The 60,948-nt window shown below is 40.8% G+C and overlaps 1 protein-coding gene and 1 pseudogene across 2 annotated transcripts in view; both read right to left on the reverse strand.

The window, feature by feature from the left end:
• The window catches only part of si:dkey-162b23.4 (sodium/hydrogen exchanger 9B2), a 19,286-nt gene extending 630 nt beyond the window's left edge, over window positions 1–18,656 (reverse strand). Inside the window, exons 1-14 of one of the 2 annotated variants that reach the window (XM_053479564.1) lie at window positions 18,630–18,656; window positions 17,391–17,456; window positions 16,638–16,827; window positions 15,940–16,126; window positions 14,171–14,341; window positions 13,907–14,049; window positions 13,547–13,674; window positions 13,209–13,384; window positions 2,014–2,120; window positions 1,734–1,883; window positions 1,284–1,392; window positions 1,012–1,148; window positions 263–446; window positions 1–50 (exon numbers count right to left, since the gene is read on the reverse strand). The exon at window positions 1–50 is cut by the window's left edge and continues 630 nt beyond it. In XM_053479564.1, coding sequence (XP_053335539.1) covers window positions 1–50; window positions 263–446; window positions 1,012–1,148; window positions 1,284–1,392; window positions 1,734–1,883; window positions 2,014–2,120; window positions 13,209–13,384; window positions 13,547–13,674; window positions 13,907–14,049; window positions 14,171–14,341; window positions 15,940–16,126; window positions 16,638–16,715 — 1,620 coding nt within the window. In that variant the 5' untranslated portion in view covers window positions 16,716–16,827; window positions 17,391–17,456; window positions 18,630–18,656. Of the gene's footprint in view, window positions 51–262; window positions 447–1,011; window positions 1,149–1,283; window positions 1,393–1,733; window positions 1,884–2,013; window positions 2,121–13,208; window positions 13,385–13,546; window positions 13,675–13,906; window positions 14,050–14,170; window positions 14,342–15,939; window positions 16,127–16,637; window positions 16,828–17,390; window positions 17,457–18,550; window positions 18,606–18,629 lie in introns of those variants that run through there. The other variant, XM_053479563.1, reaches the window with a different exon arrangement.
• A 19,511-nt stretch (window positions 18,657–38,167) lies between these two features.
• Window positions 38,168–57,991, reverse strand: LOC128508562 (sodium/hydrogen exchanger 9B2-like; annotated as a pseudogene).
• Window positions 57,992–60,948: the final 2,957 nt, after the last annotated feature.

Consider the following 60,948-nt stretch of genomic DNA (forward strand, 5'->3'; position numbering starts at 1 on the left):
CTCATAGGTGATTCGAGCATCTGATGGTGACAGAGTACCCTGACTCACAGCTGAAACACACACACACACACACACACACACACAGTGTTAAATTTGTATAGAGTTAAATTTAAGAATCCTATTGGTTTGTCCCTCTATCTATCTATCTATCTATCTATCTATCTATCTATCTATCTATCTATCTATCTATCTATCTATCTATCTATCTATCCATTCATGCATTTTTTCAGTCAACCTTCCATGTGTGTGTGAGATGTCTCACCCCACTCCGGGTTCTTGGGTCTTCTCAGTAGGCCTGGTCCACACAGACCGATAATCAGCGCTCCAAGTGGAGCAGTGATGAGAATGGAGAGAACAGCCACACTCAGCACGTCCATACCAAAATGCTGAAATTCATTATGCTGCTTCACACGTGCCATGTCCAGAGCTGTCGAGCCTATTGCAGCCTGCCAAAAGAGACACTCAGCCAATCAGCTTGCAGTTTCCACTTTATCTTAATTTCCTGTTTTCTTGTTAGTAATGGACAAACCACTGACTTAGCACATATTCTCTTAGCGTACTACACCAATAAAATAGTTACTTGTGTCATATGGGAATATCTGAGTACTCTACCATCCATCCATCCATTTTTGAACCTCTGTAGTCTACCTAGGGACACTGGAGGCCAGTGGTGGCCATAGTATTTATTCCTGTTTTAACAACTCTGGTAGGACCTACAGTCTAAATTCACACATTCATTCACACACTACTGGAAGTTTGGGAATGTCTATTAGTCTAATCTGCATGACTTGCACACAAACTCCGGGAATCAAAGCCGGACAATGGAGGTGCAAGGCAACAGTGCTAACCACTAAGCCACAGTGCTGGCATATACTGTATGTTCCCAATAATATTCAAAATCCAGAAGAAAGAAAACTGTGAGAACAAAGGATAAAATATAAAAATGCAAAAGAAAAAAGACACATGGGATATAAATTTGTCACATTATAAACATGTTTAAGTGATGGTGACCTGAACAGTCGCTTTAGGCATCCAAGCCAGAGCGATGAAGAGCTTCTCTTTAAAAGTAAATCCAGCACAGAGGACCATAACGAAGGTGAAGAAGATCCTTACACTCAGGGCAATGCTGAGGGCAGCAAGACCCAGGGCTGAGAACACACACACAGATGTTGTGCATATGCAAAACAGATCCAACTCCTTAAACAGATAAGTGTGTGTGTGTGTGTGTGTGTGTGTGTGTGTGTGTGTGTGTGTGTGTGTGTATAAAAGAGAGGGAGACTGACCCACAGTGATGGGCTCTAGAGCACGAATGCTGATTTCAGCTCCAATCAGCCCAAACAACAGAGGCTGAAACACGTCCCATACCTTACCTACAACCTTCTCTACAGGAGCCTGAAAAACACACACACATACACACAAGAGGAAAGAAAGTGAAATCAAGACATAAATACGAACAAAAATAAAATAAATAAATAAAATACAAAGAGAACAAAAAAATAGCATAAAAGAAGAAAATGGAAGTAAAAAAAATAGCACAGCAAAAGTGAAACAAACAAACAAGTAATTTATGGAAGAAAAAAAAAGGCTGAAATAAAGGAAAAGAAAAAAGTAAAAGAGAACTTAAAAGAAAGAGTAGAAAAGACAGAAATTGGGGAATTGATAATTAGTAATTCAATAATAGACCAAAGAATAAAAGAAAGCAGAAAGAACAAAATAAGTGAAAAATATTCTGCCTTATTGTTTTCCCAGCCAGTTCCAGCGAGGAACGCAAGGACGAGTGTACAGAGTCCTCCCGAACCTGGAAATCCAGCCACATTGGAGCCGAAAACAGCAAACACACTAAGGCCGAGCAGCAGGAAGGAACGCTTCAGCACAAGAGCTTTCTACAGAACACACACAATAAACACACAATTATTATCACACATTTAAAGTACAAATAAATTTAATTACAGTACATTTATTCTCTAGACTGATGTCATTTTGCCAATGTGAAGAGTAATTAGGAATCTTTACCTGGTCCTTGCTGGGAAAATAACGGAGGAAGAAACCGAGAGCCACACCCACAACTACACCTCCTAAAACCTCTAAAAACCCTCTGAAGATGTTGAACCAGGTGGAACCTGCAGGGGGCAGCACAGAGACTGGGCTTATAACCAAAGTTAGAATCAGCCACATCTTTTTTTTCTTACGTTCCAGAACATTATTGTGTAGTTGTTTTCTTGTCTGTTGCCCTTTTTGCTTTTTTCAGGTTTCTTAGTGGTTCCATCCAGTGCTTGCTGCTTCTAATCTCAGTGCTGCAACCAATCCCGTCATTCCACTCTTCTGATTGGCTGCAGCACATCTCAGTACTTCGACCAATCCCCATCCTCCAGCTGGCTTTTAAGAAGCCATTTCAGAAAGTAGAGTCCGTCTTGAGACTCACGTTGTCTTGGCCACACTTTGGTTTTTCCCCAGCCAATATGTTGGTAATCTTTGCAGTTGAGAGACTGGTTTAGGGAAGTAAGCCACGTGGTATACATGTCAAAATGTAGGTAATCAGCTGTCTAGAGATACACTAGGTAAGAGGGTGCGTGCCAACTTATGTATCCCTTTTTGATTTAGATAGTGTAGCTAGTTAGGGTGTTTTGGGCTCATCAGATTTATTTATTCTTTTTTTTCTTATTTTTTATTTTTAGAGGAGACAAGATGGGGGGGGGGGGGGGGGGATTGTGATTTAGAATGCGTTTTTAGTTTATTTTCAGCAGCACCCATTGCCAGTCTTTCAATTAGTACCTGACTTTAAACAACTGGTTTGACTTGTAAATATTTCAATTGGTATCACTATGTAAATAAACACCCATTGCTAATAAATTATCTAGTTTGTCATCACTTTGGTTCCAACCTGTGCTGGGAATTCAACTAGCCAATGTCTAACAAATTTAAGTAACCCCTAAACAACCAAGTGTCGTAACATTTTTGGGGGCTCATCCAGGATTTTAAAGGTCCCGATGTTTTTTGTTTGTGGACATTGGTATTGTTGTTCTCAGCACGCTTGGCAAAGTGATTTCATTTGTAGTGGATGTTGTCTATTGCTTAAGGCAAATTAGTTTTGTATATTGGTTTTAAATCAGGTATGTGGTCATTCAATTTGGACTTGTTTATTCAGAACCCAACCCTTGGGGAACTTGATGTCGCAAAGATGAGTTAATTCAAATTGCTGAACATTTTCAGGTTATAGTGAGCAAGCAAAATCTTAAAAGGGAAATCCGGCAAGTTATTTATGATCAGTTGGTCGAGTTGGGGATTTTTGCTGTGGAGAGTGCAACTCCTGAAGAACTGAATCCTCTCGGTGTGACTGAAAGACTGTGCGATTATGAATGGATGTTTGATGATGGTGTTACCGCCCTTTGATCCCATATCACCCGCCTCGACTGGTTCAATGGGAGATGGCAGACTTAAGTCACATCTGGCCAAATTACAGTATGAGGCTCAGGAAAAAGCACATGCCCACCAAGCTGAGTTGGAGCTGCGATTTAAGATTCGACAACTGGAGATAGAGGCTGATAAGCAGGTCAAGCTGCGACAGCTAGACATAGAGGCTGCTAAAGCCACACGCCTGGTTTCTCCTGTCCCCGATACAGGTACATCCACAGCTGCTTCAGTGAGTGCGCCAGCTGCCTCGCCTCACTCGCACCATACTGACATAAGTAAGTATATTTCACTTGTTCCAAATTTTCGTGAAGATGAAGTTGACTCATACTTTCAAGTATTCAAACGTATTGCATTGACCCTCCATTGGCCACCTGAAATATGGACCTTGCTATTGCAGTTTAAGCTGTGTGGCAAAGCCCAGGAGATTTGTTTCGTCAGTTGAGGAAAGCTTAAATTATGATACTGTAAAGTCTGCAATATTAAGGGGTTATGAACTAGTGCCAGAAGCATATAGATAACATTTTAGGAACCATAAAAAGGGTATGCAACAGACCTATGTAGAGTTTGGTCAAGAGAAGAGCTTGTTAGATGATAAATTGTGTACTGCCACTAAGACAGTGGATTTTGATGAGTTACGTGAACTTATTTTACTAGGAGAATTCAAGAATTGCTTGCCTGGGCGTATTGTAGTACATCTAAATGAACAAAAAGTAAATTCTGCGTCTCAAGCTGCTATACATGCTGATGAGTTTATGCTTACGCATAAACCTGTGTTCTCTGTAGTTCGCTCTGGAACATTTACTGCGTCTCGTCCTAAAACAGTGGTAAAACAATGCGTCTGCTCATTTCTCTCCTCCCCGTACTCCGGCTAAGACAGAGCGGGAAAGGGAGATGAGAGAATGTTACTACTGTCATAAAGTTGGTCACTTGATTGCAGACTGTCGTGCTCTTAAAAGTAAACATGCATGACCCACAAGTGTTCATCTAATTCAAACAACAGTCTCGAACATATCATTATATCCAGAAAAGCAGGTAGTCGATGCAAGTTATCATCCATTAATTTTTAATGGGTACAACCAGCAACCCCATAGATCAGCAACCAATCCAGATACTCATGATACGGGCGCCACCCACTCGGTACTGATCGCTAATGTGCTTGTTTTGGATAAACAGACTTCGTGTGGTACAAGTATTCTTATGCAGGGCATTGAGATGGGCATTGTTAAAGCCCTTGTACATAAAATCCACTTAAAGTGTGAGCTTGTAAATAGTGTGGTGTCAATAGCTGTGCTTCCAGACTTGCCAGTTAAAGGTGTGTTACTTATTCTCAGGAATGATATTGCTGGGGGTAAAGTAATGCCATTATTAGAGGTTTTTGACTAGAAACCCGGGCCCACTGTAGATGATGAGTTGTCCACCACTTATCCTGACACTTTTCCTGCATGTTTTGAGACTCATTCTCAGGCTAAGCAGCTGGATAATGAGAAGTTTACTCTTGAGAACACATTTATGCATACTGACAAACCCTTGTTACTTAGAACTAAGAGTGTGGAAGAACCTTGTGTTCTTGAAACAGATAAAGATAAATTTCAGAAGCTTAATCCAAACATGACCCGTAAGCAGGTAATTATTGCACAGGGTAAGGATGAAACGTTAAAAAGGTGTTTTGATGCGGTACTTTCAAAGGAACAGTTTAAACAGCAACCCACAGGTTATTTTGTTGATGATTTGTTGTAAGTGGAGTTCTACACGTGAACAGAGCTGACTGGAATACCATGTACCAGGTGGTCATTCCTTCTGTATACCGACCTCATGTATTGCCACTTGCGCATGACCACTGCATACTGTCCGGTCACCTAGGAATTACCAAAACTTATCACAGAATTCTGAGACATTTTTTTTGGCCTGGTTTGAAACGAGATGTTGGTAGATACTGCCAGACAGGTCAGACATGCCAGTACAGTGGTAAACCAAATTAGATAATCCCAAATGCTCCCCTTACTCCAATACCTATTGTACATGAACCATTTTAACGTGTAATTATTGACTGTGTTGGCCCATTGCCAAGATCGAAAGCCAGTAATCAGTTCCTTTTAACTATCATATGTGCTACTACTCGTTTTTCTAAATCTGCTCCGCTTCGTAAGATAACTGCATCTACAATCATTAAAGCCCTTATGAAGTATTTTGCAATATTCGGTCCTAAGGTCACCCAGAGTAATCAGGGGATGAATTTTATTTCGAGAGTGTTTAATCAGGTGTAAAAGTTTCTTGCAATCCAACACAATGTTTCTAGCGCCTACCATCCTGAAAGCCAGGGAGCACTTGAGCGATTCCACCAGAAGTTAAAGTCTATGTTACACAAATATTGCCTAGATACGGGCAGGGATTGGGATAAAGGGGTTCCTCTTATGCTGTTTGCTGTACGAGAGGCAGTACAGGAGTCAATTGGTTTCAGTCCAGCTGAGCTTGTGTACGAACATTCTGTACTTGGCCTGCTAAAGGTGTTAAAGGAGAACATTCTGACTTCGTAGTCAGAGAGCAAAACGAATGTGCTGCAGTATGTCAGCAGGTTTCGGGAGCGGGCGTGTAAGGCTTGCTCCATGGCTCGTCAAACATTGACCTCTGCTCAAAAGACCATTAAACAGAGATATGACAAGAAGGCAATTGTTCGTGAGTTTAAAACCGGAGACCAGGTATTAGTTTTGTTACCTATTGTTGGGTCCGCTTTGTTTGCGAGATTTGCTGGTCCATATACAATTGAGGAAAAATTGAGTAACACCGATTTATGGTATTCGTACATCTAAGAGACGTGAAAAATGAGGATTTGCCATATTAATATGTTAAAAGCCTACCACCCACGGCAGTCTCACCCTGAACATGAGGAAATGACAGTGGAACCTGCTGTTGCCCGCGTTGCGCTTGTCACTGGGGGGTTGGAGACTGCCAAGGAAGGTTTAATCTTGCGGAATGCTCCGCAACAATGTGCTTTATTGCCCAATTCAGAGAAATTACTAGAGTTGCCTACATTATTGAGTCATACAAAGTTGCAGCCCATGGAGCTCGCCTTGCTTACTTGTTCCCAATCAGTTTGCACTGATTACCGTTAGGTCAATGCTGTGACAGTGCCTGATAATGACCCGTTACTGCGGATGGACAATTGTATTGACAATTTAGGTGCCGCTCAGTTTGTAACTAAATTGGCTTGTTAAAAGGTTATTGGCAAGTTTGACACCTCGTGCCTCTGACATATCTGCATTTATTACCCCAGATCACTTTATGCAGTACCAAGTTATGGCTTTTGGGCTCGACAATGCGCCTGCAACGTTTCAGCGCTTGGTCGTTACTGTACTGTCGGGTATGCCAGGGTGTCAAAAGCCAATTTAACGTTAAACCTTGCGAAATGTGATTTTGCTAAGGCAACCATTACGTCAACAAGTCCGTCCAGTTGTTGCTAAAGTTTCAGCCATTTCAAATTTTCCTGTTCCTACTACCCGGCGTCAATTAACGTGGGTTTTGTAAAAACTTCTGCAGCGTTGTAAGTCCTCTTACAAGTTTGTTAAGCCCCTCGCAACAGTTTAAGTGGTCTTTGGAATGCCAACATGCATTCAACAGTGTGAAAGCACTGCTGTGAAGTGCTCCAGTACTTGCACCACCAAATTTTGATTGCCCATTTAAGTTGGAGGTTGATGCTAGTGCTGTGGGGGCTGGGGCAGTCCTATTGCAGGAGGATGCAGATGGAATTGACCACCCGATTTGCAATTTTTTCCCGCAAATTTACTAAACACCAATTTAATTACTCCACTATCGAAAAAGAGGCTCTTGCATTACTTATGGCACTCCAACATTTCGAAGTGTATGTGTGTTCTAGTTTGCTCCCTGTTGGCGTCTATACTGACCATAACCCACTTGTTTTTCTGTTAAGAATGTATACTCAGAACCAGAGGCTGATGCGCTGGTCTCTGATTGTACCAAATTATAATCTAGACATCAAACATAAGAAAGGGACGGACAACATTGTAGCTGACACCTTGTCTCGATCCGACATGTAAGTTTTTTTTTTCCCCTCTTACTTATGTGAATGAAATTGTGTTCATTATTGTTTCATGTTATCTTGATTTTGTTTTGTTTAACAAACATGTTTTAAAATGTTTGTTCTTAAGAAAGGGGGTGTTACGTTCCAGAACATTATTGTGTAGTTGTTTTTCTTGTCTGTTGCCCTTTTTACTTTTTTCAGGTTTCATAGTGGTTCCATCCAGTGCTTCTGATTGGCTGCTCTATATCTTAGTGCTGCACCCAATCCCGTCATTCCACTCTTTTCAATTCAATTAAAATTTTATTTGTCACATACACAAACATACACAGTACGAAATGTAGTGAAATGCATTATACGACTGCCATTGGCCCTAAAAGAGAGTTAAATTTTACAAATAAGAAATAAATATGAATAAAAGAAATACGATAGAAATTAAATTAAAAAATTAAATTAAACTAGGAAAAATAGAACTAAAAATAAAAATAGAAATGTGCTAGGAAAAAATAGTACTAAAAATAAAAATGGAAATATGATGTACAAAATAGAAATATACTGTGCAAATTGAAATATACTGTACGGTGTGTGCAAATATGCATAGAGCAAAGTGTCTTAGTGCAGAGGTTATTAAAGTGTCTTTGTGCACTGGTCCAGGATGTAAACGTAAAACTGTAAAATGTAGTGTAGTTGTGAAGGTAGGTGTGCAAAGTTATTAAAGTGACTTTGTGCAATGGTCCAGGATGTAACGTACGACATGTAGTGTATATATGAAGGAAGGTGAGCGTGTAATTGTCCATAGTGTTCATGGATGTAAGAAGATTGATAGATTTGACCAATTATGAAAATATTGTGTAGTTCTGCATAGTGGTGTGGTTGTGGTTGAGAGACCTTATCGCCTGCGGGAAGAAGCTCCTCCTCAGTCTCTCTGTGTTGGCCTTCAAGGAGCGGAATCGCTTCCCAGACCGCAACAGAGTAAACAGTCCGTTATTGGGGTGGCTGAGGTCCTTCACGATCTTCCTGGCCTTGGTCAAGCACCGCTTGCTGTAAATCGATTGCAGGTCAGGGAGCTCGATGCGGATGATGCGCTCAGCTGATCGCACCACCCTCTGTAGAGCTCGTCTGTCCTGCATGGTGCTGTTCCCGAACCAGGTCGTGATATTTCCCGTCAGGATGCTCTCGATGGTGCAGGAGTAGAAATTCCTGAGCACCTTGGAGGGCAGTCTAAAGTCTCTCAAGCGTCTGAGGTGGTAGAGACGCTGCCGGGCCTTTTTTACCACGGTGTTGATGTGACAGGACCATGCCAGGTCCTGCGTGATGTAAACACCGAGGTATCTGAAGCTGTCCACTCTCTCCACTGGGCTCCTGTTGATGACGGGGGTCTGGTAGTTCCTCACCTGCTTTGTACTAAAGTCCACTATCAGCTCCTTTGTTTTACTGACGTTCAGGAGGAGATTGTTTCTCTGGCACCAGTTCTCCAGATTTCCAACCTCCTCCAGGTAGGCCGTCTCATCGTTGTTCGTGATCAGGCCCACCACAACAGTGTCGTCAGCAAACTTGATGATGGTGGTGGAGCTGGTAGTGGCCACGCAGTCGTGGGTGTACAGAGAGTACAGCAGGGGGCTCAGAACACAACCCTGGGGGGCTCCAGTACTGAGAGTGAGGGAGGCTGAGACATGTCCGCCCATCCTTACTGCCTGTGGTCTGCCAGTTAGGAAGTTGGAGATCCACTGACACATAGATGAGCTGAGTCCCAGGTGCTCCAGCTTGGTGGTAAGTGTGGAGGGAATTATGGTATTAAATGCAGAACTGTAGTCGATGAAGAGCATTTTCACATAATTCCCCCTCCGAGTGTCCAGGTGAGTGAGAGATGTATGGAGGAGATGAGAGATTGCATCGTCCGTGGAACGGTTTGGACGATAAGCAAACTGTAGTGGGTCGAGTGTGTCTGGTAGTGAAGAGATGATGAAGTCTCTGACCAGGCGTTCAAAGCACTTCATCACTACTGAAGTGAGGGCTACAGGGCGATAATCATTGAGGGAAGCAGGATGAGGTTCCTTTGGGACAGGAACAATGATGGACTCTTTGAAGCATGTGGGGATCACCGACTGAGATAAAGAGATGTTAAATATCTCAGTGAACACAGGTGCTAGCTGGTCAGCGCAGGCTCTGAGAATACGGCCTGAGATTCCGTCTGGTCCTGCTGCTTTCCTGGTGTTCACTCTCTTGAAGGCTCCCCTCACGTCATGCTCGGTGATGATGAACGCGCTTCCGGTGCTGGCAGTGACTTCCTGTCTGCAGCCGTTAGCGCCGCTAGCATTAGCATCGCTAGCGTCCTTAGCTGCAGCCTCGAAGCGAGCATAGAAAGTGTTCAGCTCGTCTGCCAGAGACACGTCTGCGTTTATCATACCGGATGTTGGTGCTTTATAATCCGTTATTGTCCTTAGTCCCTGCCACAGGCTCCTAGAGTCACTCTGTTGGAGATGTGACTCTAGTTTCCTCCCGTAGCGCTGCTTTGCCTCTTTCACCGCCTTCCGGACGCTGTATGACGCAGCCTTGTACGGTTCCATGTCCCCCGACGCGAGTCCCGTGTTGTAGGCAGCGGTGCGAGATCTCAGAGCGTCGCGGATGGTTTTATCCACCCACGGCTTCTGGTTGGGAAACGTTTTAATAGTCTTTTTTTCTACGGTATCGTCCGCTAATTTCCCGATGAATCCCACAACCGCTTCCGTAAACACGCTGACGTCACCATCGGAGCTGTTTCTGAACATGTCCCAGTCTGCGTCATCGAGTGCGTCCTGTAACGCGGCCACCGATTGGTCCGTCCAGCGCGCGACCTCCCTCTGAACCGGAACTTCCTGTTTCAGCCTTTGTTTGTATTTTGGCATGAGGAAGATGGCGGCATGGTCGGATTTACCAAACGGTGGACAAGATTGTGCCTTGTAACCGTCCTTGACTGTGGTGTAGCAATGATCCAGTGTCCTTTCGCCCCTGGTGGGGCAGGTGATGTGCTGATAAAAGTTTGGCGCTGCACGTTTGAGGTTGGCACTATTAAAGTCCCCCGCCACAATAAGCGCAGCGTCCCGGTGTTGTGTTTGTTGCTGTGTGAGTGCCTCATGCAGCTCGCATAAGGCAGTGTCCGTGTCCGCTTGTGGTGGAATATAAACAGCGCTGATTATGACCGATGTAAACTCCCGAGGAAGGTAAAAAGGACGACACATGATGGACAGTAGTTCCAGGTTTGGTGTGCAGGAGCGTGTGAGAGGAACAACGCTCGCGCTGTTGCACCAGCTGCTGTTCACCATTAAACACACGCCGCCTCCCCTTGACTTCCCCGAGTCCCGCGTGCTGTCCATGCGATGAACCGAGAAGAACTCGGCCGGCTGGATGGCGTGGTCCGGCACCGCTGGGTTCAGCCATGTCTCGGTGAAGCAGAGGAGATTGCAGTCCCGAATGTCTCTCTGGAACTTTATCCTGGCCCTGAGGTCATCGAGCTTGTTTTCCAGTGACTGGACATTGGCGAGCAGGATGCTAGGCAGCGGTGTGCGGTGTGCACGTGCTCTCAGCCTGTTCCTGACGCCGGCTCGTTTCCCTCGGGGCCGCCGCTTCGCGTCGCGTCCTTTGTTGTCCCTCAGGATCTCACTCGGCCAGCTCGGATCCGGAGTTAAAAACGTCGAATTGTGAGTACATTGTATACCAATAAAAACAAGAGTGTCTCTATCATAACTAATGTACCCCATGGTGGTAATTTTGCCAGTTTTAAAACGCTGTAAACTAACTTAAAGAACAAAAACAAAGAAAAGGTGGTCGGAGCAGTCGTGACGGCAGCCGACCTCACCGGCGCCATCTTGGAATTTATCTGATTGGCTGCAGCACATCTCAGTACTTCGACCAATCCCCATCCTCCAGCTGGCTTTTAAGAAGCCATTTCAGAAGTTAGAGTCATGTTTTGCGCTCATCAGATTTATTTATTCTTTTTTTTTCTTGCCTTTTTTTTATTTTTTGAGGAGACTAGATGGGGGGGATTGTGATTTAGCTAGACTGGATTTTGGTTTATTTTCAGCAGCACCCATTGCCAGTCTTCCAATTAGTACCTGACTTTAAACAACTGGTTTGACTTGTAAATATTTCACTTGGTATCACTTCTTGCACTTTATGTAAATAAATACCCATTGCTAATAAATTGTCTAGTTTGTCATCACTTTGGTTTCAACCTGTGCTGGGAATTCAACTAGCCAATGTCTAACAAATTTAAGTGTGCGACCCCTAGACCACCAAGGGTCATAAAACTGAGGCTCAATGATAGTTCAGGGCTGGTGTGAACACTGTAAACAGAGATGAGAAAACTATGGAGGGGACAGTCTCAGCTAAGGGTAAATCCACACCTTTCAGTGGTTTTGAGTGTTTTTCTTGGCAGTGTTGCAGTCCCCCGGAAACTGGACAAGTTTCAAATTTTGACTCCTATATAGAGACTGACCATGGACTGTAATAATATGGTTTTCTAGGAAACTTGTCTCAACACCTTCATCCCATCAACAGTATGCTGGACCTCAATGGGAGCGCCATTTTCACTGCTGATAAAAACAGCAGGTGTATGCAGTTATGTAAATAAAACATGGTGCACAGCATCTACTATTGTTGCCATTCAGGAAACAATTATAACATTTCCCAACAAAAAGCCTCATTTCCCAAAAGAGAAGTCTGCCTTCTACTCCAAACAAGTACCACTGTTAGTAACATAGCAACTAGTGTAGCACTTCAAAGCACTTCAGTAAGTTGCTCTTTAAATGTATGTAAATGTAAATGTTTCACAGAAACCTTTAACCTGTCTCTTTGATCTGTCACAATCACCATTTTCAAAGCAAAATGTTTTGAAAGGCTGGTTCTTACTCACCTCAAAGCCTGCTTGACAGCCCCCCCCCTCCCCGCCCACCCCCCTGGATCGACACCACTTTTCTTGCCACCCCAACAGGTCACCTGAGAACGCCATCATCACAGCACTCCATTTTTTTCTGACAAACTAAAACAACTCCACCTTATGTAATAATGCCTTTTTTTTTTTAAGTTCAGCATTCAATACAGTCAGCACGTCCAGGCAAATCTTAAAGCTTAAACAACTTGGCAGCGGTACTTTTTAGTAGTGGACCAGTCAGACCTCTAGTCTGTCAGACTGCAGAACCTCACCTCCCCTCCGGTCTCTTCCTGAACACTGAAGCTCCACGGGGATGTGTATTGTCCTTATATTCCCTCTTCACCCATGACTCTTTACCTGTGCATGCCAATAGTATTATCATGCTTTTAGACAGGTGATAGGCCTGATCAGAAGCAACAATAAAACAAGCTTATAGGGATAACATCTATCCTGCACCTAGTGGCATGGTGTGAGGAATAACCTGGAAAACGGCTAAAGTAATTCTTGACTTCAGATGTGCTGGAAAACACACTCATGCTCTTATTCACATCAGTGGAGCCACTCTAAAGCATATATCGTATGTACAGTATATAAGCAAAGTTTAAAGTTCCAATCAGTCCACATCTCACTGTTTCTCCACTGCTTACCCACTATGCATCTTCTGTACATCTTTTGTACCCCTTTCTTTAACTGCTGCCTTTACTACCTATATTTATATCCATATCCATTATATCCATAATTGATTCAATATATACATATATGTTTTGTAACATGTTATATTCTTAACATCTCTCAACCACTGCATATGCAGTTGAACCAGATCTAATACAATCTACTTTAATGACAATCAGTTACCAGTGGCGAAAGCGATGCCGAGGCAGGTGGTGAACCCTGTGATGGCGAGAACATCATCAAAGCTTCCAGCAGCCATTAACAACGTAGGCACGCCCTGTTCTACCCCGTAGCCATCTTTCTGCAGCAGCAGCATGGACGGGACCACGACAGCAGGAGACACGGCACCCAAAACAAACCTAAACACAACACACACACTTAAACAACCCTTAGACAAATTGCTTAGGTATGGCTCGCTGTTTAGATCTGTTATAATTGTATATTAACATTTTTTTTTAAGTTGCACCTGTAATTAAATGTAAACTGTGCATGTAATGAGAGGTTAATATAAGCAGGCGAACCCCAGAATAAAGCCCCAAATCCATGGAAGTCCCATGAGGAAGTGCGACAGCAGAGCCACAGTTGAGGCTTCAATTAGACATGGACCCACAGCTACACGGACACACACCGCCTTCAGCTTTTTCAGGGCCTGAAATCAACAACGCATGAAATCTTACTTTTGGTAACCTAACCACAAACACACTGTACTTAGTTGCTTAAATTCATTTTTCAACTGTATTAACTTACAGAATCTGCTTTTTTTCTCTCTGCTTATGTAGAACATTCAAATGTAACTATAAAAAAACAAACTACACATACAAACACAACATGAACTCTTGTCCTGGCAGTATGTGGGCGGAGCAAGGAAATATTTGACATACCGAGGCATCCAATCCCAGGCCAGCTCGGGTCAAAATAACAGCAAGGGCGATGTTTCTGAGTGAAGTAGACCATTTAAAGTTAATGTAAACAGCCTCTGTTACCACGGGGATGTTCCTGAGAAGGAGACCTGCTACCAACATACCTGACCACGCACACACACATACACAAAGTAAAATGTTTACTACCAACTGGGATATCAGTTACACTTTTCTTAATTTGGTTTGGGAAAAAAATATTGCTGAGAATAAAAGAAGGCATTCTACCCAGGAGAGGGGGGAGGGGTGGGAGCCGGGGTAATCTGACAAATCCCACCAGCTTCCCTCCAATCAGAGAGCAGATTAACACGGTGATGATGCCGAAGAGGTTTCCTCCAGGAAGACATTCGTGCTCAGTGATGGACCAAACCACTCCATATAACACTGCAGCCATGGATGCTTTACACACACAAACAAACACTCTGATTAAGCAACATTATGGAAGAGCTCAGAGTGTGATGTCACTAATCAAAATTCAACCAACCACAATTTGATATGCAAATTAGATGACATACTGTAAGAGCCAGATCCAACTAAAGTCATTTATTTATATATGTTAAGTTATGTTAAGTTATAAATGGTCAGTAAGAAAACTTGGCTGCTGTTTGCAGTGAACAGAGGATGGTTATAATGGTGATGGGTAAATATTTTCTGACAAATTTTGGCTGTTGTAAAATAAATCATTGATAAAGAGACCCTAATATGGAATTGTTGCACTTAAGTGAGCTCGTTTACTAGAAATGTGGTAACCAGCTAGTTAAGTTAGATGATATTAGCACTACTCCATCCATCCATTAAGGAACCTCTGTAGTCCAGCTAGGGACCGTAGAGGCCAATGGTGATTATTGTATTTATTTCCATTTGTACAACTGTGGTAGGACCTCCGGTCAACACTCACATGATCATTCACACACTACAGGTAATTTGGGAACGCCAATTAACCTAACCTGCCTGGTGGAAAACCCACCAAGCACAGGGAGAACATGAAAACTTTATGCACACAGACTTGACGCAGGAATCGTGAAGTACACCCTAAATTATAACAGCTATACGCCTTTAACCATGCAAAGTCACATGACTTATTTATCATGTTCATGTGTTTATCAGTGGCTGAGTATGTCTCTAGACCTGAACCCTATTGAGCACAGGTGGGCCATCCTCAAGCAGAAGGTGGCAAAGAGCCATGTGTGTAACATCCAGCAGCTCTGTGATATCATTATGGAGAAGTGGAAAAGAATCCCAGCAACAACATGTGCAGCTCTGGTTAATTTCAGGCCCAGGAGGATTAAGTCCATGATAGATAACAACGGTGTTTATGCAAAATACTGACACTTCAGACATAGTTTTGACATGTTCACTTAGGGTAGACTCATTTTCATTGGCAGTTATTTATACAATAAAGTCTGCATGTTGAGTTATTGTTGGAGGGCAGGAAATCTGTACTGCTAAACGAGCTGTACATTGACACTATACTTCACTACTCTAACGTATATTTAATTTTTCATTTCTATAATGTTGTCCCTTGAAAACATAAAATAAAGTGGTTGCTGAAATGTGACAGGTGTACTCATGTGTGGGATGTAGAGATGTTCTTGGACTGTATTGGTAGTTTATTAGAATTATTTGAATATTACTTCCAAATGTTTATTTGGAATTTTATACTATACAACTGTTTATAATTTACCAGACCACCAAAAGGCACCTGCACATGTTTTACTTCAGTTGTCTCACTTTCTGCTTTGTAGTCTACATCACTTGTTTTCTTGTCACAACCTGGTCTTGCTATTGGGTTGTTCATCTGATTCCTGGTTTCATCCACTATTTAACATTTACTTGATTTATTCATGAATATTTTCCGTAAGTGCATACTTAAGTGTGACTTCTTTAAATTACTAAAAATAAATAGAATCTAGGGGTGAGAGAGTGGGACCGTCATTCATTTGTTTGTCACTTGAAGTTATTCATAATTCATTGGTATGCCACTTTGTCCTCTTCACCTTTGGTAATACATGATGCGAGTAGGCCGCGGGGAGGACATGGACATCGCTTCCTCAGCCACAAACAGCATCGTTGCTTTTGCTCCGTGTTGGTGAAGGCGTCTATCGAGTGTACGGCTCTCTGCACCTCGGCCTCTCCCGTGTCCTCAATCATCAACGCCTGGAACGTCTGATTATCTGAACAGTGCTGGGAATATGAATTGAAACCTAATCGTAAACCTGTGCTGAACACCTTACTGTGTGTGTGTGTGTGTGTGTCATGACAACAGATAAGAAATATTAGAATAAAGTACATATCAGAGTGCAAGTTCCTGTTTGTTTTGCAGGGTTTGTCTCACACACTCTCTCTTTTATGCACACACACACACACACACACGCACACACACATATACACATTCATAAATGTGTGTGTGTCTATATTAATATATAGGCACACACATTACATGTCATAAGACTTACTCATGTAACAACAAAGTACAAATATATAAAGAGAAGAATGTGGAACATAATACTGTATTTTTTATACTTATAAATAATGATATTACAATACAGTATATTATATACGCCAAGGTCTTTAAGTGTATAAGTGTGTATACTGTAAATACAATATGTAATAAAAAAATATCAGAAAGTGATAATGCTACTAATAATAATGCAAAATGATTATTTTTTTCATGCATTAATAACCCATGATGTACCTCTGCATGGTTTCCCACCACACGAGCTTCGTCCTCCACCGAGTGGGACGAATCAGGTTGAAGCTTAGCATGATCCATAATACAGTGAGATCACTTCATCACTGACCTAGTGCTCTGACCATTGAGGAAGTTCACCCTCCACTTCCTGCTCACTAACGAGGCGGACCTACCGGCAGCCTATGACACACCACTGAGGACAAAATATGGTATGTTGAAATTCAAATTATGATTCATTAGGTGTTGTTTAATAGTCTATAACAGCAGCTCTAACAATTCTGTATATAGTAGCAGTTCTTTTACAGCCACGTGTAAGGTGGATGTATAACATAAATTACTGACATAATGCAGTTTACTAGAAAAGAAGACTTTTATCAAGGAAGTCTCTGCCTGGTAACAGTCAAAGGTAATGCTGTATAACTATATAACTTTAGGTTCAAAGACATATCTCACAACAATTCTGGGTAAATTGAGGTGCATGTGGTAACACTTCCTATATCTTGTATCCAGATAAAGATACTGTGCATGCCAATAGCTTGTGTGTCTGTTGGAACCATTTTGTAAAATTGAAAAATGCAAATGTGTTACCTATCGTCTGTCTGCCTCCGCGTCTCTCTATGACTTACATATATTATACATATTATACATATTGGTAACTGGTTCTTTTATTCTACGCGACACAGATCACGTGGGCGAAAGCTTAATTACACACTCTTAGCTAATAAAAAACAGAGTGTGTATTTGTCTATATCTTACCCGATTCGGGACCTGGCTGGTACACGAAGTGCAGCGAACGGATAATTCTTCTTCTTTTAATTCATCCTAAAAAAATAAATAAATCAGACACTTTTTTTAAACCTAACAATCACAGAAAAATATTATTCAAGCCCCATTCTGCTTTGTTTAATATAAAGCTTCATGTGTGTGTAAGGATTTAGTATATACATAGAAACACAGGTTGTTTCTATGTGCAAAAATATGATTATAGTGTTGGAAATTGGTAATATTGTATTGAACATTTATATTTTTATCAAATAAAAAGGAAACACAAATACAATTTCATGCCCTTTTATGTCTGTAGTGTCTGTAACCTCTTTTAAATATAATCTTTTTAATGATCCTAATTGTCATTCAGATGAAACCTGGATTTAGATTTCACATCAAAAGCCATAAACGTGAAAAAGTGTATTATTCTAAACTGCAAATCCACTGCACATGAATTTGACATCATTATGGACACTACAGATTTCTTGCTTTTTAAGAATAATAAAAAAAAAAGCAACAATGTTTACAGGTCAAATACTTTAAAGGACTTACACAGTTTTAGTATCAATACATAAAGAAATATGAATAAAAAAATGGCCATTTTTGGGGCTCTCATAAAATTCTCTCTCCAAAACGACAACTTAAAATGTTAAGGGAAGTGAGATCAGTCAATTCCATGTCGCATAAACTTAAAAAGTAGCTTTTTTTGGTCTGTATTATTATGTGTATTACATAATAAATAAATTAATAAAATCAGTACCGATACCCTAACTGGCTGTTTGCATAAATCTCACATTTTCAGGGATTAAATCAAATAAATATAAAAAAAATATATTTAAAGCTTTTGGTGTTTTGATGTGAAGTGAGGCTTAAACGGAGGCAGCAGATTAAACTGAAGAGTTAATCCGAATTAATCCAGACAATTAACTCAGCATATGTTACATTAGCACCTCATGGACTAAAACAATGGACTACACATGTAAATAATATTACACACACACACACACACACACACACACACACACAGTGAAGTAGCCAGATTAAATCTGCAATAATAAATAATTATAATAATTAAAAAAAAACGAAAGACCAGCAACAACAATAACAGATAGAGAAACAGATAGAGAAACAGATAGAGATTTGTACTGTACACGTCAGTATGTTCGTCTCCTTTTCGGCTCACTCGCATCATACGCGTTATAATGTAACGCTGTTGTCATGGTTACTCACTTTCAGCAGAATTCGCCTTTTCTTCTTCCTCTGATGCTGCGCCGTAATTTTAGGCTCGATCCCAAACACTTTCTCACTCTCTCTGTGCGCGCACTCTACAGGCTGCAGTGTCCTGGCATTTACACCCTACTCAGTGCACTACATAGAGTATAAGGAGCAGTTTGGGATAGAATCAGTCACAAGTAACGCGAATAAGCTAAAATGGGTGGCTGACTGAAAACTGCACGGAGTTCACTAACGGCTTTACTGACCATGACAAAATAAACAATGAGACTAATAACATTTTAGTGTTTAAAATTGATTAAAAACACCATCTTCATCAAACAAAGGTTTATCACTTTATAACAGAGAGACGTTTTCATTACCTTTGATTATTCTTAATTATTTGCAATGACATGCTTTAAAAAAGTGATATTTAACAGTCATATTTAATACATTTTACTCATACATAATAGAGTAAATTTCACAGTTTCAAACAATCATAGCCTTCATCAGTGATGTGTTCGATTTGCTAGCAATATGTTAATAGATGTAATAATTACAATAACAGTTAGGAAATAAAAAAATAATATGATTACACACAACACAAACAAACAAACAAAACAATGAATGGCCAGAAAACGTCAGTGCCAAATAATGTGTCTCCCAAAAAGGGGCCAATATTTCTTTTGTTGAATCATTTTTAAAAGTCTTGCCCTGATTGGGTGTTGGTAAACAATTAAATAAAACACTAACCAGAATTTACCATAAATCAGTCAAAAATGTTGACTTAACAACCAGAAAATGTAATATATATATAAAGATTTAGCAGACACTCTTATCCAGAGCGACTTACATTTTTATCTCATTACACATCTGAGCAGTTGAGGGTTAAGGGCCTTGCGCAAGGGCCCAACAGTGGCAACTTGGTGGTTGTGGGATTTGAACCTGGGATCTTCCGAACCATAGTCCAATGCCTTAACCACTAAGCTACCCCTGGCCCTATATATATAATTTTAAACATGGGAAGTGATGTCATACAATGATGTCATACATGATAAAGATTATAAATGATATGCTGGTCAATAAAACTATCACTGTGTATAACATTTTACTGCATATCATACAAATTCAAATTCAAATTCAAATTCAAATTTTATTTCTCACATACACAATCATACAGAGTACAATATGCAGTGAAATGTTTTTGTGCGACCACAGAGTCGCGACGGCAGCCGCCTAAACAGCGCCATCATAGAAGATAAGAAATAGATACATTAGGATACGAGGGTAAAAAGTCCCCTCCCAGACTGTCCTTCGAAAAGGGCAGTGTGCGATAATACTGTGTAGGTTCGGCGACAAATAAAATTTTAATTATAAATGTATATACATATACAGTTTATTAAGTCACAGCCAGGTGGCACAGTGGCATCGTGGTTAACGGTATCGAGTTATATCTTCAGGGCCCGGATTCGATTCGATTGCATGTTCTCCCCGTGCTTGGTGAGCTTCCTCCATGTACTCCGGTTTCCTCCAAAAGTCCAAAGACATGCAGATCAGGCTAATTGGTGTTCCCATCTACACCCATAGTGTGTGAAAAAGCATGTGAGTGTGTATGCGTGTGCCCTGCCATGGATTGGCACCCTGTCCAGATTGTATACCCAGTCTTGTGCCCCAAGTCTTCTGGGATAGACTCCAGGCCCACACAACAAAGGTCTTCTCTAGCATATCACAAATCATCATTATAAATATCAAAATAATGCAAAAGGTGGTCTAATAAAATATTGGAGAGTTCAGCTTAATCAATTAATTAGTTCATTCATTCATTTAGGGAAACTTTTGAGTATTTATTTTTGGCCAGACAGTGTTTATATACAAATGAATAAAGCTTTATTATTATTATTATTATTATTATTATTAATATTATTTTCCACATTGTACATTAATACTGAATATGTCCAAACTATGAAATAATACACATGAATTTGTTTAACAAGTCAGTAAATATTTTAAATTTTAGATTCCCCTAAATAGCTACATTTAGCTTTGGCACATACATGGCATTCTTTCATCAGATTTACCTGGAATAGTTTGATGATGGTGGCTCCCTGACATCCCAAAACAGCTTGTTTTCAGATGTGAAATGAATTGCTAAAGGTTTTGGTTTTTATGCCTCAGTTTGACCAACCCAGTTTTGGGATGTTATTCATGCATCCACTCCGGTGGACTGCATGTGCTTGAGAACTCAATTTAAAGGAATGTGTATTAGTCAAATAATCAGTAGGACTATTTACTGTATAATGTGAAAAGTATGACAATATATTAAGTTTAAATGATGTTTAGCAACTGTTTTAACATATTTAGCATTTTTTACACTGTAGCCTGTTGAATAATCAACAATGTGGGTGTGTGTAGACTGTAGTCTTACATAATCTGTTTTCATCAACAAAAATAAAAAGTGCTATCTACTTAAAAAAATATGGTAACACATATTTGCACATATTATTTTTAAGCAGCTTTTAAGGCTTGATTTTTTTTTAGAAGGATTTACTTGGATAAATTAAGTAAAAAATCCTAAATTATTTAGTCAGACGCATATTATTTTTATGTAGTATTTACGGCTTGATTTTTTCCCCTAGCAGAATCTACTTAAATAAATCATGTAAAACATCCTAAACTATTTAGCCAGACAAAAGGTACCCATATTTATTAAGGAAAATTACTTAATATAAATAAAAAAAAAAAACATTTTATAATGAAATGAATACATAATGAATTTTGGTGTTAAACATTCTTTTATTTCATGTTTCACTGGTATCAAAATATTAAAAACTGTGTAAAACAGTGTATATTACATTTACAGCAGTTTTAAGATCTGTAAAACAATCTGTAAAACAGTTTGTAACTGACAATTTCTATGTCATTGAAATCAACTGTTTAGCATTATATGCTAACATCTTTTTTGTGGGAATAGTCACATTCTGTACTAAAACCTGACAGAACTTGTACAGTAAACCATTTCTAGGTTCATATCTTTGTAACATTGTAAAACAATGTTTCAGTGAACTGTGGAGACACTACAACAAACTCAAGTATGGACAGAATGTTTTCAGTAATGTTCACAATGTTTAATTTATTTCATTTATATTACTGACACTAGTGCAAGAAAGAAACTTATTTAAGAAATCGAATTAAAATGTAAAAATTAGTAAGGGGCTTAACTTACTTCTTAACATTTTACACTGTTCGTCTGTTCCTTCAAAATGGCGTCTGATCACTGCTGTGATTGAGATTCAAATTAAGGTGACTCAATAAAACCCGGATAATTGGGCCAATTCTCTTAAATTAAATATGAAGCCTTTTTTCCACAAAATTTTAGCGTAAATGGTCCCTTAAATTGGGCCTAAAAATTGCACCCATTTCCTTAAAAAAATTGGTAAAATTTATTTCTTAATTTTATTTGTGAAATGTTCTCAATATATAAGAAATGCAGAATAAAAAAAAATTAAATATGCATATTATTTTTAATGATTACATAAATTTTTTTAATGAAAATTACAAGCCCCATGATTTATTTTTACAGTCTAAGTGTATTCTTACACCTTTGTCTGATTTCGAAGAGATAATATCAACACTTCCTGGCTCCTGACCTTCCTCCCTGGACAAGTAAATTTGGAACATTGTTGAGGAATGAAGTGACCACATTTATTCCTAGAACGATCTTAATTACCTCTGATGTCATGGCCAAATTAGTATTTTTTGGCAGACATAGACATTTGTGTAATGCACAATTTCATCTGTCAGATTTGCATGCAATAGATGCATGAAGCACCTTTGACTACACTGTTATTATCTCACAATAAAATTAACCTAAACAAAATATTGTTTTGATGGTAAATACCCTGCAAATTACATAGTGGTAAAATAAATAAACTGACTTGTTACTCATTACATTAAATCAAATCTTTAATCAAATAATGTTCACTAATTGAATTCTCTAGAAGTTATTTTATGGCATTTTTTACTGCAAGGGTCATTTAAAATAAAAATAAAAAATGGCTAGAAACTTGTACCATGAAAAACTTTTTTTTTGTCTGTCTGTCGGCCATCTTGGTTGAAATAAATCTTTAGTTACAGGTACAACTGCTGGCCACTAGGTAGAAACCTATGGAGCGATGCAACAGTGTCCACTGTAGAGCCTGGTATGCGCTTAGAGCATTGCAACCTGTGCATTTACAAAAAATGTCTGTTGAATAGTTGTTCACTATAGTGACCACCATGCATGAAAAGCCCAGTGTGTGTATGAAGAAGAACATTTGGCTTTATAATTTGCCTCTATACTGGAATATATTGCAAAAGTCTTAAATAATGTAAATGAACATGTAAATAATCTCTTCTCCATTTTTCTTTATCCACTTTTTGTATTAAACAGCTGTGGATTATTTGATCCTCACAACAAGCATATCAATATACGTTGGTCACAAATAATCTTGAAGCCTGAACACTCGGCATAGTTTTCCACCATTACTAGGATTAAATTTGGTACTTTTGTGTTAAATGAATCTGATTTCTGACACTGTTCAATACTAAAGGCAAACCGATTAAGTTATTTTGTCCTTTTGTCACTGGGTCATCATTTGCTTTTGGCCTGATTCCAGGTGAAGTGTAAAGTATTAGGAAAATGTGTCTGCGTCACACATAAGAATCTCTCTAGGACAAAGAGACCAGGTCAAGTAAACAGGTATGAGTTGTGAAGATTTAAACCTGAGCTACTGAAGAAACGCCAGTCTATAGAGTTTAATACCACAGGTATGTTTTAATGCTTATTCTTATTGATAGAATTGCCAAAAAGAATAATAATAATATTACATGCTGAAATTTAATCAACTTGGTGGATTAAGTTCTGGTAATAATGCAAGTATAAAGTATTGTGAAGCATTAGAATTGAATATATTTATTTAAATTTTACAATTGGAATGTTGAACAATTTGCATGTTTGTATATTGTATTACTTTATAAATATCATATGTAAAAAGAAGTTAAAACAATTAATAAAATTGCAATATAAAAACAAAGCAACCTTCAGTTTATGAAAATTAGCTAGATACCTGCTGTCCTGTTTTTTTTCTGTATTAGCTTATTTCATGTAGTCATTAATTTATTTTAATACATTATAAAAATGTAGAATCAGGTAACACAGCATTTTGGAGCTGTAGTTCTCAACCCTGCTCTGCAAATTTTAGTGTTAAGGCAGCTCTTGTTGGAGTTTCAAAATTGTCCTCCAGTCTGAGTGCATGCATGGTATTTGCATGTTCTCTCATGTATGGTGGGTTTTCTCTAGGTACTTCGGTTTACTTTTACAGTCCAAATACATGCAGTGTAGGCTGACAGGTGTTTTGACATAGTGTATGATTTGGTGTATGAATGTGTGTGCTATTGTTGAATGATGTCATGGGACTGGATTATGTGTGTAGCTTGTCTTGAAATTCGTGGGATTTTTCCTTGGGATTTTTCTGGGAAAATCTTTTTTTTTTTCTTCTAAAATTAATAGTCAGCAGTATTAACTCCGTACCATAGAACATTGCATAATATGTGACAAATATTCTGGCACCACTGTTGTGACGTACTGACCACCATATCTAGAATTCAGAACAATTTGTTTCCAAGATCATGGGACTGAAACTGGATGATGAGGAAACTATGGTTTCCTTTGGACGTTACATCGCTCTTTACAAGCATCCTACCACTGATGCCATAATAGCTGTTAAAAGAGATTGGAAGAGGACAGCATCCTCAACACTAGAAGCAGTCTTAATCTTGACCAGATCTGTTCTGATCCTGTCTGGTTCTGTCTTAAAACTTGCGGTTTGACTTCCACCATCCATTGCAACACAAATACCGTGTCATAAGGACACTGCACCACAGGGTAGACCTCCCTACCTTTACTGAGGCCGAACAGGAAGAAAAAAAGCGTCTGAAGGCAGCAATGTGGATATCATAAGACACAACGAGACACAACGGAAGAAAAATCTTGTCATCCCGTATGTCGCTTGAAGTTGCAAAAATGTTATTAAAGGATTTTTGGAAAGCACAACATACCAATTTATTTTAAACCAACCAACACACTAAGACAGAGACTCGTCCTCCCCAAAGACCACACACCAAAACATAAGAAAAGTGCAGTGACAAGTGTTCAGACTGGTAGTTCTACACTGGGGAGACAAAACAACCTCTTCATGTATCAACACAGAAGGAGCAACACCTCTGGTCCAGAATCAGCAGTATACTGTACTTTTACTTGAAAGACAAAGGACACACATTTCAGGATCAAATTGTGTGAATTTTTGACAGAGAAGATAAATAGTTTGAGAGACGGGTGAAAGAAGAACATCTATGTGCAGAAGGAAAATCCTTCTCTCAACAGAGGTGGAGAACTCTGACACAACCTGCCTCCTATTTTTCATGCTGCCCTTTCAACTATCCCAAGAAAGATCAAGACCTCTTCACGTGTCCACCAAGAAAGCCACACATTACCCCTAAAGGCTTTCTCTAATCTCTCTTTATTGTTACCCCAACAGCCCTTTTATCTCTACCATCATAACGACTCTATAATAATGTAACAATCCATTTCAGATACAGGTGGACCCTTTGACCTTGAAGGATTTAAATACACAGAACTTTTCAACTTACTTTACACTGTGGAAGCTATTTGGATAAATAGTAAAATTGTTCTACCAAATTAAGAAGTTGTCCAGTTGACATGAGTCAACTTTCAGATAACCTCACCTGGATGACCTCGTATGAATGTCATTCTAAAATCAGATAATGTTTATAATTTAAAGCATGATTGAATAACTTTTGTCAAAAAGTCAGGTAAATTATTACTGTTCAATATACTTCATATTCTTATTTTGTAACTAGAGTGTTTTTTAATTTAATTCAATTTTATTTTATTTTATTTTACTTTTCTTAGGTAACTATCCATCATGAAGCTGAACATTTTTCTTTTTCTGTGTCTCAGTGGTAAGACTTTTTTATTTAGTTATTTATTTATTTGTTTATTTATTTATTTAATTGACTGCATGGTTTATTGAACTTTTTTAAATTCACTCTTACTTCCACTAACTTTTTACTCTTATAAAACTGAAAAAAAAAAAAATTGTTATTCATACTGTCTGGGTTAAAATTAAGCAGGTACTGACATAATAACTAATTATATATATATTTATATATTTTGGCCAAACCTTTGTATAACATTGTATACACGTACAGTACATTTATTTCAGTACGGAGTCGGTCCCCTTTTTGCAGCTATAACAGCTTCCAGTCTTCTTGGAAGCGTGTCCACAAGATTTTGTAGTGTTTCTGTGAAGACTCGTGTCCATCCATTCTGTAGAGCATTTATGAGGTCAGGCACTGTTGTTAGACGAGAAGGCCCAGCTCACAATCTCCGTTTCAGTTCGTCCCAAAGGTGCTTGATGGGGTTGAGGTCAGGGCTCTGGTTGGGCCGTTCAAGTTCTTCGCATGAAACTCATCAAACCATGTCTTTAAAGCCCTTGCTTTGTGCACTGGGGCACAGTCATGTTGGAATAGAAAAGGGCCTTCTCCAAACGGTTGCCACAAAGTTGATAGCGTAGCATTGTCCAAGATTTCTTGGTATGCTGAAGCATTACAGTTGCCCTTCACTAGGGATAAGAGGCCTGATTGAAACATTTGGATTCAACAATTAAAAGGTTTGTCCACACAGTTTATCTACTCACAAATTGATATTACTTTTAATTTAAAAAGGAAATACTAAACCTGGTTTGCTGAACAGGCAGGTGCCCCTTTAGCTTGGGACAGTCACCCAGTACACCAGCTCACGTGTCCAACACAGGACATCGCTACCTGAGATTTAGGCTGCTATAGTGATTAATCCACAATTATCCTAAATATACACTCAGTACTCTCCCAACAATTCATTCATTGTTGCTTTATATGAACTCCGATCTGAAATGATCGTTTTTTGAATTACTTATTTGGTAAACAAATTATATTAAAAGAGAGAGAGAGAGAGAGAGAGAGAGAGATTTGATTAAAAAAGTCAAGTACATAAGTTGTTATACAAAATAAATTGTAAATAAAATTATTTTAGTGATAATTTAACACACTAAAACATTTTTTTTTAGATTTAATTAATTGCTTTATAAATTTCCTATGCTGGTTTTGGTTCCTTACATCTTTAGATGCTAATTATATATCAAACATTCTTTGTTTTAGACATTAAGAATTTATATATATATACATTATATGAATATTTTTCACCAGTTAAAGTTTACTGTGATTACCAAAAATAAAATGCCTTTAACAGGTCTGGCCCCAGTTGCTGTATCCATCCTGCTAACCATCCCTCACAGATATGAGTTGATCCCTACAAGATTGACATGGGCTAGTGCACAGACTTACTGCAAAGCAAAGTACACCGACCTAGCAATAACCCTAAGTGATACGGACTGGCTAAGATTGAAGACAGTAGCAGGCAGAAAAGGTCTGGCGACAAGTGCATCAATGTTTGTCGGACTGTGGAATGATGTGAATAGCTGGCGTTGGTCCTTATACGACCTTTCACTGAATATTGCCAATTATACCAACTGGTACGCTGGACAGCCTGATAATCTAAGTGGGAATCAAGCATGTGTTGCTATAATTACACTTAATCAGTGGTTTGATCAACCATGTACAGACCTAAGACCCTTCATTTGCTATGATGGTGAGTCTATAATGATAATAATGATGATTTGCTTGGTTTTGATTTCATGGCTCTGGTTACATTTTGTGTTTTACTGTACCTTTGTATCCTATTTTCTGTGGAGGCCGGTGCTAACAGACACAACCTTATGTTTACTTTTACCCCACAGTTAATTTCAGTGGCAAATTTATCTCTATTACCAGTCCTTTGCTGACCTGGCTTGATGCTCGGACCTATTGCAGACAACATCATACAGACTTGGGCAGCTCTCTTAGCAGCTCAGATCAAGACATAATTGATCAGTTAGCAGCAACCAGTAACAGTCCCTGGATAGGGCTATACAGAGACACATGGAAGTGGTCAGATGGGTCCAATGCTACAAATATCAAGTGGACTCCTGGAGAGCCAAATAATGCTGGAACAAATGATAACTGTGGAGTATTTCGTAATGGACTATTAATTGATGCTCCCTGCAGCATCCCATCCTATTTCTTCTGTCACACATGTGAGTCTTTTGGGTTATCAAGTTTAGTTAGTGTGGTTTATATTGTGGCGTGGGCGGGGTTTCGGGTAACAACCATCATGCTCTGCGGGAGGGACTGTTTATGTGTTCACCGTGTTGGGGAAAGGTGTTTGGTTTAGTGGCTTCAGCCAGGGTATGTGTGATAGGGTGTTCTTCTTTTAAGCCGTCTCATGTGTTCGTGTTGTGAGATTGTGTGCTTGAATAAAATACTCCCAGCCATTTGCATTGGGCAGCAAGATAAGCTCGCTCGTCTCTCCACCATCCTTTCAGGCGATAAAACCGCCACATTGGTGTCAGAAGTGGGATCATGGAGAGTCGCGAGTTGGAGCGCACTCCGGAGGAAATCCGGAGGATCCAAATGGGCCGCCGAGTAGCGGAGCAGCTGCGGAGAAAGAAAACCCTCCCTGATGGGGCTAGTGCGGGCAAAGAGCGGCGACCGGAGCGGAGCGGCGCGTTCCAGGTTCCAGTATTGGACCTCGGGGAGGAGTCCTCCAGTGACGTGGCGCCGACACCGGAGCAAGCTACAGCTCCGTGCCCCGTCCGCCAGCGAAGCGACCTACAGCTGCGCCTGCCGGCCTACAACGGCGCCGGCGATCCCCAGGCGTTCATCGCCCAGGTAGAGCTAGCCGCCAAATTCGCGGGCTGGTCCCCGGCAGAAACAGCCGTCCGGGTGGCCCTCTCGTTGGAGGGTGACGCGCTGCGGGCGTTGCAAGATCTCCGGGCTGATGAGCGGGACGACTGGTTAAAGCTGCAGCAGGCGCTCTGTTTCCGTTTCGGCGCAGGAGACCGTAACGAGGCCGCGGGCGAGGAGCTGGCAACCCACGTGCGGAGCGCCTCTGAGCCACTAGGGGCGTTCGCCATGGACCTGCGATCTCTCGCGCGCCAGGGCTACCCGGATTTCGGACACGGCCAGCAGGAAGAGCTAGCTCGTCGCGCGTTTCTTCGGGGAATCCGGCCGTACCGCCTTCGCGAGCACCTCCGGTTAGCGGCACCGGCGTCGCTGTCCGAGGCGCTGCGCGAGGCTGAGCGCGCCGAGCCCATCTTGGGAGAACACCACGGCGAGAGAGCCGAGCGATCTTCGGTGGCTTGCGGCCGCTGGGGAGGTGAACCTAGCCGGGGACAGGGCTACCCGTCGCGGCTAGGCATCGACCCGGCCGGCAAGTATCCGCGACAACGCCGAGGCCAAGGATACCGCTGCAACGTTCTCCGGCCGGAGGACAGCGTACCCCAGCAGCCGTTAAACTAGCTTCGGGGGGCACCGAGGGGAAACCGCCTCCCACAGCCATCTTTGTTCCCCCAACTGCCGGATTTAACTTCCGGTCGGGACGTGTCGGAAATCGCGCAGGGGTCTACGTGGACTGCGGCCTGGACAACGTTTCGCTGCGGGCGCTCGTGGACACCGGCTCTACAGTTTCGCTGCTGCGCGGGGGATTGTTGAAGCGCGGAGAGCGCGGTCGTGTGCTGCCGGACCCGGCCGTGAACATTCGCACCGTGTCGGGAAGTTATTTGAGGATACGGGCCTGTCGCACAGTGCGAATACAAGTAGGTGCAATCATTCTTTTTCACCCATTCTTTGTGGCGGATATCGAGGATGATTGTATCTTGGGATTAGACATTTTGGAAAGGTGGGGTGCGGTACTGAATCTCGCAGACGGGACTCTGCGTGGTAGTTTCGGTTTAGCTAGGTTGCTAGTGCCCAAAGCGCGGCCGGACGAGTTAGTAGCACGCACCAGCGGGGCGGAACTTCCGGTGGACGCGCCATGTAAACATCCGGTAGCTGTCCGAGCGAGAATAATGGCCGAGCTGATGCGGCGTAGCAGTGTAGGGCTAAATCAGACGCAGACCGACGCCGTGAAGTCCCTTTTGCACGAGTTCGCCGATATTTTCGCAGTGGATGAGCGCGAGTGCACGCATACCGATTTGGTGCAGCACCATATCGATACGGGTAACGCCGCTCCTGTTCGGTTACATCCGAGACGCCTCCCGTTAGCTAAACGAGCTATAGCCGAGCAGCAGCTGCGTGAGATGGCCGACTCGGGCGTTATAGAGCCAGCATCCGGACCGTGGTCTTCACCCGTTGTACTGGTGCGTAAAAAGGACGAATCGTGGTGGTTTTGTGTGGACTACCGGCGGTTAAACGAGGTGACGCGCAAGGATTCTTATCCGTTACCGCGAATAGATGATGCGCTGGAACACGTTGCGGGCTCGTCGTGGTTTAGCTCGTTGGATCTGCGTAGCGGGTATTGGCAAGTAGAGCTCGCCCCGGAAGCACGACCCAAAACCGCGTTTTCGATCGGACAAGGTGTCAGACAAGGACGGGAGGTGTTTCTAGCTATCCGGCGGGCGAATTTGCGGCTCAATCCCAAGAAGTGCCAGTTGTTGCGGCAAGAAACTGTCTTTCTGGGACACGTCATTAGCGCTCAAGGGATTGCCACCGATCCAGCCAAAATTGCCGCGCTACAGAATTGGCCTGAGCCGTCAAATGTGTCGCAGCTGCGCACCTTTCTCGGGTTAGCGTCATACTATCGCCGGTTCGTGAGGGATTTTGCTACGATCGCCAGCCCGCTGCACGCGCTCACGAGAAAGAACCAGCCGTTTCGCTGGGACAGGGAGCACGCGCGTGCGTTCACACGGTTACGGGAAGCTCTGGTTACGTCGCCCGTTCTCGAATATCCTGATATAGCTCGTACGTTTATTCTCGACACGGACGCGAGCGATGTAGGGCTGGGGGCCGTCCTGTCTCAGGTTGCCGGGGGCAAAGAGCGTGTTGTCGCGTACTTCAGCCGCGCGTTGTCTGGGCCGGAAAAGAATTACTGCGTCACGCGGCGCGAGCTGCTTGCGGTCGTCGCGGCCCTTAAGCATTTTAGGCCGTATTTATACGGGCAATCCTTCTTGCTGCGGACCAACCACGCTTCGCTGGTGTGGCTGCTCAGTTTTAAAGAGCCCGAGGGACAGTTAGCGCGTTGGCTCGAACGGTTGCAGGACTATCATTTTACCGTTCAGCACCGAGCGGGAAAATTGCACGCTAACGCCGATGCGTTATCCCGCCGGCCGTGCAGCAAGGAGCGTTGTCGACACTGCGAGCGGGTTGAAGAGCGTGTGGGTGGTCACGACATCGAACACACCCCGACCCCCGTGAATCAGAACATTCTCCCTGCGCAGTCTTCCGAAACCCCCGTCGGTAATCGGCCGTCCGAGCCGGCGTGCAGCCGAGTCACTGCGGCACCTACACCATCGCCGGTGGTCGTTTCGCCTGTGCCACAGATGGACTGCGATCAGCTAATGGTCGAGCAGGAGAAGGACCCGGCATTGCAGCGGGTATTAAGTTGGGTTAACGCGGGCCAGAGACCGGATTATGCCGCAATCGCCCACCTGGGACCCGAAGAAAAAGCTCTCCACTCGCAGTTTCACCGACTAGCGTTGCGGGGGGGCTTACTCTACCGCCAGTGGGAACGGCCGTGTGGCGCTGGCGAATCTTTTCAGCTGCTGGTGCCGCGGACTTTGCGGGCATGTGTGCTGGGGATGGTTCATGGGCACGCGGGTTCGGGACACTTTGGGGTAACTAAGACACTGCGGCGGTTGCGTGCTCGGTTCTACTGGCCGGGTTGTGATACTGACAGCGAACTTTTTGTTCACAGATGCGATGTCTGCACGGCAAAGAAGGGCCCTACCCAGCGCTCGCGAGCACCCTTGCAAGACTTTCGGGTGGGGGCGCCCATGGAACGTATGGGCGTGGACATTCTGGGGCCGTTTCCCATCTCTGATCGCGGGAATCGTTATGTGCTGGTGGCCATGGATTACTTCACCAAGTGGCCGGAGGCGTTCGCTGTTCCGGATCAGAGCGCTTCCACCACGGCTCGAGTGCTGGTGGATGAGGTGTTCAGCCGATTCGGCTCCCCGGAGCAGTTGCACAGTGATCAGGGGCGTAACTTCGAGGCGGAGGTGTTTGCGGCGGTGTGCGAGCGCCTCGGGGTGAAAAAGACCCGCACCACGCCCCTGCATCCACAAAGTGATGGCCTCGTGGAGCGGTTCAACCGAACACTCACCACCCAACTCGCCGTGCTTACCAGCAACCGGCAAAAAGATTGGGACGAGCATTTGCCTCTCGTGCTTTGGGCGTATCGCACAGCGGTGCAGGAGTCCTTGCAACTGACGCCAGCTGCGTTAATGTTCGGTCGCGAGTTGCGCACGCCTGTGGATCTGGTGTTCGGGCCCCCGCCTCAAGTGGATTTACCCACGAAACCAGGTTTGGACTATTTTTATTCATTGAAAGACAAACTGTTTCGTGTCCACGAATTGGCGCGTAGACACTTGGCGGACGCCGGGGTTAAGCAGCGCCGCGTGTACGATACCCACAGCCGGGGGCGCGACTTTGCTACTGGGGAGCAGGTTTGGGTGTATTCCCCCGGAAGGAAAAGGGGGCTCTCACCTAAGCTTATGTCGCACTGGGTGGGCCCCTGCACGGTCGTCGCACAGCTCTCTGATGTGGTCTACCGGGTGCGGTTGACGGGGCGGTCGCGATTGGTCGTGCTCCACCGGGACCGGCTCGCTCCCTACCAGCCCCACGTCAGCAAAACATCGAGCTCTGTGGAGGCCGGTCCGCCTCAGGAAGAGGGCTGTGCCCCGCCTCGCCCCGCAAAAAGACTCCGGCGTTCACAACGCCAGCGCCGCCCACCGTCACGCCTGCTAGACTGAGTTCGCCATGGTGACCGGGGACGGTCACAGCTCGGGTGGGGGCAATGTGGCGTGGGCGGGGTTTCGGGTAACAACCATCATGCTCTGCGGGAGGGACTGTTTATGTGTTCACCGTGTTGGGGAAAGGTGTTTGGTTTAGTGGCTTCAGCCAGGGTATGTGTGATAGGGTGTTCTTCTTTTAAGCCGTCTCATGTGTTCGTGTTGTGAGATTGTGTGCTTGAATAAAATACTCCCAGCCATTTGCATTGGGCAGCAAGATAAGCTCGCTCGTCTCTCCACCATCCTTTCAGGCGATAAAACCGCCACAATATATAAAAACCAATCAATGAGTGTTTGTGCATGTGTGTTTCTATAGTTTACCCAACACGGAGTCAGATAATTAGACTGCAGGTGGAGTATGATGGGAGTGTGTTTGACCCTGCTGTCCAGTCAATCATTTTAAATCAAGTGAGTCATAAGATTGTACAATTGTGTGTCAAATGTTGTTGTTGGTATTTCTTACTGCTTATCTGCTTAAATTTTGTTTGTCTTCAGTAATCCACCTCAGTAATTCTTGGTTTCTCTGTGACATTTATTTGTTTCTTTTCCTAAGTAATTAAACCCCAATTCTGATCTTCAGATTAAGCAGAAACTGAAGGAAAATGGCATGTTGGAGAACACCACAGTTACCTGGAGTGTGCAGCCCGATGGAAACATTTTTCACTTAAAAATAGGTGACATGTAACAGCTTAATCAGGAGTGTCCAAATTTAGCACAATTTGTAATACACAAGCACCTAAACATATACATTAACATATACATTAAGTAAATATCCTTGTAATTGTATTACTTTGTATGTAACTCACCCTGTTTGACTTTTCAAGTAAAATTTTCAAGTCACTTTTAATTTTATGGGAAATGTTTAATATTCAACATGTTTAGTAATATTCAATAAGTAAAAAGTCAAAAAGGGTCTGTTCACATACTGGGTTTAGTGCATAAGTGCGTCATAATGAAAAACAATTCTTATATTGAATGTAAAGAATTAAATAAAAAAAATTAAAAGTACTTAGTGCATACTATGAACAGTCTGTATAATCTATAATATTCTTTTGATTATTACTGTTCATAAACATACTCTTAAGTTATCACATTTTGTTATTTCTAACATTTATCTTGGATTTGGGCTTTTTCTTTTTCTCATCATTTCACACACAGTCCACAGCAATGGGTACTCAATAAACAGGTGTTTGGAGTGGTTTTTAAAAATAAAGACTAAAAATCAATTTTCCATCAATTTTCAAACCCTCTGTTATGACATTTGTGACCTCTGGTGCATCCTACTTTTATTAGTTATCCTTAAGATACTTCGATCTTGATTGAGTCCAGTCCTAGGCACAGAAACAAAAACACCAAAAACTTTCCTGTCTCCTTCATCCATGATTATTCATTTTGGCTGGGTGGACTAATCTGAGAAGACTGTTGTTGAGTTGTTCTAAATCTCTTTCATTTGAGAATGCGGGGTAGTTTCCTACCCTTTTCCTCAGCTATTCTTCCTATTTTCATCTTGCCATTATAATTTACTTTAATTTGTTCATAATTTAAAATCTCTCTGGTTAGTTCGTTATACTGCCCTTCTGGAGGCTGCCCTTATCTGGGATACTTTCATTTCTGCAAATGCATTCTTCCTCAGATCTGTTTTTTGACACAACTCTATTTCACATGTCTACAGATAATGCCTTTCACTTTGAAAGTTAACTAAGTTTAATCAAAAAGACATACCAAACTCCTGCATACATACGGAGATAATGGAGGAAATGCGAAAGTACTGAATAATATAAACATACATTAAAATAATGGCTTGGCCCTGACTTGGCCAGACAGGCAGTGTAAGCATTCTTTCTTCGGGCCGTGTAAATCTCAAATATGTTTTATGTATTATAATTTGTTTTAAAAAATGACTATGAACATGTGATTTTAGATGGATGGATTTATGTCTCTGTTAGCTAAATTTTCAACAATTCAGATAGGGTGTTATCAAGTGGGAGCAGATATGACAAAAAAATAATAATTTTACCGCCCAGATTCACACCTTAAAAAGCCCCTTCTCCACTCCCCATGCAAAATAATAATAAATGTGAAAAGTGCTCTTCCACCTCACTTGTGTCCAGCAAGAGGTAGAACATGTCTTACATTTTAACATTTCACCAGAAAATTGTTTTCTGCATCAGGTATTTTTTACCCCAGTTGCACTGGGATATGCGAAGAAGGAATTTCACTGTGCTGTAATGTATATGTGACAAATAAAGGCTTAATTCAACTTAACTTAACTTGAGTATAATGTTCTGTGAATGTGGTGTGGGAAATGTAATTTTTTACATTTTTTTTTGTTAATTTCCCAAGCTATTTATGATTCTTTTTTTCTCTCTCACAGCTTGAGATACTTTTGTACACACTTCTGCACAGTAATGGGACTTTCAGAATTGGTCCCCAGTGTTGTTACCCAAGAACCCTTGAGCCCAAAGTTTGATTCGTCAGGAACTATTCACTGATTCACTAAAAGAGGAGCTCTCAGGATATCCACAGATTTTACCTTGTGGACTGACTGGTGGGACTAACAGCCATCAGTCTCACAAAAAGTTCCAATGCGTTTTAGAGAGTTTTAGAGACCATTTACTAACCCTCTTTTTAGTTGGCTCTTGGACTTCTTAGAGGACACTTTGTCGTTTTGTCCTAGAAATCAAAGGCTAACGCAGTCATTAAATTATTGTAAAAAATAAAGTTTTACTTCATCCAGATCCTCAGACTCATTGGTTTTGCAGTTGTTAGTTTTCTTTAAAGATTATTTCAAGAATTAACACATCAATTATTATTCATGATTATTAATTATTAACAATTATTAATTTGAAAGTCAGCATCAACTTGTGGGGGAGGGAAAAACTTCACACAACATCTTTAAACAATTTTAAACAAGGGATTTTAACTAGACCCTACGGAACATTTTGTGTTCAAAGTTTATGCACTCAGTTCTAATACTGGGATAATTTACATTGTCCAGGTATACCATAGAAAGACCGGGTATAGAGGACATGATTGGCTGTTCATCAGAGTTTACCTGATTGGCTGTTTTGTGGCATGCAAAAAACACAGATATAACACCACACTTGCAAAATCAGCTAATTATTGCAGCTTACTGTGAAGTCTGCTTGGTGTTAATTTTTTAATGACCTGCTTCATGCCAAAATCTGATGTTGACTCACAACTTTCAGCAAAGGTATTTTACATGTTTTTATTATGTTCAGTTTTGCAAAGCAAATTTATATTAATGTTCTCATTTCTGTAGTGACAGCTAATCCACAGTGACTTGTGCCATGGATAAGCCATATAAATCAATGACAGGGTGAAGTTTTCTGGAAGTGAGGAGATGACTGTAACAAATAGCAATAAAACATTCAGCGATAAAGCTGTGACTAAGCTTTCAGACTTCTTAACAAGCTATTTTTTATTTTTTACTGAAACAAGTTTAGCTCTGTTTTATTAATATATTTTATAGTGATGCACTCGCTACTTCCTCTCTAGTCTGTTCCAAACACTCAGAATTCAGCATCAGTATACTAATCATCGGCCTAACCATCTGTCATCATCCGATAAAGATAAAGAGACTTTATTATCATTGTAGTGATACAACAAAATTTGTTTGGCAGCTCCCAGAGACCAGCAGCAATGATAAATGTAAGAATAACCTAAGGAATAGACAAAAGAATAAATACAAGGTAATTGCACTAGTTTATTCATGCTCCCAATTTGTTTTTTGTTTTTTTTCAAACAAATTGGTTCATGACCAAAAAATTTGCCTGAATTTGTCCCTGTTCACAAACTCTAGTACCCCTTATTCTTACATGTAAAACAGGACTCATATATTTGAGTTCAACAGCATTATTATTATATAGGTTTAAGGCTTCAAAATTCTGCTTCCTAGTTACCAAAGAGCGGCAGTGATGATTTTATAAAGCAGGTATGATAACCTTTTAGAGGCTGAATATTCTATCTGATTATTAATACCTGGCTATTCCAAATTAAAGGCAACCTGATGAACCCAATCATTTGGAATCCTTTCTTTGTGAAATTAGGAGGTTGATGGGTAAGCATTTGGTTTTATTTAAATAAGCAGTTTAGACACTAATAAAAACTGTAAACAAAATGGATCTGTCTACAAACATTACATCAATCGTTCCAGGATTAAGTGGACAAATAAAGTTTAAAGATAAACTGTTAAGAGAGTTGTGTAAAAGCAGTTTATTCTTATTGTTGTTGTTAGAACTAAAGTAAACTTTAACATTTAAATAACAGGTTGATTTTAAATTTTTAAAATAGTTTAAAAAAAAAAAAAAAAAAAGCCAATCGTAAACGAGAAGAATTAGCAGAATTACCAAAATCTAGAGATAAATTTATAAAGGAATATTGTAAAGATTTAGTATATGAATGATTCCAAAAAAAAAAAACATTTTAATCAGCAGATTAATGTGTGTTACAGTTTTCTAACAATACTATATTTTTGATACTTGGCATAACTAATAGCAGTTAGCAGTTTTATACTGAAATCATTATTTTCTAAAAATAAAAATACTTATTTTTTTCTCAGTGTGTGCTGCTTGATAGCTAATACTCCTGAAAAGCGAGGCAAATGTACTTTATACATAAACACTTTACTGGATGCACTATTCATGTATTCATGTATGATCATTTTGGATAGTATTGAGGAAATTGTAAATTGTACATTGTCATGGCAAATTTGTTGTGAACTATGCCAATTTTCTAAACACAAACCCAACAACTACTTAAGTGTTGAAAGAGCAAAAAAGTTTATTGCAACCAAAAGTAAATGGACAGCACTGGACTGGCCAGCCAGAAGACAACAGACGCCCAAGAAAATTCCGCAAGATCTCCCCTCACTTCCCCAATTTTACATGGTTTATATACCCTTACTTAGCAATTACATCATTGTTTGCTCCTCCTTATGTCAAGAAACTACTTAATATTCATGAGAAGTAAGCTAATTTTGCTCAGGTCAGATTGATGTGGCACCTCCCCATTACATAATTTTTCCCTCCCATCTCATATTTATTCATGTCTGGGTCGGCCTAAAAATCTTGTTTTAATTCTTCCCTGTTTTGGAAAAAGTTTGGTTTGTTCCTGTTTTTTAACCAGACTACTGACCACTGCTGGTGATGAATTGGGTTTTCGTCTGAGAAAGTTTTCAGCTTTTAAATACATAATAATCATATTCCTATTTTCCTATTCTTATTCAATAACTTTCCTTAAAGATATTGAAATAATTTATTGGGCAATTTTTTGATTTATTATACTTTATTTATTCATTCTTTTTATGATCTGAAGATTATAATAAATAATTATTGGACTTTATAATTAGGGTCTAAGTACACCCTGACTAAGTACAGTAAGGATCAAAATTTTGTCAAAGCTTGATTGCATTAGATTATATTATTTTAAATATTGTTATTATTGCATAATTATTATAATAATTTTCCTTAATTAAAAGACTGATCATTAATATTTTGATTAATAAAATAATACTATTCCTCTTAAATTATAATTTGATTATTAACCTATATGACTTTAAACATTGACGTTTGATAATATACATATACATTATGGATTAGTAATTATAGTTTAATTAATTATTCAATTAATATTCAAAAAGTTACAATCTTTATTAATAAATTTTGGTTATGTAGTATAATATAAAGTGTAGTAAGGGATAGTCATGGATTTGATTATTAACTATTGATCCCTTTGTTTTTTAGCTTTAAAACACGAAGTCTGGCCATCTGTGCTCTGTGTCCAAAAAAACGGAACTGAAAGTTATTTCTTTTAACTTTTTCCTAAGCATCTCTGTTGATCTTATTTTGGCAGAACTTTTTTGGACTTTTCCATGAGGTTCTGCCTGCCTTTAAGTTCCTTATTTCTTGCTCTCTGTGTGTACGAGTTGTTCTTGGGTCATACTTTGCATACGTTCCTGCTAAATTATCGTTAATTATGAGTAAACAGCTATAAAACAAAATAAAGAGGAGTAAATATAATTAGTATTATTATTTTTCCTAGTATTATTATTTTTACTTATTGCTTTGTTTCCTATGCCTGCCTTCTACCTGTATATTTTTCACTTCACCAATTTGTTGTGCAGGCGCCTGCTCTTTTATTGTAGCGAGCAGATCAAGGCCTCTTGAACAGAGGCCTTCTGGGTATTTAGTACTTCACACTTGAATATAATTGTAGGCCAATAAAAACTGATTAACACTATTCCATTACTTTTTGCTAAATAAACCATACACAAGATGTAATAAATCTACCATAAGGGTATTATATTTTTAAACCAGCAAAAACTTTATAATGAGAACTAAACAATTTCCTAAAATATACAAAAATGCATTCCGTTGTATTTTGACTTATACAACGTAAATAGGTGTCTTTCTACATTTTTCCACATTCTCTCATGCCTTTATTTTACATTCTTTCAGTCACATAATTATAAAAATTATAAAGGCCTTAAGATAATCAAGAGTAACAACAAACCAGTTCATATACTGTACATATACTGTATATACACACTACCCCTTAAAAGTTGGCGGGATGTTAGTAACACTTTCTAATTCCATGGCCGTTCCTGATTTTTAATTCTCTTTTTCTACACTGTAAAGCAATACTGAATGTGTTTATCCAAAATACACAATACGTTCTCACTAATTTGAACAGTTAATATTGAGATGTATCATGCTCTGTAAAGCTTCACAACAGCTCTAATCCGAAGTGCTGTTTGTTAATTAGTGATTTCTGAGGCTGGTAACTCTAAATGAACGTACAGAGGTAAGTTTTTGGTATGACTTTCCTGGGAAGGTCTTCATAAGAGCCATGGTGTTTGATAGAGAATCACAGTGGAGTATCAGTTGGGAGTCACAGAGGAGAACTTTAAAATGAGTCACAGCAGAGAAAGTGAGAAGTCACAGGAGAGTCACAGAAGATTCACAAAGTCAAATAGAGATTTAGTCACTGCTCTTCTGACCGTCTGTTCTGGATAATTCAGTAACCTTAGATTGCACTTTCATAGGTGATCCGAGCATCTGATGGTGACAGAGTACCCTGACTCACAGCTGAAACACACACACACACACACACACACACACACACAGTGTTAAATTTGTATAGAGTTAAATTTAAGAATCCTATTGGTTTGTCCCTCTATCTATCTATCTATCTATCTATCTATTCATGCATTTTTTTAGTCAACCTTCCATGTGTGTGTGAGATGTCTCACCCCACTCCGGGTTCTTGGGTCTCCTCAGTAGGCGTGGTCCACACAGACCGATAATCAGCGCTCCAAGTGGAGCAGTGATGAGAATGGAGAGAACAGCCACACTCAGCACGTCCATACCAAAATGCTGAAATTCATTATGCTGCTTCCATGTGCCATGTCCAGAGCTGTCGAGCCAATTGCAGCCTGCCAAAAGAGACACTCAGCCAATCAGCTTGCAGTTTCCACTTTATCTTATTTTCCTGTTTCCTTGTTAGTAACGGACAAACCACTGACTTAGCACATATTCTCTTAGCGTACTACACCAATAAAATAGTTACTTGTGTCATATGGGAATATCTGAGTACTCTACCATCCATCCATCTATGAACCTCTGTAGTCTAACTAGGGACCCTGGAGGCCAGTGGTGGCCATAGTATTTATTCCTGTTTTAACAACTCTGGTAGAACCTACAGTCTACATTCACACATTCATTCACACACTACTGGAAGTTTGGGAATGCCTATTAGTCTAATCTGCATGACTTGCACACAAACTCCGGGAATCAAAGCCGGACAATGGAGGTGCAAGGCAACAGTGCTAACCACTAAGCCACAGTGCTGGCATATACTGTATGTTCCCAATAATATTTAAAATCCAGAAGAAAGACAACTGTAAGAACAAAGGATAAAATATAAAAATGCAAAAGAAAAAAGACACATGGGATATAAATTTGTCACATTATAAACATGTTTAAGTGATGGTGACCTGAACAGTCGCTTTAGGCATCCAAGCCAGAGCGATGAAGAGCTTCTCTTTAAAAGTAAATCCAGCACAGAGGACCATAACGAAGGTGAAGAAGATCCTTACACTCAGGGCAATGCTGAGGGCAGCAAGACCCAGGGCTGAGAACACACACACAGATGTTGTGCATATGCAAAACAGATCCAACTCCTTAAACAGATAAGTGTTTTCTACTGTTTAATACAGAGTGTGTGTGTGTGTGTGTGTGTGTGTGTGTATGAAAGAGAGGGAGACTGACCCACAGTGATGGGCTCTAGAGCACCAATGCTGATTTCAGCTCCAATCAGCCCAAACAACAGAGGCTGAAACACGTCCCATACCTTACCTACAACCTTCTCTACAGGAGCCTGAAAAACACACACACATACACACAAGAGGAAAGAAAGTGAAATCAAGACATAAATACGAACAAAAATAAAATAAATAAATAAAATAAATAAATAAATACAGAGAGAAGAAAAAAATTGCATAAAAGAAGAAAATGGAAAAGAATAAAAAATAGCACAGCAAAAGTGAAAGAAACAAACAAGTAATTTATGGAAGAAAAAATATCAAAGCAAAGAAAAAAGGCTAAAATGAAGGAAAAGAAAAAAAGACAGTAATTTGAGAATTGATAATTAGTAAATCAATAATAGACAAAAGAATAAGAATAAAGAAAGAAAAAAAGAAAGCAGAAAGAACAAAATAAGTGAAAAATATTCTGCCTTATTGTTTTCCCAGCCAGTTCCAGCGAGGAATGCAAGGACGAGTGTACAGAGTCCTCCCGAACCTGGAAATCCAGCCACATTGGAGCCGAAAACAGCAAACACACTAAGGCCGAGCAGCAGGAAGGAACGCTTCAGCACAAGAGCTTTCTACAGAACACACACAATAAACACACAATTATTATCACACATTTAAAGTACAAATAAACTTAACTACAGTACATTTATTCTCTAGACTGATGTCATTTTGCCAATGTGAAGAGTAATTAGGAATCTTTACCTGGTCCTTGCTGGGAAAATAACGGAGGAAGAAACCGAGAGCCACACCCACAACTACACCTTCTAAAACCTCTAAAAACCCTCTGAAGATGTTGAACCAGGTGGAAAGTGCAGGGGGCAGCACAGAGACTGGGCTTATAACCAAAGTTAGAATCAGCCACATCTTTTTTTTTTTTTTCACTTCCTGAGTCTTACGTTCCAGAACATTATTGTGTAGTTGTTTTTTTTGTCTGTTGCCCTTTTTGCTTTTTAGGTTTCTTAGTGGTTCCATCCAGTGCTTGCTACTTCTGATCTTAGTGCTGCAACCAATTCTGTCATTCCAGTCTTCTGATTGGCTGCAGCACATCTCAGTACTTCGACCAATCCCCATCTTCCAGCTGGCTTTTAAGAAGCCATTTCAGGAAGTAGAGTCCATCTTGAGACTCACATTGTCTTGGCCACACTTTGATGGGGGCGGTGATTTAGCTAGACTGCGTTTTTAGTTTATTTTCAGCAGCACCCATTGCCAGTCTTTCAATTAGTACCTGACTTTAAACAACTGGTTTGACTTGTAAATATTTCAATTGGTATCACTTTATGTAAATAAACACCCATTGCTAATAAATTATCTAGTTTGTCATCACTTTGGTTCCAACCTGTGCTGGGAATTCAACTAGCCAATGTCTAACAAATTTAAGTATACCCCTAGACCACCAAGAGTCGTAACATTTTTGGGGGCTCATCCGGGATTTTAAAGATCCCGATGTTTTTTGTTTGTTGACATTGGTATTGTTGTTCTCAGCACGCTTGGCAAAATGATTTCATTTGTAGTGGATGTTGTCTATTGCTTAAGGCAAATTAGTTTTGTATATTGGTTTTAAATCAGGTATGTGGTCATTAAATTTGGACTTGTTTATTCAGAACCCAACCCTTGGGGAACTTGATAAATGTCGCAAAGATGAGTTAATTCATATTGCTGAACATTTTCAGGTTATAGTGAGCAAGCAAAATCTTAAAAGAGAAATCCGGCAAGTTATTTATGATCAGTTGGTCGAGTTGGGGATTTTTGCTGTGGAGAGTGTAACTCCTGAAGAACTGAATCCTCTCAGTGTGACTGAAAGGCTGTGCGATCATGAATGGATGTTTGATGATGGTGTTACCGCCCTTTGATCCCATATCACCCGCCTCGACTGGTTCAATGGGAGATGGCAGACTTAAGTCACGTCTGGCCAAATTACAGTATGAGGCTTAGGAAAAAGCACGTGCCCACCAAGCTGAGTTGGAGCTGCGATTTAAGATTTGACAACTGGAGATAGAGGCTGATAAGCAGGTCAAGCTGCGACAGCAAGACATAGAGGCTGCTAAAGCCACACGCCTGGTTTCTCCTGTCCCCGATACAGGTATATCCACAGCTGCTTCAGTGAGTGCGCCAGCTGCCTCGCCTCACTCGCACCATACTGACATAAGTAAGTATATTTCACTTGTTCCAAATTTTCGTGAAGATGAAGTTGACTCATACTTTCAAGTATTCGAACGTATTGCATTGACCCTCCATTGGCCACCTGAAATATGGACCTTGCTATTGCAGTGTAAGCTGTGTGGCAAAGCCCAGGAGATTTGTTTCGTCAGTTGAGGAAAGCTTAAATTATGATACTGTGAAGTCTGCAATATTAAGGGGTTATGAACTAGTGCCAGAAGCATATAGATAACGTTTTAGGAACCATAAAAAGGGTATGCAACAGACCTATGTAGAGTTTGCTCAAGAGAAAAGCTTGTTAGTTGATAAATTGTGTACTGCCACTAAGACAGTGGATTTTGATGAGTTACATAAACTTATTTTACTGGAAGAATTCAAGAATTGCTTGCCTGGGCGTATTGTAGTACATCTAAATGAACAAAAAGTAAATTCTGCGTCTCAAGCTGCTATACATGCTGATGAGTTTATGCTTACGCATAAACCTGTGTTCTCTGTACTGCGTCTCGTCCTAAAACAGTGGTAAAACAATGCGTCTGCTCATTCCTCTCCTCCCCGTACACCGGCTAAGACAGAGCGGGGAAGGGAAATGAGAGAATGTTACTATTGTCATAAAGTTGGTCACTTGATTGCAGACTGTCGTGCTCTTAAAAGTAAACATGCACGACCCACAAGTGTTGATCTAATTCAAACAACAGTCTTGAACATATCATTATATCCAGAAAAGCAGTTAGTCGATGCAAGTTATCATCCATTAGTTTTTAACCAGCAACCAATCCAGATACTCATGATACGGGCACCGCCCACTCGGTATTGATCGCTGATGTGCTTGTTTTGGATGAACAGACTTCGTGTGGTACAAGTATTCTTATGCAGGGCATTGAGATGGGCATTGTTAAAGCCCCTGTACATAAAATCCACTTAAAGTGTGAGCTTGTAAATAGTGTGGTGTCAGTAGCTGTGCTTCCAGACTTGCCAGTTCCTTATTCTCGGGAATGATATTGCTGGGGGTAAAGTAATGCCATCATTAGTGGTTTTTGACAAGAAACCCGGGCCCACTGTAAATGATGAGTTGTCCACCACTTATCCTGACACTTTTTCTGCATGTTTTGTGACTCATTCTCAGGCTAAGCAGCTGGATAATGAGAAGTTTACTCTTGAGAACACATTTATGCATACTGAAAACCCTTGTTACTTAGAACTAAGAGTGTGGAAAAACCTTGTGTTCGTGAAACAGATAAAGATAAATTTCAGAAGCTTAATTCAAACATGACCCGTGAGCAGGTAATTATCGCACAGGGTAAGGATGAGACGTTAAAAAGGTGTTTTGATGCGGTACTTTCAAAGGAACAGGTAAAACAGCAACCCACAGGTTATTTTGTTGATGATTTGTTGTTGATGCGTAAGTGGAGTTCTACACGTGAACAGAGCTGACTGGAATACCGTGTACCAGGTGGTCATTCCTTCTGTATACCGACCTCATGTATTGTCCCTTGCGCATGACCATGTACTGTCCGGTCACTTAGGAATTACCAAAACTTATCACAGAATTCTGAGACATTTTTTTTGGCCTGGTTTGAAAAAAGATGTTGGTAGATACTGCCAGACAGGTCAGACATGCCAGTGCAGTAGTAAACCAAATGCTCCCCTTACTCCAATACATATTGTACATGAACCATTTTAACGTGTAATTATTGACTGTGTTGGCCCATTGCCAAGGTCGAAAGCCGGTAATCAGTTCCTTTTAACTATCATGTGTGCTACTACTCGTTTTTCTAAATCTGTTCCGCTTCGTAAGATAACTGCATCTACAATCATTAAAGCCCTTATTAAGTATTTTGCAATATTCGGTCCTAAGGTCACCCAGAGTAATCAGGGGATGAATTTTATTTCGAGAGTGTTTAATCAGGTGTAAAAGGTTCTTGCAATTCAACACAATGTTCCTAGCGCCTACCATCCTGAAAGCCAGGGGGGGGGGGGTACACATCAGCTCCGAAACTGTCTGTTACTTAAAGTAACTACACGCACTCCACCTCACTTCGTCTCGTCTGCTGTCCTTTCCTCGCTGCAAGCTCCAGTGTCGAAGCTTCCGCACCCGATCACAATTAAAGCTCTAGATGGCAAAACCTTAGCGTATTCGCCTGTTGAACATCTTTCCGTGCCCCTCCGGTTAAAATTTCCCGGTCATGCAGAGGAATTAAAATGGGTTTACCATGGCTCAGTTCTCACAATCCCAATATCGATTGGGCAGGCTCACGCATCATTTCCTGGGCCCCAAGATGCGCTAAATTCTGTACACCGTCCACGTTAACGGTCCAAACCACCACTATTGAAAGCCCGACCGCCCAGGTATCTACCACAGTGCCATCTGAGTACAGTTCGTTTAAAGATGTATTTAGTGTTAGGGCAGCCGCACGACTTACCCCTCACCGTCCGTGGGACTGCGCAATTGATCTCTTGCCGGGGAAAACACCGCCTTGCTCGTGCATTTATCCGTTGTCCGTGGCAGAAACGCGGGCTATGGAGGAATACGTGACTGAGGCTCTCAGTCAGGGGCTCATCAGCAGGTCCACGTCACCCGCGTCGGCAGGTTTCTTTTTTATCGAAAAAAAAGGTGGGGGTCTACGTCCATGTATTGATTATCGAGGGCTCAATGCAATTACAGTAAAATATAAGCACCCTCTGCCATTTTCCAAACTCGACCTCCGCAGCGCCTATAACCTCGTTCGTGTTCGCAAGGGTGATGAATGGAAGACTGCGTTTAGCACTACATCAGGTCATTACCAATATAACGTCATGGCTTATGGACTGGTAAATGCACCTGCGGTGTTTCAGGGGTTCATGAATGACGTGTTTCGGCATATGTTGAACTGTTTTGTTATAGTTTATTTAGATGATATTCTAATATACTCACGGTCATATGTCGAACACATCTGTCATGTAACCGCCGTCCTTCATCTACTACGGGAACACGGGCTCTATGTGAAAGCAGAAAAATGCGAATTCCACAAGAGTGAGATCGCATTCCTCGACTATCACATAGGGCCACAGGGGGTCGAAATGGATGCAGCCAAGGTAACGGCGGTGCAACAATGGCCGGAACCCAAGTCAGTAAAGGCGCTACAGAGCTTTTTTTTGGGTTTGCTAATTTCTATAGGCGCTTTATTAGGGGCTTCAGCACGATGGCAGCACCGCTCACTGGTTTGTTAAAGGGGAAACCATAACGGCTACGCGCGTTTTCTCTGGAAGCACGTACGGCTTTCCAGCGCCTAAAACAAGTTTTCACCTCCGCGCCTATTCTAAAACTGCCTGATCCAGAGAAGCCCTTTTTAGTCGAGGTCGATGCGTCGGAGGTGGGGTTGGGAGCAGTGCTGTCACAGCGCCACGGCCACCCAGAAAAGCTCCCCTGTGCTTTTTTTTTCCCGGAAACTGACACCTACCGAGCGCAATTATGATATCGGGAATCGCGAACTGCTAGCAGTCAAAGCGGCGTTAGAGGAGTGAAGGCATTGGTTGGAGGGAGCTAAATACCCATTTGTGGTACTAACAGATCACAGGAATCTGGAGTACCTCCAACAAGCAAAGAGACTTAACTCTCGTCAAGCCCGATGGGCGCTGTTTTTCACACGCTTCCATTTTCCCATCACGTACCGTCCCGGTTCAAAAAATATAAGGGCGAATGCGCTATCCCACTGTTTCCCGACGCCGGATCTGAATTCGGATCCTGAACCCATATTGCCTCCGTCACTTGTCGTGGCTCCGGTACTGTGGGATATCGACTCGGAGATAACCCAGGCGATGCGGTCCCAACCCGTGCTGCGGGGTTGTCCACCGGGCCGAACCTACGTCCCGGAGTCACTTCGAGAACGAGTGACGATAGAGGCACATTCCAGCTTTTCTTCAGGACACCACGGCGTTTTGAGAACATACCATCTCCTAGAACCAAAGTTCTGGTGGCCAAACATGCGGGAAACCGTGAAAACTTGTGGTTTCGTCTTGTGCTGTTTGCGCAACAACTAAAACCCCTCGATGTTTGCCAGTTGGAAATTTAAAGCCCCTGCCCACACCGAACAGGCCGTGGTCCCACATCGCCGTGGATTTTGTAACGGATCTGCCGGTGTCTAAAGGGTACAATACAATATTAGTCGTGGTAGATCGCTTCTCTAAGGGATGCCGATTTCTCCCATTTAGCTCGCTTCCAACCGCCCTCCAGGTAGCAGAAACCCTATTCGATTCGGTGTTTCGCTACTACGGTATTCCGGAGGACATTGTTTCAGATCGTGGTCCCCAATTCATCGCGAGAGTCTGGAAAGCTTTCTTCCAGAAGTTGGGGACCACAGTTAGCCTAACGTCGGGTTATCACCCCGAATCTAATGGAAAGGCAGAGCGGACTGTCCAGGATCTCGGGAGGTACCTCCGGGCATATTGAAGTAGTCGACAACATGAGTGGGCAGACTGCTTATTCTGGGCGGAATATGCACAAAACTCACTGAAACACTCCTCGACCAGCTTAACGCCGTTTCAATGTGTACTGGGGCACCAACCACCGCTCTGTCCATGGGATGCCACTCCCACCGATATCCCCATGGTGGATCAGTGGTTCAAAAGAGCGCAAAAAGTATGGAAGGATGCGCACACAAAAATCTCCGAAGCAGTTCGCCGTTTTAAAAAATTTCGCCGATAGACGGCGAAGGGAAAGTCCTCCGCTCCAGGTAGGCGATCGAGTGTGGCTCTCGACAAAGGACCTTTCCCTCAACCTCCCATGTCGCAAACTCTACCGTAAATACATCGGCCCCTTTCCCATTGTAGCGTGCATTAACCCTGTCTCTTTTAAGTTACAGCTACCTTCTCATATGCGTATTAACCCTGTCTTTCATGTGCCCTTCTCAGGCCAGTAGTACGGGGCCCTTGGACGGAGGCGTCGCAGAGCCTTCGCTCCCCGGGGCTGTGGAAATAGCGGGCGCCCCTGCGTTCAGAGTCAAAAAACTTCTAGACTCCCAGAGGAGAGGAGGTGTCCTGCAATACTTGGTCAATTGGGAGGGGTACGGACCGGAGGAGCGCAGGATGTGCTAAGCAGAGAGCTTATTACAGAATTCCACCTGACATGGCCGGACCGCCCAGCACCACGACCTCCGGGCCGACCCCCCCGCCGGCAAATCCAGCGGGTCGGTGGGTCCCGACTCCCTCCGGTAATGCAGAGAGCGCGCCCACACCTCTCCCGGGCAGCCAGTCCTGGGAGGGGGGGTAATGTCACATCTGAGCCACCTCAGTCCTGGGGAGTAAGATCTGGCTCACCTGTCTACTGAGCCGTCGCTTTGTCTCCCCTTGAGCCCAATCCCAATTCTACCCCTTACCCCTACACTTAGCCCTACCCCTCCGTTTGGCGCATTCACGTGAAGGGGTAGGGGTGTCTCATTTCTCTTTTGGTTGGAGGGGTAGGGGTAAGGGGAAGGGCCAGATAGCCCTCCAAACGAAGATTTTTCGGGACCTCACTTCAAACGAAGGGCTAACGAAATTTTCAAGATGGCCGCTCACTCGAGCAAGCAGACCCGTAAATTTAACGAATTTTTGCCATTAATAAGGATTTTTATGACAAGTTTTCATTATATGTATATTAATTTTAGTCTTGTGTTTGTGTTTATGGTGATGTTTTGTAAAAAAACTTTTGCAAAAAAAACGCTAAAGTTTGCTAGCGGATAGCGCCGATTGCGCAATATTACAAAAATATATTTTTATGTCATATACACTTTACTGTATGCTACAAACAAATATGAAAGTTCAGTAGCACGGCAGTTTGCCGAGCTTTTGATAACGCATTGTTTGTTTTGCTTACGGCCATACTGTATGTGTACATGTAAATGAACGGATACGTATGATGACGTATAACAGTGTTGTAGTGGTGTCCCATTTCTTAGGGGAAATATTTTAACCCTTCCCCTTTCCACTTCGTTTCAAGGGACAAGGGGAAGGGGCGAGGGGTAGGGGAAGGGGTAGAAAATAGAATTGGGATTGGGCGCTAGTGTGTCTGCGTGTGTAACATGTCCTCCTTAATTCCTAGATTACCTGCACCTGTGTCTACCCCGTGTGTGTCCCTATTTATTCCAGTCGAACCCGTAGCCCCTCGTCTGTTCACTGTTGCACCATGTCTTGTTTTTTCCATGTGACTAATCTTTGTGTGTCTTTTGTGTTGACCCAGGACTGAGGGAGTCTGCAGGCGGAAAATCCTTTTCGTTCTCTCACAGAAAGTTCAAGTTCAAGTTCAAGGCTGACCGAGAGGCAGCGCTGAGTTCCTCGCAAGGCTGTAAATCCAGTTTGTTTGGTGTGACCTAAGTACTCTTCTTTTTTCCCGCCTGCAGACCCGGCCTGGGGAAGCTTTTCCCCATCCGGTTTTTGTTGTGTTTGGTTTGGTTGTGTTCTGTGTTTTTTGTTTGGACTCATTAAATACCATTATTATTATATATTTCTAACCCTGCGTTTGCATTCGCTTCCTCCATAATCATGACAGCTACTGTACTGTCGGGTATGCCAGGGTGTCAAAAGCCAATTTAACGTTGAACCTTGCGAAATGTGATTTTGCTAAGGCAACCATTACGTATCTTGGAAAACAGGTTGGGCAGGGGCAAGTCCGTCCAGTTGTTGCTAAAGTTTCAGCCATCTCAAATTTTCCTGTTCCTACTACCCGGCGTCAATTAACGTGGGTTTTGTAAAAACTTCTGCAGCGTTGTAAGTCCTCTTACAAGTTTGTTAAGCCCCTCGCAACAGTTTGAGTGGTCTTTGAAATGCCAACATGCATTCAACAGTGTGAAAGTACTGCTGTGCAGCGCTCCAGTACTTGCACCACCAAATTCTGATTGCCCATTTAAGTTGGAGGTTGATGCTAGTGCTGTGGGGGCTGGGGCAGTCCTATTGCAGGAAGATGCAGATGGAATTGACCATCCGATTTGCTATTTTTTCCCGCAAATTTAATAAACACCAATTTAATTACTCCACTATCGAAAAAGAGGCTCTTGCATTACTTATGGCACGCCAACATTTCGAAGTGTATGTGTGTTCTAGTTTGCTCCCTGTTGGCGTCTATACTGACCATAACCCACTTGTTTTTCTGTTAAAAATGTATACTTAGAACCAGAGGCTGATGCGCTGGTCTCTGATTGTACAAAATTATAATCTAGACATCACACATAAGAAAGGGACGGACAACATTGTAGCTGACACCTTGTCTCGATCCGACATGTAAGTTTTTTTTTTTCCCCTCTTACTTATGTGAATGTAATTGTGTTCGTTATTGTTTCATGTTATCTTGATTTTGTTTTGTTTAACAAACGTTTTAAAATGTTTGTTGCCCTTTTTACTTTTTTCAGGTTTCTTAGTGGTTCCATCCAGTGCTTCTGATTGGCTGCTCTACATCTCAGTGCTGCACCCAATCCCATCATTCCACTCTTCTGATTGGCTGCAGCACATCTCAGTACCTCGACCAATCCCCACCCTCTAGCTGGCTTTTAAGAAGCCATTTCAGAAGTTAGTCATGTTTTTGTCACAACCCGCCAAGCCACAGCTCCACCATGATTTCATAAACACTCCTGTTCCACGTTCCCAACCTCTCCTTACATCTCACCACCTCACGTTCCGCCTTTCACACACCTGTGTGCCATCTGTGATCATTCCCCTTACGTATTTAAACCATACACTAACACCACCTTATCGCCAGATTATTGTGTGCCTTCCATAGCCCAATTCTCCAGCGTTTATTTCATGCCTTGACTCTTTGCTACCGACCACGCTTTGTTTTTTCTCGACCTCGCCATTGTCTCATGTTTTTGATTCCCACGCTCACGGATTTTGTTATTGACCATTGGATTTGTTTCAACGACTACGAACTCGGATCACGAACTTTCCCTCGCCTCTCTGGCACCGAACTCTGCTCAGAAAGCTTAATGAAATCAGCCACCAACCTGTGCGACGTCTCCATTCACTCGCCGGCTCTCTACGCCTCCGCATCCCTGCACGAGTCACGCTGCACGCAAAGCCCTGTCGCCGGCTCTCCGCACTTCCGCATTCCTGCGCAGGACACACATAGCGCTCTCGCCGGCTCACGGCGCTTCCGCATTCTCGCGCCTCTCTCTCCCTTTCTCTGCACACGCAGCTCCCCAACACAGCGCAGCAAGCGCTCCAGCTACAAACCCGTTTTCAAAGAAAACCACTGCCAAGCCAGTTCCAAATCCCACATCCAACATAATCAATTCCTTAAAGTTGCTCCACTGCACTTGGATCCATCTCGACCTGCGCACGTAACAGTTTTGCGCTCATCAGATTTATTTATTCTTTTTTTTTTCTTGCCTTTTTTTATTTTTAGAGAAGACTAGATGGGGAGATTGTGATTTAGCTAGACTGGGTTTTTGGTTTATTTTCAGCAGCACCCATTGCCAGTCTTCCAATTAGTACCTGACTTTAAACAACTGGTTTGACTTGTAAATATTTCACTTGGTATCACTTCTTGCACTTTATGTAAATAAATACCCATTGCTAATAAATTATCTAGTTTGTCATCACTTTGGTTCCAACCTGTGCTGGGAATTCAACTAGCCAATGTCTAACAAACTTAAGTGTGCGACCCGTATACCCCTAGACCACAAAGGGTCATAAAACTGAGGCTTAATGATAGTTCAGGGCTGGTGTGAAGACTGTAAACAGAGATGAGAAAACTATGGAGGGGACAGGCTCAGCTAAGGGTAAATCCACACCTTTCAGTGGTTTTGAGTGTTTTTCTTGGCAGTGTTGCAGTCCCCTGGCAAACTGGACAAGTTCCAAATGTTGACTCCTATATAGAGACTGATCATGGACTGTAATGATATGGTTTTCTAGGAAACTTGTCTCAACACCTTCATCCCATCAACAGTATGCTGGACCTCAATGGGAGCACCATTTTCACTGCTGATAAAAAACAGCAGAAGTATGCAGTTATGTAAATAAAACATGGTGCACAGCATCTACTATTGTTGCCATGCAGGAAACAATTATAACATTTCCCAACAGAAAGCCCTTTATGAACCGAGAAGTCTGCCTTCTATTTCTAACAAGTACCACTGTTAGTAACCTAGCAACTAGTGTAAGGATCTATCCAATGATGGAAAATTTCAAAGCACGTCAGTAAATCGCTCTTTAAATGTATGTAAATGTAAATGTAAATGTTTCACAAAAACCTTTAACCGGTCTCTTTGATCTGTCAAATCACCATTTTCATAGCAAAATGTTTTGAAAGGCTGGTTCTTACTCACCTTAAAGCCTGCTTGCCATACCAACCTCCCCCCCACCCCCCCACCCGCACCCCCTGGATCCACACCATTTTCTTGCCACCCCAACAGGTCACCTAAGAATGCCATCGTCACAGCACTCCATTCTTTTCTGACAGACTAAAACAACTCTACCTTATGTATTAATGCCATTTTTTTTTTTTAGTTCAGCATTCAATACAGTCAGCACGTCCAGGCAAATCTTAAAGCTTAAACAACTTTGCAGCAGTACTTTTTGGTAGTGGACCAGTCAGACCTCTAGTCTGTCAGACTGCAGAACCTCACCTCCCCTCCGGTTTCATCCTGAATCCTGAATCCCGCAGGGATGTGTATTGTCCTTATATTCCCTCTTCACCCATGACTCTGAACCTGTGCATGCCAATAGTATTATCATGCTTTTAGACAGGTGATAGGCTTGACCAGAAGCAACAATAAAACGGGCTTATAGGGATAACATCCATCCTGCACCTAGTGTCATGGTGTGAGGAATAACCTGGAAAACGGCTGAGGTAATTCTTGACTTCAGACATGCTGGAAAACACACTCATGCTCTTATTCACATCAGTGGAGCCACTCTAAAGCATATATCGTATGTATATAAGCAGAGTTTAAAGTTCCAATCAGTCCACATCTCACTATTTCTTCACTGCTTACCCACTATGCATCTTCTGTACTGTACATCTTTTGTACCCCTTTCTTTAACTGCTGCCTTTACTACCTATATTTATATCCATATCCATTATATCCATAATTGATTCAATATATTCATATATGTTTTGTAACATGTTATATTCTTAACATCTCTCAAACACTGCATATGCAGTTGAACCAGTTCTAATACAATCTACTTTAATGACATTCAGTTACCAGTGGCGAAAGCGATGCCGAGGCAGGTAGTGAACCCTGTAATGGCGAGGACATCATCAAAGCTTCCAGCAGCCATTAACAACGTAGGCACGCCCTGTTCTATCCCATAGCCATCTTTCTGCAGCAGCAGCATGGACGGGACCACAACAGCAGGAGACACGGCACCCAAAACAAACCTAAACACAACACACACACTTAAACAACCCTTAGACACATTGCTTAGGTATGGCTCGCTGTTTAGATCTGTTATAATTGTATATAAAAAATTTTTTTAAAAGTTGCACCTGTAATTAAATGTAAACTGTGCATGTAATGAGAGGTTAATATAAGCAGGCGAACCCCAGAATGAAGCCCCAAATCCATGGAAGTCCCATGAGGAAGTGCGACAGCAGAGCCACAGTTGGGGCTTCAATTAGACATGGACCGACAGCTACACGGACACACACCGCCTTCAGCTTTTTCAGGGCCTGAAATCAACAACGCATGAAATCTTACTTTTGGTAACCTAACCACAAACACACTGTACTTAGTTGCTTAAATTTATTTTTCAACTGTATTAACTTACAGAATCTGCTTTTTTTCTATCTGCTTATGTAGAACATTCAAATGTAACTATAAAAAAACAAACTACACATACAAACACAACATAAACTTTTGTCCTGGCAGTATGTGGGCGGAGCAAGGAAATATTTGACATACCGAGGCATCCAATCCCAGGCCAGCTCGGGTCAAAATAACAGCAAGGGCGATGTTTCTGAGTGAAGTAGACCATTTAAAGTTAATGTAAACAGCCTCTGTTACCACGGGGATGTTCCTGAGAAGGAGACCTGCTACCAACATACCTGACCACGCACACACACATACACAAAGTAAAATGTTTACAACCAACTGGGATATCAGTTACACTTTTCTTACTTTGGTTTGGGAAAAAAATATTGCTGAGAATAAAAGTAGGCATTCTACCCAGGAGAGGGGGGAGGGGTGGGAGCCGGGGTAATCTGACAAATCCCACCAGCTTTCCTCCAATCAGAGAGCAGATTAACACGGTGATGATGCCGAAGAGGTTTCCTCCAGGAAGACACTCGTGCTCAGTGATGGACCAAACCACTCCATATAACACTGCAGCCATGGATGCTTTACACACACAAACAAACACTCTGATTAAGCAACGTTATGTAAGAGCTCAGAGTGTGATGTCACTAATCAAAATTTAACCAACCACAATTTGATATGCAAGTTAGATGACATAAGAGCCAGATCCAACCAAAGTCATTTATTCATATAACCGAAATGTTAAGTTATAAATGGTCAGTAAGAAAACTTGGCTGCTGTTTGCAGTGAACAGAGGATGGTTATTATGGTGACGTGTAAATATTTTCTGACAGATTTTGGCTGTTGTAAAAGGATTAAGTCCATGATAGATAACAACGGTGTTTACGCAAAATACTGACACTTCAGACACAGTTTTGACATGTTCACCTAGGGTAGACTCATTTTCATTGGCAGTTATTTATACAATAAAGTCTGCATGTTGAGTTATTGTTGGAGGGCAGGAAATCTGTACTGCTAAACGAGCTGTACATTGACACTACTTCGCTACTCTAACGTATATTTAATTATTCATTTCTATAATGTTGTCCCTTGAAAACATAAAATAAAGTGGTTGCTGAAATGTGACAGGTGTACTCATGTGTGCGATGTAGAGATGTTCTTAGACTGTATTGGTAGTTTATTAGAATTATTAGAATATTACTTCCAAATGTTTATTTAGAATTTTATACTATACAACTGTTTATAATTTACCAGACCACCAAAGGGCACCTGCACATGTTTTACTTCAGTTGTCTCACTTTCTGCTTTGTAGTCTACATCACTTGTTTTCTTGTCACAACCTGGTCTTGCTATTGGGTTGTTCATCTGATTCCTGGTTTCATCCACTATTTAACATTCACTTGATTTATTCATGAATATTTTCCGTAAGTGCATACTTAAGTGTGACTTCTTTAAATTACTAAAAATAAATAGAATCTAGGGGTGAGAGAGTGGGACCGTCATTCATTTGTGTGTCACTTGAAGTTATTCATAATTCATTGGTGTGCCACTTTGTCCTCTTCACCTTTGGTAATAAATGATGCGAGTAGGCCGCGGGGAGGACATGGACATCGCTTCCCCAGCCACAAACAGCATCGTCGCTTTTGCTCCGTGTTGGTGGAGGCGTCTATCGAGTGTACGGCTCTCTGCACCTCGGCCTCTCCCGTGTCCTCAATCATCAACGCCTGGAACGTCTGATTATCTGAACAGTGCTGGGAATATGAATTGAAACCTAATCGTAAACCTGTGCTGAACACTTTACTGTGTGTGTGTGTGTGTGTGTGTGTGTGTCATGACAACAGATAAGAAATATTAGAATAAAGTACATATCAGAGTGCAAGTTCGTGTTTGTTTTGCAGGGTTTGTCTCACACACTCTCTCTTTTATGCACACACACACACACATATACACAATCATAAATATATAGGCACACACATTACATGTCATACGACTTACTCATGTAACAACAAAGTACAAATATATAAAGAGAAGAATGTGGAACATAATACTGTATTTTTTATACTTATAAATAATGATATTACAATACAGTATATTATATATGCCAAAGTCTTTAAGTGTATAAGTGTGTATACTGTAAATACAATATGTAATAAAATAATATCAAAAAGTGATAATGCTACTAATAATAATGCAAAACGATTATTTTTTTCATGCATTAATAACCCATGATGTACCTCTGCATGGTTTCCCACCACACGAGCTTCGTCCTCCACCGAGTGGGAAGAATCAGGTTGAAGCTTAGCATGATCCATAATACAGCGAGATCACTTCATCTACTGGCAGCCTATGACACACCACTGAGGACAAAATATGGTATGTTGAAATTCAGATTATGATTCATTAGGTGTTGTTTAATAGTCTATAACAGCAGCTCTAACAATTCTGTATATAGTAGCAGTTCTTTTACAGCCACGTGTAAGGTGGATGTATAACGTAAATCACTGACATAATGCAGTTTACTAGAAAAGAAGACTTTTATCAAGGAAGTTTCCGCCTGGTAACAGTCAAAGTGACGCTGTATAACTATATAACTTTAGGTTTAAAGACATATCTCACAACAATTCCGGGTAAATTGATGGGGTGCATGTGGTAACACTTCCTATATCTTGTATCCAGATGAAGATACTGTGCATGCAAATAGCTTGTGTGTCTGTTAGAGCCATTTTGTAAAATTGGAAAATGCAAATGTGTTACCTATCGTCTGTCTGCCTCGGTGTCTCTCTATGACTTACATGTTGGTAACTGGTTCTTTTATTCTACAGTATGTACGTGACACAGATCACGTGGGCGAAAGCTTAATTACACACGCTTAGCTAATAATAAACAGAGTGTGTATTTGTCTATATCTTACCCGATTCGGGACCTAACAATCACAGAAAAATATTATTCAAACCCCATTCTGCTTTGTTTAATATAAAGCTTCATGTGTGTGTGAAGATTTAGTATATACATAGCAACACAGGTCTAAAGAAAGTGAGCAAGGATGATAGCAAGAAGAAAAGGGAGCCATTTACATCTCTAAATCAAGCTAAAGTGAGATTTAATGTCTATTTATTTCATGTCTTTTATGAATGTTTTTATTGTTTCTATGTGCAAAAATATGATTATAGTGTTGGAAATTGGTAATATTGTATTGAACATTTATATTTTTATCAGATAAAAAGGAAACACAAATACAATTTCATGCCCTTTTATGTCTGTAACCTCTTTTAATTATAATCTTTTTAATGATCCTAATTGTCATTCAGATGAAACCTGGATTTAGATTTCACAACAAAAGCCATAAACGTGAAAAAGTGTATTATTCTAAACTGCAAATGTGTTAAGATATTGCACATGAATTTGACATCATTATGGACACTACAGGTTTCTTGCTTTTTAAGAATAAAAAAAAAGCAACAATGTTTACAGGTCAAATACTTTAAAGGACTTACACAGTTTTAGTATCAATACTCATAAAGAAATATGAATAAAAAAATTGCCATTTTTGGGGCTCTCATAAAATTCTCTCTCTAAAACGACTGAAGTTAGCAACTTAAAATGTTTAGGGAAGTGAGATCAGTCAATTTCATGTCGCATAAACTTAAAAAGTAGCTTTTTTGGTCTGTATTATTATGTGTATTACATAATAAATAAATTAATAAAATCAGTACCGATACCTTGTTTCGGCTGTATGCATAAATCTCACATTTTCAGGGATTAAATCAAATAAATATAAAAAATATTTAAAGCTTTTGGTGTGTTTTTGGTGTTGTTTTGATGTGAAGTGAGCCTTAAACAGAGGCACCAGATTAAACTGAAGAGTTAATCCGAATTAATCCAGACAATTAACTCAGCATATGTTACATTAGCACCTCATGGACTAAAACAATGGACTACACATGTAAATAATATTACACACACACACACACACACAGTGAAGCAGCCAGATTAAATCTGCAATAATAAATAATTATAATAATAAAAAAAAAACGAAAGACCAGCAACAACAATAACAGATAGAGAAACAGATAGAGAAACAGATAGAGATATGTACTGTACACGTCAGTATGTTCGTCTCCTTTTCGGCTCACTCGCATCATACGCGTTATAATGTAACGCCGTTGTCATGGTTACTCACTTTCAGCCGAATTCGCTTTTCTTCTTCCTCTGATGCTGCGCCGTAATTTTAGGCTCGATCCCAAACACTTCCTCACTCTCTCTGTGCGCGCACTCTACAGGCTGCAGTGTCCTGGCATTTACACCCTACTCAGTGCACTACATAGAGTATAAGGAGCAGTTTGGGATAGAATCAGTCACAAGTAACGCGAATAAGCTAAAATGGGTGGCTGACTGAAAACTGCACGGAGTTCACTAACGGCTTTACCGACCATGACAAAATAAACAATGAGACTAATAACATTTTAGTGTTTAAAATTGATTGAAAACACCATCTTCATCAAACAAAGGTTTATCACTTTATAACAGAGAGTAATAATTCTTAAAAAAGTCATATTTAATAGTCATATTTAATAAATTTTACTCACACTTAATAGAGTAAATTTCACAGTTTTAAACAATCATAGCCTTCATCAGTGATGTGTTCGATTCGCTAGCAATACATTAATAGATGTAATAATTACAATAACAGTTAGGAAATTAAAAAATAATATGATTACACACAACACAAACAAACAAACAAAACAATGAATGGCCAGATAACGTCAGTGCCAAATAATGTGTCTCCCAAAAAGGGGCCAATATTTCTTGTGTTGAATCATTTTTAAGTCTTGCCCTGATTGGGTGTTGGTAAACAATTAAATAAAACACTAACCAGAATTTACCATAAATCAGTCTAAAATGTTGACTTAACAACCAGAAAATGTAATATATACATATACAGTTTATTAAGTCACAGCCAGGTGGCACAGTGGCATCGTGGTTAACAGTATCGAGTTATATCTTCAGGGCCCGGATTCGATTCCCACCTCGGGGTTTGTGTGCATGAAGTTTGCATGTTCTCTCCGCGCTTGGTGGGCTTCCTCCATGTACTCCGTTTTCCTCCAAAGACATGGAGATCAGGCTAATTGGTGTGTGAAAAAGCATGTGTATGTGTGTGCCCTGCGATGGATTGGCACCCTGTCCAGATTGTATACCCAGTCTTGTGCCCCAAGTCTTCTGGGATAGACTCCAGGCCCACACAACAAAGGTCTTCTCTAACATATCACAAATCATCATTATAAATATCAAAATAATGTCATGGCTGTAATAAAAGCAGAAGGTGATCTAATAAAATATTAGAGAGTTCAACTTAATCAATTAATTAGTTCATTCATTCATTTAGGGAAACTTTAGAGTATTTATTTTTGCCCAGACAGTGTTTATATAAAAATGAATAAAGCTTTATTATTATTATTATTATTATTATTATTATTATTTTCCACATTGTACATTAATACTGAATATGTCCAAACTATGAAATAATACACATGAATTTGTTTAACAAGTCAGTAAATATTTTAAATTTTAGATTCCCCTAAATAGCTACATTTAGCTTTGGCACATACATGGCATTCTCTCATCAGATTCACCTGGAATAGTTTGATGATGGTGGCTCACTGACATGCCAAAACAGCTTGTTTTTAGATGTGAAATAAATTGCTAAAGGTTTTGGTTTTTATGCCTCAGTTTGACCAACCCAGTTTTGGGATGTTATTCATGCATCCACTCCGGTGGACTGCATGTGCTTGAGAACTCAATTTAAAGGAATGTGTATTAGTCAAATAACCAGTAGGACTATCTACTGTATAATGTGAAAAGTATGACAATATATTAAGTTTAAATGATGTTTAGCAACTGTTTTAACATATTTAGCATGTTTTACACTGTAGCCTGTTGAATAATCAACAATGTGGGTGTGTGTAGACTGTAGTCTTACATAATCTGTTTTCATCAACAAAAATAAAAAGTGCTATCTACTTAAAAAAATATGGTAACACATATTTGCACATATTATTTTTAAGCAGCTTTTAAGGCTTGATTTTTTTAGAAGGATTTACTTGGATAAATCAAGTAAAAAATTCTAAATTATTTAGCCAGACGCATATTATTTTTATGTAGTATTTAAGGCTTGATTTTTTTCCCTAGCAAAATCTACTTAAATTAATCATGTAAAACATCCTAAACTATTTAGCCAGACAAAAGGTACCAATATGTATTAAGGAAAATTACTTAATATAAAAAACAACATTTTATAATGAAATGAATACATAATGAATTTTGGTGTTAAACATGCTTTTATTTCATGTTTCACTGGTATCAAAATATTAAAAACTGTGTAAAATAGTGTATATAACATTTACAGCAGTTTTAAGATCTGTAAAACAATTTGTAAAACAGTTTGTAACTGACAATTTCTATGTCATGAAATTAACTGTTTAGCATTATATGCTAACATCTTTTTTGTGGGAATAGTCACATTCTGTACTAAAACCTGACAGAACTTGTACAGTAAACCATTTCTAGGTTCATATCTTTGTAACATTGTAAAACAATGTTTCAGTGAACTGTGGAGACACTACAACAAACTCAAGTATGGACAGAATGTTTTCAGTAATGTTCAAAATGTTTAATTTATTTTATTTATATTACTGACACTAGTGCAAGAAAGAAACTTATTTAAGAAATTGAATTAAAATGTAAAAATTAGTAAGGGGCTTAACTTACTTCTTAACATTTTACACTGTTCGTCTGTTCCTTCAAAATGGCGTCTGATCACTGCTGTGATTGAGATTTAAATTAAGGTGACTCAATAAAACCCGGATAATTGGGCCAATTCTCTTAAATTAAATATGAAGCCTTTTTTTCCACAAAATTTTAGCGTAAATGGTCCCTTAAATTGGGCCTAAAAATTGCACCCATTTCCTTAAAAAAATAGGTAAAATTTATTTCTATATGCATATTATTTTTAATGATTACATTAATTTTTGTAATGAAAATTACAAGCCCCATGATTCATTTTTACAGTCTAAGTGTATTCTTACACCTTTGTCTGATTTCGAAGAGATAATATCAACACTTCCTGGCTCCTGACCTTCCTCCCTGGACAAGTAAATTTG

This window comes from Clarias gariepinus, chromosome 20 (genome assembly GCF_024256425.1).
Source record: "Clarias gariepinus isolate MV-2021 ecotype Netherlands chromosome 20, CGAR_prim_01v2, whole genome shotgun sequence".
NCBI lineage: Eukaryota > Metazoa > Chordata > Actinopteri > Siluriformes > Clariidae > Clarias > Clarias gariepinus.